At 38.3% G+C, this 72,089-nt stretch overlaps 1 protein-coding gene and 1 pseudogene across 1 annotated transcript; one reads left to right on the top strand and one right to left on the bottom strand.

The window, feature by feature from the left end:
• Positions 1 to 9,888: 9,888 nt before the first annotated feature.
• Positions 9,889 to 10,801, bottom strand: LOC110259617 (olfactory receptor 2J3-like; annotated as a pseudogene).
• A 42,864-nt stretch (positions 10,802 to 53,665) lies between these two features.
• Positions 53,666 to 54,637, top strand: LOC146405429 (vomeronasal type-1 receptor 4-like). Its single transcript, XM_085010176.1, has one exon. It carries the CDS (start codon positions 53,666 to 53,668, stop codon positions 54,635 to 54,637), a length of 972 nt encoding a protein of 323 aa, XP_084866302.1.
• The last annotated feature ends 17,452 nt before the right edge of the window (positions 54,638 to 72,089 follow it).

Genomic DNA, 72,089 nt, shown 5'->3' with positions numbered 1-72,089 from the left:
TCAACATGCTGATTTACGTCCGGGTCATCCAACGTGTTAAGGCCTCTTACAATATCTCTGGGGCAGAACAAGCATATTCTCTGAACTACTGTATGGCTAGAGACCCTGATAAGCTTAAGTCAGCTGCCTTTCTAGGGGGCATGGTTGCACGAGATTTCCTCTGTTTGTTCATCATGATCTGGACCAGTGGGCACATGGTGATAATGCTCTTCACACATCGCAAGACAGTCCAGTATGTCCATAGGGCAAGTCTTTACCCAGTTTCCTCTCCAGAAACTAAGGCAACCCACACCATTTTGGCACTGGTCATCTGCTTTTTTTTCTTTCACTGGACCAACAGCTGCTTTACCATTTATGTAAGTTATAGACATAATGTACAAGGGTTAGAAAACATCAACATTTTCCTTTCCTCTTGTTATCCAGCGATCTGTCCTTTTCTAATGATTCAAAATAGTAACAGAGGATCCTTTCTGAACTCTGTCTTTGCAAAGATGAGAAAGTCCTTTCCAAAAACTATATCCCTTGGAGGCTTTTTACATACCTCTGTCGCAAGGGGCATGTGATTAGAGTTTCTCACCACATAATTTTAAGGAGGTAAAATTCTGAAAGACCATCAATAATTTTTACTCTGGAATTCTTTCAAACCATCCATTTGAGTGACTATACTGATATATACGACCAGGTTCATGGAATAAAACATGTTCTAGAATATTGCACCTGGATGGAACACTCGTTTTTTCTTTCATAATTCTCAGAATTTCATACTCATGATTATCTGGATGCTCCTATACTTGAGACATCTTCCCTAATGTGACATATGCATCCTTTAAAATACAGTAAATACATTTGCTGGATTATGCTAGGTAGCCTTAATTAGATGGAAAGATTAAATATCTGTACTGACATTGAAGTCAATATTTGAGTTTATATGCTGTCAATTATGTCTGATTTAATAATGGAGAGTGATGTGAATGTAAATATAACCACATGTCCCTCATTCCATGGATAATAGTCAAGAGTCTTCAATCTACAAATGTGTTATTCATCCTTAAATGTTTAGTGAAATTGACACTTTACTTTCTATATGTACAGATTTGTATCTATTTGCATTATTTCAAGTATTTCTTCAATTTCCACTCTTTTTTTTTTGAAGGTAAAATTTTTGTGGCAATAGCAGGCATTTTCATCATTGTAGATTTATATTTTTATGAAGAATTATTTTATAATTCCCAATGTCAAACTATGATACTTTAGAAAATTTGGCTAGAAACATCTAAATTCTCAGTAAAATATTTAAGAATTTTTTTTAAGAACTATTCTCACACAAGTTTAAGGTCAGTTTCTGATGAGTGGAAAAGTCATAAGTTTAACACTGAAAGTACAGTTGCTCTGAGCACATTTGTGGATCATACATCACATGCCTTATGGTGTCATAGCTCCTTGGGAGTGAGAAAGCTAGGCGTCAGTGCCATAGAACAGAGGTTGACAATGAGGTAGAAAAAAAATCTAACTACATGCTTTTACAATATATATAATCACTATTTTATAGTTGAAATTAAAGAGGAAAAATTTACAACAAATGCTAATATTAAAAAAGTTGAGTTCCCTTCATTGCTTAGTGGTTAATGAACCCAACTAGGATCCATGAGGATGTGGGTTTGATCCCTGGCCTCACTCAGTGGGTTAAGGATCCAGTGTTGCTGCTCTGCTGTGAGCTGTGTGTGGGTCGCATATTGGCTTGGATCCCACGTTGCTGTGGCTGTGGTGTAGGCCAGCAGCTGTAGCTTTGATTCGACACCTAACCTGGGAACTTCCATATGACATGGGTGAGGCCCTGAAAAAGAAAATAAAAAAATTTAAATTAAGTGTATATAAAATATCAGACAAAACTTGTAGAGGAGAGGGTACCACAATAATGATAAAAGCTTAAGATAACTGAGAGGAAATCTGTTTTAAAAGAATTGGAAAATTAATAGAATAACTCCAAGTATGTAAATGAGGAAATTATAAACAGAAGTTCACATATCTATTTTTTATGGGAGATTTAACAAAAATGTCTCAATAATTGATACATCTATCAGGAAAAAATATACACAATAGAATATACCATTGAATAATATAATTAAAATTTAATTTAAAGTAAATATAAAAGATATTTTTCAACCAATAATTAGAGAATACGCATTTCTTCTTGTGTACATTTAGAACACTTAGAAACTTGGATAATTCAGCAGATTTTCTAGTGGGGAGGGCATAACATTTTCTAGAGAATATGCAGAAGTATTGTCACACAGATCACATTCTCTGAATGCTATGAAAACAGGATAGAAACATAAACACCATACAAAAACGTACAGTATTTTGGATAGAGTGAAATACATTTAAAATAACTTATGGGTAAAATAAAATGTGAGGGGAATGATGGGTTATTTATTATTTTTAAAAATTTTTTATTTTCCCAATACATTATTATTTTTTTCTATTGTACAGCATGGTGACCCAATTACACATACATGTATACATTCTTTTTTCTCACATTATTATGCTCAATCATAAGTGACTAGAATGCTGGAAGAAGAACTTAAACCTCCAAAAAGGGCAAGAAACTCTTGACATAACTGGGTAGAACAAAAGAAAAAAGAGAAAAGGGAACAGGATGGGACTAGCATTCCTGAGAGGGAGCTGTGAAGGAGAAATGGAACCCACATCCTGGGAAGCCATCTAACTGGGTTATTTATTCTTGAATAAAAGCAAAAGTCCACATAACAAAATTGAAAACACATGCCGCTTCAGACATAAGTGGAGAAAACTTATTACCTGAAAATCTTATAGTACAAAAGGAGAAGGCTGAAAATTTAAAGAAACAGGCATAAAACACCCAAGGAATAAAAAGCTGAAAAACAAGCAAAAGCGAATAGGTAACACAAGATCAGAAGTAATAGAAACAAAAATTAAAAAGTTTACTTAGACTAATATTGTAGAATAAGTAGTTTCCAAGGAGCAAATAAAAACAAACATAATAAATAAGTGACTCAGCTAAGAGAATTCATGAGTAGGTCAAAAAAGTAAACATTTCCTCAGTTTGTATAATTTAGGCATTCCTCCCACTGACACTGGCTACAAAATTTGGTAAATCTAAGAAAGTCTTCTTCCTTTGGCAGGAAAAAATTAAGGGTCCAAGACCTGGGAGAAATAAACTCTGAAGAATTTACCCCTATTTTTGTGCTTTTTTTTGTTGTTGTTACTTTTTAGGGCCATACCCATGGCATATGGAGGTTCCCAGGCTAGGGGTCAAATCGGAGCAATAGCTGCTGGCTTATGCCACAGCCACAGCAATGTCATACCTGAGCTGTGTCTGTGACCTACATCACAGCTCAGAGCAATGCCAGATCCTTAACCCACTGAGTGAGGCCAGGGATTGAACATGCATGCTCATTGATACTAGTCAGATTAATTTCTGCTGAGCCATGATGGGAATTCAAGAGTTGTTTCTTCTAATGATGTTTCCCAGTGACTTCAGAGATGACTTGGAGGCTAAGAAGATTTGCAGAGCTTCTACAGTCTCACAAATCCAGGTGACCAAAATAGATTTCTGGGCTCATGCACTGGGTATGAGCCCTGGTCAACCACACAGCCTCCCCAGTACTGAGTTCAAGCATTGATTCCTCTCAGTCTCCTAAAAAATATTAAGAATGAGTCAGAGATTTTCACATAAATAGAACATATAGGATACACACAAACACCCTTTTTACATACATATATGTGTGCATGTGTGTATATATATTTATTTATTTATTTTAAGGAATTGCTTTATGTGTATAGTGGGGCATGGCATGCACGAAATCTGCAGGGTAAGACACCAGGCTTGAAATTTAGGGAACATTTGATGTTGCAGTTTTGAATTCAAATTCTATAGAGCCCACAGGGTGGATGGAAACTCAAGCAGGATACGAGGTTGTATTCTTAGAGCAGAATTCCTTCTTCCCTAAGCAATCAAGTTTTTGCTCTTATGCCTTCAACTCATTGTTTGAAGCCTGCCTACAGCATCCATGGAATGTTCTTTAGTTTAAAGTCAACTGGTTGTAGATATTAACTCTATCTACAGAATAACACCACAAATAGGAGGATCAAAATGGCAGACTAAGAGGATGCTGAGCTCTTGCTCTCACAAACACATCAAAAATAGATCTACATGTTGGCCAATACTCAACAAAAAATAACTGCAAATTGGTAGAACTCATGTACAACTAAGACTTCAAGAAATATTCCCACATAACCAGGTGGAATGGGAAAAAAGCATCAAGCAGGGACTTACGCCCCAGGGTGGGATTTAAGAGAAAAAACAGACTGCACTTGTGGATACTTGCCCTGGGTTGTGAATAGGTAGAGCCAGAGGCTGTGCATCCCAGTCCTGGTGTCCTATGTAGCAGAGATAGGCCCTCTTGGCTGCTGGGACAACTACTGGGACAGATAGCCTGGAAATGCCCAACTCTACTTTCAAGGAGTGTGAGTAGATGAATTTTCAATACACAGGTTGGATATGGGTCTTCCACAGTAGTTGCTTCCTTGCCATATTTCCACTGGATGTTCCAAGTTGGGAACAGCCAGCCCTGCTCAGTCCAGATCACAGCTTGTCAAAGGATCTAGGGCAACCACATCATTGGAAAAGACTGAAGTTAGCAAATCAGAAATGTCCAGTGCCCTGAGTGTAGTCCAGGTGGGGCTGTGGTGGCCACTGTTGGTGCCTATACACAGCCTCACAAGGGTGGCCAAGACATCTAACAGCTGCTTCAATTCCTGAAACTGAAACCCCAAATCCCAGCCCCAGACTAGTGAATATCCAGTCCTACCCACTCCATTTCACAACCTTGCACTAAATCTGGAACAATTGCAACTAGGGATAAGATACAACCTTGGACTGTCTGAAGAGAGATGCAGATACCACCACATGCAGTACATTAGACCTCTATAAATGCTTAAGCCTCATTTACTTCAGCACACTCCTCCCTTTTGGCAAAAGCCACAGTGTGGAGAGAAGGAAATACATTTAAAGGGAACAGAGCCTGCCTGAGCCCAGTCTTTAGGGTTTCCACTAGCAACTTGGGAGCAGACTCTGCTCTTGAGCAAAGAAGAATTCCTGCTTCACAACTTTCATAGGCTTTCACTTTTCCAACACCAGGAAAACCCTTATCAGAGTGATAGTGGACAGAACAGTTTGAGGAAAGATGTGGCTGGTGGCCACATCAAATACAGACCTCAAACCAAGGGCATTGGGCACATGCAGTCTACACAGGGACTCTACAAAATAGAAACACTATTCTAAGAGCACAATAGAAAACTGTTTCCCTGAAATTCATAGAGACAAAGTTAAGTAAAATGAAAATGTGTAAAAACTATTCTCAATTCAAAGAGCAAGAGAAAACCCCTGATAATAAAAATAATGAATCAGAGATAATCAGTCTATCAGACACTAAAATTAAAAAATTGTTAATAAAAATTCTAGTGGAGTTAAGAAAGAGAATTGATATAAACACAAATCACTTTAACAAGAAACTAGAAACTAAAAAACACCGGGAATTCCTGATGTGGCTCAGTGGGTTATGAACCTGACTAGTATCCATAAGGATGCATGTTCAATCCCTGGCCTTGCTCACTGGGTTAAGTGTCCTGCATGCTGTGGCTGTCACATAGGCCAATTTGACCCCTAGCCTTAGAACTTCCGTATGTTGCAGTGTGGCCCTAAAAAAAAAAAAAAAAAAAAAAAAAAAAAGAAAAGAAAAGAGATCTTTCAACTTCTGAGATTACAAAGTACTCTAGAAGCAGATAATTGCTGACCAAAAGACACAGGAAAATGCATAAGTGATCTAGAAGATAGGATAATAGAAACCACTCAATCAGAAGAGCAAAAGGAAAGGCAAAAAATGAAAGCAACATATAAGATATATTGATTAACATAAAAATGTGCCAACTTACACATAATCAGTGTCCTTGAAAGAGAAGAGAGACAGAAGAGCATTGAAAAAGTATTTGAAGATACTGTGACTGAAAATTTCCCAAACCTAAAGAAGGGAATGATATCCAGGTACAAGAAGCACTGAGGGTCACACACAAGGTGAATCCAAACAGAGACAAAAGATGTATCATAATAAAAGGGCAAAAGTTAAAGAGAGAATTCAAGAGACAGCAAGAGAAAAACAAGCAGTCACATACAGGGGAATCCCAATAAGGCCATGAGCTAATTTCTCTGCAGAAACTTTGCAGGCCAGGAGGGAGTTACATGATATATTCAAAGTCCTGAAAGGGAAAAACCTGCAGTCTAAGATATTCTACCCAGAAAGATTATCATCTGAAGTAGGAAGAGAGAAAAATACTTCTTAGACAAGCAAAAGTAAAATATTTAAGCAATATTAAACGTTACCTAAAAAATGTCGAAGGACTGTCTCTAAGCAGAAAAGAAGCAAGAATCTATATGAAAGGGAATATCCTAATAGGAAAGGCAAATATATAGTAAGTTTTGGAGATAATTAAAAAAGTCAGTACATAGATATGAAAAATAGCATAAGAAATTAAAAGTAAAATAAATAGTAAAGTTTCTTGGTGGCCTACTTGTTAAGAATTCAGCCTTGTCATTGCTGTGGCTAAGTTCAATCCCTGGCCCTGAAGTTCCAAATGACATGGGTTCAGCTGAAAAAAAAAACCCACAACCAATCGGGAAAGGGATAAGCATGATGATATAAAATATGAGACCAAAACCAGAAATGGTGTGTGTGGAGGGAGAAGGACTAAAAAAATGCATCTCTTTTGAATGTGTTTCAACTTAAATTATTATCAGTTTAAAGAAATTAGAATAATTGGGTCAACATATTTGAGAAACATGGTAACCACAAATCAAAAACCCAAAATGGATGCACAAAAACAAAAATAAAGGAAATCAAACATATCATAAAAAGAAAATCACCCCAAAACAGGAAAAATAAAAAAAAATTTAAAAAGAAAACCTAGAAAATAACTGGAAAACAAATAATAAAATGTCAATAAGTACATACATATCAATAATTTCTTCAAATGTCAATGGACTAAATGCTCCAATCAAAAATAGGTAATTGAATAGAAAAAAGGACACTTCAATATGCTGTCTATAGAGACTAACTTCAGGGCAAAAGACACAGATTGAAATTGAGGGGATGGAAAAATGTATTCCGTGCAAATGGAAGTCAAAAGAAGCTATAGAGTAGCCCACTTATTTCAAACAAAATAGATTATAAATACGGTTAGAAGAAAAAAAGGACAATATATATAGTTCCTAGTCAGATTCGTTAAACACTGAGACATGATGGGAACTCAAAAAAAATTTTTTTTGGTCTTTTGTCTTTTTAGGGCTGTACCTACAGCATATGGAGGTTCCCAGGATAGGGAAAAAAAAGGACAATACATATGGATCAAAAGATCAATACAAGAAGAAAATATAACAACTGTAAGTATACATGCATCAAACATAGGAGCACTTCAAAATATAATGCAAATGCTAACAGATATAAAAGGAAAAATTGACAGTAACACAATAAAGATAGGGGGCATTAACACTCTATACACATCAATGGATGTCATACTGACAGAAAATAAGGAAGCACTGGCCTTTCACACATTAAACCAAATACACTTAATCGATATGTAGAGAGCATTCTATCTCAAAGCATCAGAATACACATTCTTTTCAAGTGCACATGGAACATTATCCTAGATAGATCACATGCTGGGTCACAAAGCAAGCCTTGATAAATTAAAAAAACTTAAATCATATCAAGTGTCTTTTTGACCACAACACTTTGAGAGCAGCAATCTACTACAATGGAAAAAAACTGAAAAAACACAAAAGTGGAGGCTAAACAATACGATACTAAACAACCAGTAGGTCACTGAAGGAATTAAAGAGAAGATTAAAAAAATATATAGAGCCCAATGATGAAAATGCAATGATCCAAAACTTATGAGACACAGCAAAAGCAGTTATAAGAGGGAAGTTTATAGCAATACAGTCTTACCTCAGGAAACAAGAAACATCCCAAATAAACGACCTAAGCTTCCACCTAAGAGAACTAGAGGAAGAACAACAAAACCTAAATTTAGTAGAAGGAAAAAAACCATAAAGATCAGAGCAGAAGTAAATTAAATAGAGATGAAGAAAACAGTAGAGAAGATCAATAAAAACAAAAGATGGCTCTTTGAAAAGATTAACAAAATTGATAAACCTTTAGTCGGACCCACCAAGGAAAAAAGCAAGAGGGCCCAACTAAGTGGATAAAGAATATACACATGCACACACACAATTACTGAGCCATAAAAAGGAATAAAATAATGCCATTTGCAGTAACATGGATGAACCTAGAGATTCTTATACTAAGTGAAGGAAGGCAGACATAGAAAAATGATATGTAATATCATTTGTATGTGGTATCTAAAATACAATACAAATGAACTTTTTTACAAAATAGAAACTTGCAGACATAGAAAACAACTTATGATTACCAAAGGGAGAAGAAGGTGGGGGAAGGATAAATTAAGAGTTTAGGATTATTAGACACCAAGTATTATATATAAAATAGATAAACAACAAGGGATAGTATAAGAATATATAGTCAATATCTTATAAATATGTATAATGGAAAAGAGCCTGAAAAGAATAGATTATATATCCATATTGCTGCAAATGGCATTATTTTGTTCTTTTTTATGGCTGAGAAGTATTCCTTTGTGTATATGTACCATACCTTCTTAATCCATTCATCTGTCATTGGACATTTAGGTTGTTTCCATGTCTTGGCTATTGTGAATAGTACTGCAATGAACATAGGGGTGCATGTATCTCTGTGAATGAAAGTTTTGTCCAGATAGATGCCAGGAGTAGGATTGCTGGATTATATGGCAGTTGTTTATTTAGTTTTCTGAGGTACCTCCATATTGTTTTCCATAGTGGTTTTACCAATTTACATTTGCAAATACCAGGTTACCACAGAACCTAACTGAGCTTCTAGAACCCTCCTCAGTTCAGAAATATTCAACTATACAGAGCCTAACATTTTCTTATGTATTAATGACACATCTGCTTATCATGCTCCAGAAGGACTGAATTTCTCTATCTCTATGTTCAAATCCTAAAACTCATTCAAAGATGAGGTAATTGTTTCAAACTACTAGTAATTTTTTTTTGATCTAGCTAAGGTAAGGTATTATACTCTCCTTGAATTATCTGACTCAGTTTTCTATATTTTGTTATCAATTCAAATCCCCTTTAAATGAAAATTTAGGACATTATTATCTACCTCCAAATGTAATCTATTTCAGAGCTGTTTCCTTGTCTGCCAAATTTTCTATCCCTCACAATGCCCAATATTGTCTAGGGAAGTTCAACTCTAAAAATCTCATGGGAAATGAACAAATATTGCAAAATATCCAGATACAGATTTTGAGGACAGAAAAAATGTTAAGGAATGCCTCTATTATACAATTTCTTTATACATTGCTGTCAACAGTGTTGATGACAATAATGTTTTATTTACCTTGTATTTAGTGCTTGCTTTATTTGTTTTTGAATCAATTTGAGCTAATATCTGAAAAAAAAGATATCTTCCCTGTAAATCCACTGTCCAAATCATATATATGGGCTGGAATTCCAGGAATTAAAATCTTTCATTCTTTTCATTTCTTACTTTTCTTTCTTTCTCTCTCGTTCTTCTCCTTCCTTCCTTCTTTCCTTCCTTCACCTGTGGCATATGGACGTTCTCAGGCCAGAGACTGAATCTGAACCACAGCTGTGACCTACACTACAGCTAGGAAAAACTTGGTTCTTAACACATTGTGCCACAGCAGGAACTATGGAATTATAATTTCTCAAATGGAATCATTCCAGATCAGCTTTCTAGTTGCCCTCTTTACATCTTTGTTCCTTAGAATATAAATTAGTGGGTTCAGTGAGGGCAACAATGGTATAAACAAGGGCAAGGATCTTCCCCTGATTCTGGGAATAGTTACTATCAGGCTGAAGATACATGAACATTATTGTTCCATAAAACAGTGAGACCACCATTAGGTGGGATGCACAAGTTCCAAAGGCATTTTGTCATCCTTCAACAGAGTGCATCCTCACCACAGCCATGGCTATGCAGACATGAGAGGTAAGGATGATGCAGACTGGAATGGCAAGAATGATCAGGTGAGCAATTAGCATATTCAACTCAGTTCGAACAGTGTCTACAGAGGACAGCTTGATAATGACAAGGACCTCACAATGGAAATGGTCCACATGGCAGCAGCCACAGAAAGGCAAAACAATGGCCAGTGAAGACTGAAGGAGTGAGTTGGTAAACCTTGAAAACCAGGACATGGCTGCAAGAAGGTGGCAGATTTTTGGGTGCATGATTGTAGCACAGAGAATGGGCCAACAGACTGCAACACAGGGGTCAATAGCCATGGCAGCAAGAAGCACACATTCTGTGGAGCCAGGAGCCAAGGCCACAGAACACTGAACCATGCAGCCTATGTAGCTGATTTTCTTACTGCATCTCCGTATGTTTACCAGAATCTGAGGAACAATGCAGGTAGTGAAACAGATGTCCAGAAAGGAAAGTTTCCAGAGGAAGAAGTATATTGGGGTGTGGAGCTTGTTGTCCAGGTGTGAAACTAAAAGCATGACTGCATTGCCTATAAGAGTCATGACATAGAATTCAAATGCAAACAGAGATATGATAAACTCGGCCTGTGGATATTTCGAGAAGCCAATTAAAATGAAGCAGTTGAGATGAGATCAAGTGTTCTCTATATATTCCCAAAACAAAAAAAAAGGAGTCAATTTTTATATAATAGTCACCATCATTCATAGGTTTTGTAAATAAATTCAAATATGGAAGAGAGGACAAGATGGCGGAGGAGCAGGGGGACACGCTTGCCCTCTCCCACAAACACAACAAAAAAAGCACATCTACAGAATAAATGACTCGCACAGAACAGCAACCAATCGCTGGCAGAGGAACCTAAACTCCAATAACGGCAAGAAGTTCGTGACATTATTGGGCAGAACGGGAGAAAAGAGGAGAGTGAGAGAAGGTGAATCCCAGCGGGACGGACGCTCCCGAAAGGGAACTGCAGAGGAGAAAGGGATCCCGCACCCTGGAAAGTCACCTACCGGGCGAAAGATCAAATGAACCGGAGGAATCCCCAGATGCAGAGAAGAGTGTAGCAGTAAGTTGGAGTACGGAAAAGCCGATCAAGAACCCAACGGACCATCTGAACTGCAGGCACAGTCACCAAAAATTGAGACGCCTGAGTGGGGGCTGGGCACCGAATCCTCGGCTCCAGAGGTTAGTCCCCGGGAAAGGGCTGGGGGACGCCTGGGTGGGGGCTGGGCACCGAGACCTTGCCTCTGAAGGTTGGTCCCCGAGAGGGGGCCGGGGGACGCCTGGGTGGGGGCTGGGCACCGAGACCTCGCCTCCGAAGGTTAATCCCTGAGAAAGGGCCGGGGGACGCCTGGGGGGGGGGCTGGGCACTGAGACCTCGGCTCCAGAGATTAGTCCCCGGGCTAGGGGGGCGGGGCAGAGCGGAAACTGCTTGGGAGGTCTCTAAACCATTTGACGGGGCAGAGACTGCCTGGGAGACTAGAAAACAAAGCCATCGCAGAGGAAGGGAGCAATACTCTAGGGGCGGGGAAGTGGAAAGCCGCCTCAGAGGGAACCTGGGAGAAGAGCCTGGTCTGCACCCGGGCTGGGGAGGGGAGAGCAGAAGGGGTGGGTCCCCATAGAATACCCCCCACGCCACAGCAAGCTTACAGGCCCGCTAGCTAGCAGAAAGCTGTGCTTCCCAGTGCATTCCCTCCCCCTACCCCCGCCACCCCCTAAGCTCTCACCGAACCTGGGTCTGCCTGCCATCCAGGAGGGCTGGCCTCAACAATCGCCTGAAGCCTATCACTGCAGGGGCTCTCCCTGCACAGGCCTGCTTGCCCTTTGGAGGGGCTACACTTCCACAGAGCAGCACCAAACACCACCAGCCTCCTAGAAAAGGCCTGCAGCCCAGAAAAGCTAGAACAAGCCTAGCCAGGCCGTGAATAGATCGGCCTAATCCTCCTACGGTTTTTCTGAGACGGGCTGCCCCGGGGAGGAGCCTCTTGGGTCTCCAAGGGCCCTGCTACCCGCCCAAGACCCCAGGGGGTGCCTGAGACCTAGTGGACCAGCTGCATAAGACTGCCAGCTCCAGGCAGGACCCCCTGCAGCCCAGAAAAGCTGCAACAAGCCTGGCCGAGTTGGGAAAAGATCTCAGACGGTTTTTCTGAGTCGGGCTGCCCTGGGGAGGAGCCTCTTGGGTCTCCAAGGGCCCTGCTACCCGACCAAGATCCCAAGGGGTGCTGAGACCTAGTGGACCAGCTGCATAGGACTGCCAGCTCCAGGCAGGACCCCCTGCAGCCCAGAAAAGCTGCAACAAGCCTGGCCGAGTTGGGAAAAGATCTCAGACGGTCTTTCTGAGTCAGGCTGCCCTGGGGAGGAGCCTCTTGGGTCTCCAAGGGCCCTGCTACCCGCCCAAGACCCCAGGGGGTGCTGAGAACCAAGTGAAATCTGCTACCATCGTGGGGTAGACCTCCCAGTCCTGTCTGCCCTCAGGAAGTCCTCCTTTGCTTCAAAGAAACACTGTTAGTCCCATCAACACTCCAGAAAAGCCACACTGTCTCAAAAAATACTGACCAAAAACGCCAGCCCTCAGGAAATATTCCACGGCAGTGACAAGGCAAACACTACCCGATAACGGAGAGTACAACTCCCTCAGGAGAAAGAAGACAACAAGCAAGATGAAGAAGCTGAGAAACCACCCCCAGTCAAACCAACAGGAGAACTCACCTAAAACAGTCAACAATGAAACAGATCTCTGCAGTCAGACAGACCTGGAATTCAAAAGAGAAATACTGAAAATACTGAAGGAATTAAGAGAAGATATGAACAGTAATGCAGATACCCTCAGAAAGGAACTAGAAAATATAAGGAGGAGCCAAGAAAAACTACAACATTCATTTGCAGAGATGCAAACTGAACTAGGGGCAGTAAAAACCAGAATGAATAATGCAGAAGAACGAATCAGTGATATGGAAGATAGAATAATGGAAATCACTCAATCCGGTCAACAGACAGAAAACCGAATCAAAAAACTGGAAAGCAATATAAGAGACCTATGGGATAATATAAAACGGGCTAATCTACACATGATAGGAATTCCAGAAGGAGTAGAAAAAGATAAGGGAATGGAAAATATATTTGAAGAAATTATCGCTGGAAACTTCCCAAATCTAAAGGATACTGGGTTCAAGATACAAGAAGCACAGAGGGCCCCAAACAAACTGAACCCAAACAGACCCACACCAAGACACATCATAATAAAAATGGCAAAAGTTAGTGATAAAGAGAGGATCCTAAAGGCAGCAAGAGAAAAACAGAATGTTACCTACAAGGGAACCCCCATAAGAATATCAGCTGATTTCTCTACAGAAACACTACAGGCCAGGAGGGAATGGCAAGAGATATTTAAAGTGCTAAAAGGAAAAAATATGCAACCTAGAATACTTTATCCAGCAAGAATATCATTTAAAATAGAAGGGGAAATAAAAATTTTTCCCAACAAACAAAAACTTAAAGAATACAGCAACACAAAACCCAGGTTAAAGGAAATATTGAAAGGGCTCCTCTAAACCAAAAAGAAAGGAAGGAAAGGGAAGAAAAAAGAAAAGAAAAAAAAAAAGAAGAAGAAGAGGAAGAACTAGGACTGAGGAAACCGCAATCAGAGAGCAGTCACTCAAATAAGCCAGCATACAGATTTAATCATGAACATGCTTCAAACAAAATAAAATTAAAAAGAAAAAAATAAAAGAGTCATCAAAACCATAAAATGTGGGCAAGGGATGTTAGGAGGTAAATAACCCTTTTTGTTTATATGTATGTCTCTCTTCTTAATTTTAATATAATAATGAAGTGTTTGAACTTACAGGACCATCAGGCTAAAACACACAATTATGGGAAGGGGTTAGCATACTTAAAAAACAGGGCAACCACAAGCCAAAACCAAATATTGCATTTGAAAAAATGAAAAAAAAAATACACTCAAGCAGATAATAACAGGAGACCATCCAACCAAAAAAAAAAAAAAAAAAAAAAAAAGAACACGAGGTTCAAATGGCAATAAAGAATCATCTATCAATTACCACCTTAAATGTCAATGGACTGAATGCCCCAATCAAAAGACACAGAGTGGCTGAGTGGATAAAAAGGCAAAAACCTTCAATATGCTGCCTACAAGAAACTCACCTTAGGACAAAAGATACATATAGATTGAAAGTGAAAGGGTGGGGAAAATATTTCATGCCAATAGACATGACAGAAAAGCAGGAGTCGCAACGCTCATATCAGACAAAATAGACTTTAAAACAAAAGACATAAAGAAAGACAAAGAAGGACACTACTTAATGATTAAGGGATCCATCCAAGGAGAGGATGTTACTAGCATCAACATATATGCCCCAAATATAGGAGCACCCAGATACATACAACAAATATTCACAGACATAAAGGGAGATATTGATGAGAATACAATCATAGTAGGAGACCTAAATACCCCCCTCACATCAATGGACAGATCCTCTAGACAGAAAACCAATAAAGCAACAGAGATCCTAAAGGAAACAATAGAAAAGTTAGACTTAATTGATATCTTCAGGACACTACATCCAAAAAAATCAGAATACACATTCTTCTCAAATGCTCATGGAACATTCTCAAGAATCGACCACATATTGGGACATAAAGCGAATCTCAATAAATTTAGGAGCATAGAAATTATCTCAAGTATCTTCTCTGACCACAATGCCATGAAATTAGAAATCAACCACGGGAAAAGCAAAGAGAAAAAACCTACTCCATGGAGACTAAACAACATGCTACTAAAAAACCAATGGGTCAATGAGGAAATCAAGAAGGAAATTAAAAACTACCTTGAAACAAATGATAATGAAGACACAACCTCTCAAAATCTATGGGATGCTGCAAAAGCAGTGCTCAGAGGGAAATTTATAGCAATACAGGCCTTTCTCAAAAAAGAAGAAAGATCCCAAATTGACAACTTAACCCTCCACCTACATGAATTAGAAAAAGAAGAACAAAAAAGTCCTAAAGTCAGCAGAAGGAAGGAAATTATAAAGATCAAAGAAGAAATCAATAAAATAGAGACTCAAAAAACAATAGAGAAAATTAATAAAACCAAGAGCTGGTTCTTTGAAAAGGTGAACAAAATTGATAAACCCCTGGCCAGACTCACTACAAAGAGGAGAGAAAGAACCCAAATCACCAAAATTAGAAATGAAAAAGGAGAAATCACAACGGATACAGCAGAAATACAAAAAACCATAAGAGAATACTATGAACAACTATATGGCAACAAGTTTGACAATCTGGAAGAAATGGACAATTTTCTAGAATCTTACAGCCTGCCAAAACTGAATCAAGCAGAAACAGACCAGCTGAACAGACCGATCACTAGAAATGAAATTGAAGAGGTCATAAAATCACTCCCTACAAATAAAAGCCCAGGACCAGATGGCTTCACAGGTGAATTTTATCAAACATATAAAGAGGAATTGGTGCCCATCCTCCTTAAACTCTTTCAAAAGGTTGAAGAAGAAGGAATACTCCCAAAGACATTCTATGATGCCACCATCACCCTCATTCCAAAACCAGACAGAGATACCACCAAAAAAGAAAACTATCGGCCAATATCATTGATGAATATAGATGCAAAAATTCTCAACAAAATCTTAGCCAACCGAATCCAACAACATACCAAAAAAATTATACACCATGACCAGGTTGGGTTCATCCCAGGTTCACCAGGATGGTTCAACATATGCAAATCAATCAGCATCATACACCACATTAACAAAAAAAAAGTCAAAAATCATATGATCATCTCAATAGACGCAGAAAAAGCATTTGACAAAGTCCAACATCCATTCATGATCAAGACCCTCGCCAAAGTGGGTATAGAGGGAACATTCCTGAATATAATCAAAGCCATTTATGATAAACCCACAGCAAATATAATCCTCAATGGGGAAAAACTGAAAGCCTTCTCACTCCAATCTGGTACAGGACAGGGATGCCCACTCTCACCACTGTTCTTCAACATCGTTTTGGAAGTCCTAGCCACAACAATTAGACAAACAAAAGAAATAAAAGGCATCCACATAGGAAGAGAAGGGATAAAACTGTCACTGTATGCAGATGACATGATACTATACATAGAAAACCCTAAGGACTCAACCCCAAAACTCCTTGAACTGATTAATAAATTCAGCAAAGGAGCAAGATATAAGATTCACATTCAGAAGTCAGTTGCATTTCTGTATACCAGCAATGAAACATTAGAAAAGGAATACAAAAACACGATACCTTTTAAAATTGCCCCTCACAAAATCAAATACCTCGGAATACACCTGACCAAAGAGGTAAAGGACCTATATGCCGAGAACTATAAAACCTTAATCAAAGAAATCAAAGAAGATGTAAAGAAATGGAAAGATATTCCATGTTCCTGGATTGGAAAAATCAATATTGTGAAAATGGCCATCCTACCCAAAGCAATCTACAGATTCAATGCAATCCCTATCAAATTACCCATGACATTTTTCACAGAACTAGAACAAACAATCCAAACATTTATATGGAACCACAAAAGACCCAGAAATGCCAAAGCAATCCTGAGAAACAAAAACCAAGCAGGAGGCATAACTCTCCCAGACTTCAAGAAATACTACAAAGCCACAGTCATCAAAACAGTGTGGTACTGGTACCAAAATAGACAGACAGACCGATGGAACAGAATAGAGAATCTGGAAATTAACCCTGACACCTATGGTCAATTAATCTTTGACAAGGGAGGCAAGAACATAAAATGGGAAAAAGAAAGCCTATTCAGCAAGCATTGCTGGGAAACCTGGACAGCTGCAGGCAAAGCAATGAAACTAGAACACACCCTCACACCATGCACAAAAATAAACTCAAAATGGCTGAAAGACTTCAATATATGACAGGACACCATCAAACTCCTAGAAGAAAACATAGGCAAAACACTCTCTGACATCAACCTCATGAATATTTTCTCAGGTCAGTCTCCCAAAGCAATAGAAATTAGAGCAGAAATAAACCCATGGGACCTCATCAAACTGAAAAGCTTTTGCACAGCAAAGGAAACCCAAAAGAAAACAAAAAGACAACTTACAGAATGGGAGAAAATAGTTTCAAATGATGCAACTGACAAGGGCTTAATCTCTAGACTATATAAGCAACTTATACAACTCAACAGCAAAAAAACCAATCAATCAATGGAAAAATGGGCAAAAGACCTGAATAGACATTTCTCCAAAGAAGATACACAGATGGCCAACAAGCACATGAAAAAATGCTCAACATCACTGATTATAAGAGAAATGCAAATCATAACTACTATGAGATACCACCTCACACCAGTCAGAATGGCCATCATTCATAAATCCACAAATAACAAGTGCTGGAGGGGGTGTGGAGAAAAGGGAACCCTCCTGCACTGCTGGTGGGTATGTAAACTGGTACAGCCACTATGGAGAACAGTTTGGAGATACCTTAGAAATCTATACATAGAACTTCCATATGACCCTGCAATCCCACTCTTGGGCATCTATCCGGACAAAGCTCTACTTAAAAGAGACACATGCACCCGCATGTTCATTGCGGCACTATTCACAATAGCCAGGATGTGGAAACAACCCAAATGTCCATCGACAGATGATTGGATTTGGAAGAGGTGGTATATATACACAATGGAATACTACTCAGCCATAAAAAAGGATGACATCATGCCATTTGCAGCAACATGGATGGAACTAGAGAATCTCATACTGAGTGAAATGAGCCAGAAAGACAAAGACAAATACCATATGATCTCACTTATAACTGGAATCTAATATCCAGCACAAATGAACATCTCCTCAGAAAAGAAAATCATGGACTTGGAGAAGAGACTTGTGGTTGCCTGATGGGAGGGGGAGGGAGTGGGAGGGATCGGGAGCTTGGGCTTATCAGACACAACCTAGAATAGATTTACAAGGAGATCCCGCTGAATAGCATTGAGAACTATGTCTAGATACTCATGATGCAACAGAAGGAAATGGTGGGGGAAAAACTGTAATTTTAATGTATACATGTAAGGATAACCTGACCCCCTTGCTGTACAGTGGGAAAATAAAAAAAAAATAAATAAATTCAAATATGGGAACTAAACTTTCCTGACGTATAAATTATTTAAATGATTTAAATGTAAATACATGTCACAAATAATGAGAAATGGATAGAAGTACTCTAAAAGTATATTAAGACTTTTGCTAATATATATATATATATATATGTAATTTAAACAGGACCATGACTGTCCCAGTTAGACTCTATTGGGTAAAAGGAGGAACTTATGATGTAAGCTTTGATGTCTACCCAAAGATGAGGAAGAAGATGATCGTCTCTCCTCACCTTTTCTTTAATTATAAAAATGTAACCCTCTTTATTCTCAGGACTGCCTGCTTGTGTCTCTGTCAAGCATTCTATTCTAATAAACTCACTCTTTGCCTGCCATTTTGCCTCATGCTGAATTCTTTCTGCATTGAAACAAAAGAACCATAGCTTCAGTAAGTCCTGACACCAGATGAGTGGTTTTAATTAAAAGACAGTGGGTTTGAGTCCCCTTCTAACTCAGGGGTCATGAGTTCAAGTCCCAATCTGAGTATTGACTGAGTTCAGGTCCCATTTTAGAGTGCAGTTTCACATCTACATGCCAGTATGAGATCTCTCACCAGAACCCAGGCATATTGGCTCCCTGATTTTAGCTATCCAGACTACAACTGTGAGAAAATTAAGTTTTCTCGTTTTTGATACCCATTATAATGTATTTTGTTATGGTAGCAGGGACTGATACAGGAAAAAAATGATCAATAAAAACTGTTCTTGAAATTGGCCAAATACTGGACATATTGAAAAACATCTTCAATTACATTTTTTTTAAATATTAAAGAACTGAAATACTAAAGGCAAGTGTGAAAATTATGACTCTCTAAATAGAGAACATCAATAAAGAAGTAGAAATTATTTATACATGTAGTGATTATGGAGTTATATGTATTTTAAATTTAATAAAAATTAATTTAATAACATTAATTTCAGTAGAGGAGTCAAGAGAAGAGTTGAGTAAGGAGTAGAAGGAATAAATGGATTTGAAAATAGATTGATTTATTGGGATTATCCAGTCTGAGGAATGGCCGGAAAACTTAATAAAAAATAATAGATTCTAAGAGGAATGTGCTGTACTATTAAGCACACAAAAATATGTCTAATTGTAGTTACAGGAGAAGAGAAAAAGACAAGCTAAAAATACTTAAAGGGATAGTGACCAAAAATTTACTAAATTTGATGGAAACATTGATCTATAGATCTAAGCTCAATGAATTCAAGTAGAACAAACTCAAAGAAATCTATAAAAGAACACATTCTAAAGAAATTGTCAAAAACCAAAGACAAAGACAGACTTTGGTATCATCAAGACCAAAACAACAGTTAGGTTCAATTGAACTTCAATAAAATTAGCAGATGATATGTACTTAGAAACCACAGTGGCCTGAAAGCTGTAGAAAGATGCATTAAAAGTGCTGAAAGAAAAACTTGTCAAACAAGAACTGTATATAAAGCCAAATTATCCTTCAGTTAAAAGAAGAATTTAATGTATTTCCAGAAAATAAAAAGAAAACTTAAAAGCTTATAGCTACCAAAATATGAAAGAGTCTAAATGAAAGGATACTAGATAAAAATTCAAATCTACATGAACAGGGGTTCCGTCGTGGCTCAGCAGAAACGAATCTGACTAGTATCCATGAGGACGCAGTTTCAATCACTGGCCTCACGCAAGATTCCCCTTTATCACATTTAATATATCTTGCCACTTCCTTCTAGCTTGAACAGTATCTGCTGAAACAACAGCTGTTATCTTTATGGGGATTCCTTTGTATGTACCCTTGGCACATGGAGTTTCCCAGGCTGGGGGTCCAATCAGAGCTGCAGCCTCTGGCCTATGCCACAGCCACAGTAATGTGGAATCTGAGCCGTATCTGAGATCTACACACAGCTCATGGCAATGCTGGATCCTTACCCTACTTAGTGAGGCCGGGGATCAAACCTGCGTCCTCATGGATACTAGTCAGATTCGTTTCCACTGAGCCACTATGGGAACTCCTTCCTTGTTGCTTTTAAGATTTTTTTCTTTGTATTTAACTTTTGTCTGTTCTATCAGCATGTGTTTTGCTGTTCTCTTTGGTTTCATCCTGTGTGGGATCCTCTGTGCTTTCTTGACTTGAGTTGAGTGTCTCCTTTCCCATGTTAGGGGGATTTTCAGCTATAATCTCTTCAAATATTTTCTCTGGTCTCTTTTCTCTCTCTTCTCCTTCTGGTACAACTATGACGTGAACGTTGGTACATTTAATGTTGTCCCAGAAATCTCATAGGTTCTCCTCAGTTCTTTTCATTATTTTCTCTATTTTTTTTTCTGTGGCAGAGATTTCCACCACTGTCTTCCACATCACATATTCGTTCTTCTGCCTCTGTTATCCTGCTGTTGATTCCTTCTAGCGTATTCTTCATTTCAGATATTGTGCTGTCCATCTTAGTTTCCTTGTTCTTTAGTTTCTCTAGCTCTTTGTTAAATATTTCTTGTAACCTCTCTGTGTCTCCATCGTTTTTCCTAGGTCTTGGATCACTGTTACTATCATAATTCTGAATCCTTTTTCAGGTAGATTACCTATCTCCTCTTCATTTAGTTGTTTTTGTCTTGTTTCTTGTCTGAAGTTTATTTCTTTGTCATCTCATAATGTTTAACTTTCTATATTTATTATCCCCTTGATGACAGGTATGCAGATGCTGCAGTTGGTGCCTTGTCTTGAAGTTAGCAGGTGTGTTAGTAGCTCACATGTATCTAGAGCATGCTATGGGAGTGATAGTATTATGCTACCTCCCCTGAAGCTGGGTGGCTGTTTTGGATGGGGTCTGTGGGAATGCTGGTAGTGGTTCAAAGTTCACATGATTGCTTTAGTGGCAGGGGGGTGGTCAGGTCTGGCTCTTGTGACACCTCCTGCTTTCAGGTAGCTCTCAAGATGGTTTCATGTGATTGGCAATGTCAGCTTTTGATCCCACAGTCCCTCCCTTTGTCAGGGATGTTCTAGGGACTGCTCTCTGTAGCTGGGTGTGGTGGGGAACAGGTGACTCTCTGTAGTCACTCCCTTTTTTTGTCCAGTCTAGGGGGTCTTCTGTGTGGCCACAGGGGGAGGGGCTGCTCCCTAACTGTTAGTAAAAGGCTTTCTCTGTAGCTGAAAAGCCTGCACCATTCTGGCAGTCCCTCCCCCTACCAGGCTGATGGTAGAGTGCTCCTTATAGTTGTGGTGCTATAAAAACATGTGCCAGTGGGGCCCCCCTCAGCTCCTTTTGCTAGCTGTGTAACATACTCTACTTCCTCTGTCCCCTGATTGATTGTTGACAGGGATCACAGAGCTTGTGCTTTTCCAAAGATCACTCCACCAATCAACTAGGATGTTTGTGTCTCCTGAGCTAAGTGCGTTGCTTCTAGGTTCACTTTGCTCCTTCACTAGGCCTTTTGGGGTTTTCCACCTGCCCACCGGGCCTCTTTCAACTCACAGGATCATTTGTACTGTTCCCAAGTTCACTTTATCCCTCTCCTGTGTAGATTGCAGCTCTTTACCTGCCTACAAGGACTTTTGTGATCTCCAGGACCTTTTGTGCTGTTTCTGAAATAGCTTTACCAGTTCAATTGGCTTTTCACAACTCTCAACCCGCCTAGGAAGCTTCTTGAAGATTTTCATGATTCTTTGTGCCTCTTCCAAGATACTTTTCACCATCCCCTAGGCAAATCACAGCTCTGTGCCTGCCCAGGAGGCCCCTTGCAAAACCCAGACAGTCAGCACTGTTTCCAAAATCATAGAGCAGATTGTGGCTCTATGCCCTCTGCAGAAGGCACTTGTGGAATCCTGCCCCTCTATACTGCTTCAGAAGTAAATTTCTTCACTCCCTAGGAAATCCGGAGTCTCTGGAAGATTAGGAGACCTCCTGCCAAATTGTGAACCATCCATGCTGTTTCAAAATCACCTACTTTCCCCTAGGGAAAACTGGCTCTCCACCCACACCAAGTGCCACCCAAGATCCCCTGAACCTTCCGAACTCTTACAACAGTCACTTTGGTTTTCCTCCACCCAGCTGCTGCCTGGGGCTGTGTGGACTGCATGATTCTCATGTTCCCTCCATCTGCTCAAAGGGTTCCTTCCACTTGCTCCATTTTCTCTGTAGCGTTAAGGGCTGGGGGCTGCTCTGCAACTTATGCTAAGCAGCCAGTGCTCAAGGGTAAAACCTGGATCTGGGGCAGTTGGGGTCTTGCAGTCTGAGAGCACTTGTGGAGGGGTAAGGGTATGGTGGTGGATCCCACCCCTTCTCTCCAACACGCCCTAACAGTGGTGTCTAGCTTCAAAGCCTGAGTAGGATTCCTCAGCTTACAACTTCAGTTATTCTAGACTCAAGTCCCTCCAGGATATCTGGATGCTACCAATCCTAGTTTTGCCCCAGGTAACCAGCCCATTTTCTGTTGGAGTCTGATCTCCAAAGCTGGAATTTCAGTTCTTGGCTCCTTTATGCCCCTGCTTAAGTTTGGGAAGTGCAGGGTGATGACCCTGACCATCTGTAGAGAACTGTTTCCATTCTGACTGCTTTAGTCCGATTGCTGTGTTCTCCAATACTCCAAAATTCCTCCTTTGTCTTGGCTGGTCTCCTCACTGGTATGGGGGACCTCTTGGGGTGTGGAGTTTTGTTTGTTTTTCCTCCTTTTCCAGCTCCCTCCCATGGGTGAGGGTCCTGACTGGTTTTGTTTCTTGTTTTCTCTCTCTCTCTCTCTTTTTTTTTTTTTTGCTTTTTAGGGTCCTGCCTGTGGCATATGGAGGTTCCTGGGCTAGGGGTCCAATTGAAACTACAGCTGTTGGCCTACGCCACAGCCACACCAACACAAGATCTGAGCCACATCTGTGACCTACACAGCTCATGGCAACTCCAGATCCTTAACCCACTGAGTGAGGCCAGGGATCGAACCCACAACTTCATGGTTCCTAGTTGGATTCATTTCCACTGTGCCACGATGGGAACTCCTCCTTTTCTCTCCTTTTTTTCTCCTTCATTATTTGTACTACCCAATTTCGTGAAGATTTTCTTTATGGAATCCTGGATTCTTTTGTCGGCACTCAGCAAACTTTCTGGGCAAGTAGTTCCACATATAGATTTTCAGTGGATTTGTGGGAGTAGGTGAACCTCATGTCCTATTCCTTGCTGCCATCTTTTCTTCTCCCTCCTTGTTTTTCTCTTACTGCCTTTAGAATCTTTTCCTTATCTTTAAATTTTGCAATTTTTATTATAACATGTCTTGGTGTGGGCCTGTTTGGGTTCAACTTGTTTGGGGCCTTCTGTGATTCCTATATCTTGATATTTGTTTAGATTTGGAAAGTTTTCATCCATAATTTCTTAAAATATATTTTCAACCCCTTTTTTCTTCTCCTGGAATCCCTATTATGCATAGATTGCCCTGCTTGATATTATTCTATAAATCTCATATTGCTTTCATGTTTTTTTTTTCATTATTTTTGGTTTGCTGTCCTGATTGGGTGATTTCCATTATTCTGTCTTCCAAGTCGCTTATTCATTTCTCTGCATTATTGATCCTGTTACTCAATTCCTTTAATGCAGCTTTCATCTCTGCAATGAATTTTCTAATTTTTCTTGGCTCCTCCTTAGATTTTCTACTTCCTTTCTAAAGTAGTCTGTATTACTTTTCATATCTGCTCTTAAATACTTCAGAATTTTCACTCTCTCCGTTTTGAATTCAGTGTCTGTTAGACTACAAAGTCTGTTTCATTGTTTTCTCCTTTTTTTTTTTTAAACTGGGAATGGTTCCTGAGCTTCTTCATTTTGCTTATATTTTTATTATTGTGTGAGTTTAGGGAAATCAACTACTATAGTCTTGGAGGACTAATTACATATGTGAAGTTCCCTGGGTAGTTTGTGGGGCTTACTTTTCATCTTTTTTGGTGTGAGTGCTGGTTTTGGTTTGTGTTTTTGCTGTTTCTTTCCTCAATGTGTGCAGGCTGTTATTCCCTTGATAGGCATTGTGCTGGTGTATGGCCTGTGCATGCTTCCCAGGAGATGGAGGCAATTGTTAGGGCCTGTAGCTATTGCCTGGTTGCTGGGACCTTGACAGTGGTGATGACCTCTGGGGAGATGGTGCAGTCTGCTCCTGGTTGCAGTGCCCTGGGAAGTGGCAGTGACTCTCAGACAGGTGTAGAAAGCACCAGAGCCTTTGGCAGTGGCAACACAGGGTGTGTGTTTTCCCAGGGGAGTGAGAGCAATAATGGCTGGTGCTTGGTTGCAGTGCCTCTGCTGTGGCATCCCCTCAAGTGTCTGGGGCTGCAGGTGGTGCCTGTTCATGGACCCCTTGTGGTAGCAGGCCACACACCGAGATGGCTGTGGGTCATTTGCCTCTCCACCCATAGCCTGCAGAGAGAGTCTCCCTGTCATCCAAGAGCCTGTGCAAGAGGGGCCCACCACCCATAGCTTGTGTAAGAGGCATCCTGCCACCCGAGAACCTGCAAGCAAAGAGAAAAATATTCCTATGGTGGCCACACCCCTCTCCCTCACCCCCTCCCAAACAATTGCACCTTGCTTCTCCTGCGGGCCTAGGCCTCCTCTCACACTTGCTTCCTGGCTGTGGCATTCTGCTCCCCATCCTATGGTGCACTACTCCCTAGCCACTAAGGTTTTCTCCACACAGCCAACCCTAGTCCTCTCCCCAGAACTGACCTCTAGTGCCTATGGCTTAGATCCCAGCCCCTGCCTGAATGTCTCAGACTGTGGTGTCCAGGGGCAGTGGTACTTAATGTCTGTGTGCATCTCTCTACTCTGCCTTCCTCAGTCAGGATGCTGTGCTTTTCTCTGGGACTTTGAGGTTCCCTCTCCATCTTGGCAGATCTCCCTGTAAGTTAGGTGGCCTTCCAGGGTGTGGATTTCTTTCCTCTTTCATAGCGTTCTCTCAGGGATTCCTTTTTTCCCTTCTCACCCTTTCCCCCCCCTTTGGTTCTACCCAGTTATGTGGAGGACTTGCCTTTTTTGGAGGTTTAAGGTGTTCTGCCAGTGTTCAGCATATGTTCTGTTCTAATCATTCTACATGTAGTTTTTTTTTTTTGGGGGGGGGTGATGTGTTTTTGGGAGAAATTGAATGCCACATCTTACTCCTCTGCCATCTTGATCATGATTCCCCTTACAGCATTTTAATATAATGCGTTTTGGTGTGGCTCTCTTTTGGTTCATATTTGGAATTATATGGCCTCTTGGACATGGATGTCTCTTCACAAAATTAGAGAAGTTTTCAGCCAATACTTCAAATTAAGTTTTATGGCTTTTTTCACTATCTTCTCCTTTTGGAATCCATTTAATGAGAACATTACTCTATTCGAGGGTTTCCTAAGTTATCTTTGATTTTTTTCATTCTTTTTTCTTTGGGTGTCTCTGTTTTAGTGGGTTCCATTGCTTTGTCTTCCTCCCTGATTCCTCACTCTGCTTCATTAAGTTTCATGCTAAACTCTTCTAGTATATATTTCTATTCAGTATTGTAGTCTTTAGTTTGTAACTTCTCTTTGGAATTTTCTTGTATTTCTGTCTCTTCATAGAAGTTCTCACTGTGTTCATACCTTCTTCTTCCATGTTTGGTGAGCATCTTTATTACCATTACTTTAAAATCTTTATAGAATTGATTACTTATCTCCATTTCATTAAAGTATTTTTTTGTGAGATTGCATTTGTTTTTTTTAACTTGAAACATATGCCTGTGTCTCCCTTTTTTACCTGATTCTTTGTTTTTGTTTCTAGGCACTGGACAAGTCAGGTTCCTCTTCTAGTATTGAAAAATAAGTCTTTTAGTGGAGATGTCCCATTGAGCCATGAAATGCAATCTTCCCTGGCCACCAGAAATAGGTACTAAATAAGTGTCTTCTGTGAGTTGCCTGTGGGAACCTGCTGTGGTGGGGTCATGGTGTTGAGGATGGCAAGCTTCACCCAGCCTGGCTGTGGGGGTGTGACTATGGTATCGGGTGGATGTGAAACATTATTAGGTGTAAAATAAATTTCATGTATTTTTAACAAATTGGTGGTGATGACACCAGTATTTGAACTTAGAAAATACTGTTTAGAAATAAGCACATTTCCTATGTTTCCTTATTCTTAAGTAAAACACTTTAAAATTCACATAATGTGACAGAAGGACATGGACATTTAGCCCTCAGTGAATTTTTTCTCAGGATGGAAAGTTTTCAACTTTAAAGAGATATAGCTTCCTTTGGAAATTGTACTGAGTATTGATAAAAAAAACAGCCCTTTTGGTTGTATTGGAAAAGGAAGAACACCAGTATTTTCTCTACCTTTTGAATTTTAACATATACATAAGCTGAATACATGGAAATGTGGCAATCAATTTGTCCAATAAAAGTAACAAGACAGAAGATTAGTGTCAAGATTGTGTTGGTCACCTTAGTTTCAGAAGAGATTGTGGACAGAGGCTGATCCTGTGGACCTGCTGGCCTGACTTGTGATATCTCTAGATGATAATCACCATGTGGAAAATATCAAAGTTAAAGGAAACATACAAAGAAAACTTGTAAAAACATTATCTCTTGGAATGTTTTTAGATGGTGATAATCATGCATTGCAGGGCAAATCTTTTAGCCAAAACTTATTCTAATCTACATTATTCTATTCAGTAACTCATAGTTATAAGACTTCTACATTTTCTTAACTCATTGTCATTTCTCCCTCTATTGCATCTTTTGCATGTGTTTATAAACCTGTTTTTATTTATGCTACTATTTTTTTTTACAGAAAGGACTTATTCATATCTCTTCATCTCCAGATGCCATGCCCCATTTCAGTTTCTTTTTTACAGATATAGAAAAGCTTTTGTGAAAGACTGTCTCTACCCTGGGTCTCAATATTTTTCTTGAAGTTGTATTGCCAAATTTGTCTACTGTAATGACTCTAACCTCAATGTTACTAAGCTGGAAGTAATTCTCATCACTATATCTTTTCCATACTTTGCTTTCATATACAGTTACTAATTTCTTCCTTTGGAAAAACATTGTTCATTTTGCTAAGATTCATATACGTCTTCCTTTTCCTCTAACTTCACTAGACACTCCTTCTCAGAGTCTTTTTCTGGGTTCACAGCTTCTACTGATCTAGACATTATATACCCCTGTCTACTTTCATCCAAGACATGATTTTAAATAGCAAATACAAACTGATATGCCCACATTTAGCCCTTTTGTTAACACATTACATTCAACTCCAGAATCATGTATTCGACAAGCTCCTTGACATCTCCTTTCTGATCTGCAGTAGAAAAATTAAAATTGGCATATCTGAAACTGTACTCATTCTCCAATTTTAAACATATTCTGTTTGGACTTCTTTATGTAAAATAGCAGCTATTCTTTTTTTTTACATTTTTTATTATTATTGATTTACAACATTCTGTCAATTTCTTCTGTACAGCAAAGAGACCCAGTCTCTCTCTCTCATACACACATAAACACATTCTTTTTCTCACATTATCCTCCATCATGTTTCATCACAAGTGATTAGATATATAGTTACCTGGGCTAAAGAGCAGAACCTTATTGCCTCTCCACTCCAAATGCAAGCATTTTCATCTACTAACCCCAGACTTCCTACACATCCCACTCCCTCCCTCTCCCCCCTGACAAACATGAGTCTGTCCTGCATGTCTGTGATGTTTTCTGTTTTGTAGACAGATAATTTGTGCCATATTTTAGACTCCACATATAAATGATATCATATGGTGTCTGTTTCTCTTTCTGACTTACTTCACTCAAAATGAGAGTCTCTAGTTCCATTCATGTTGCTGCAAATGGCATTATTTTTTCCTTTTTATGGCTGAGTTGTATTCCACTGTGTACATGTACCACATCTTCCTGATCCATCCATCTGTTGATGGGCATTTATGTTGTTTCCATGTCTTGGATGTTGTGAATAGTGCTGTGATGAATATATAGGATGCATGTATCTTTTTCAATGAATTTTTTGTCTGGATATATGCCTAGGAGTAGGATTGCTGGGTTATGTGGTAGTTCTATATTTTGTTTTCTGAGGTACATACATACTATTTTCTGTAATGGTCATACCAATTTACATTCCCACCAACAGTTTAGGAAGGTTCCCTTTTCTCCACCCCTTCTCCAGAATTTGTTATTTGTTGACTTGTTAATGATTGCCACTCTAACTGGCGTGAAGTGGTACCTTATTGCAGTTTTGAGTTGCATTTCTCTAATAATTAGTGATGTTGAGCATTTTTTCATGTGAATGCTAGCCATCTGTATGTCTTAGGTGAAATGTATATTTAGGTCTTCTGCCCATTAAAAAATTGTTTTTTTCTATTGAATTGTATGAGTTGTTTGTATATTTTGGATACTAAACCTTTGTCAGTTGAGAGTCATTTGCAAAAATTTTCTCCCCTTCTGTGGGTTGCCTTTTCACTTTTAAAAATTATTTCCTTTGCTGTGTAGAAGATTTTTAGTTAAATTAGGTCCCATTGGTTTATTTGTGTCTTTATTATCTTTATTCTATGAGGTGGATCAAACAAGATGTTGCTGTGATTTATGTCAAAGAGCATTCTGCCTATATTTTCCTCTAGGAGTTTTATAGTGTCTGGCTTTACATTTAGGTCTTTAATAAATTTTGAGGTTTTTTTTTTTTTTGGTGTGGTGGAAGACAATGTTCTGATTTCATTCTCTTACATTCAGTTGTCTGATTTTCCCAGCACCACTATCAATGAGATATTTCTTCCACTGTATGTTCTTGCTTCCTTCATCATAAATTAACTGACCATAGGTGTTTGGTTTTATTTCTGGGGTTTCTGTCCTGTTCCATTTATCTATATTTCTGTTTTCATGCTGTCTTGATGACTGTATATTTGTAGTAGAGTCTGAAGTCATGGAGCCTGATTCCTCCAGTTCCACTTATTTATTCAACATTGCATTGTCTATTTGAGGTCTTTTGTTTTTCCATACAAATTTAAAAATATTTTCTTCTTGTTCTGTAAAGAATGTTTTTGCCAATTTGATAGGGATTGCTTTGAATCTGTATATTTCCTTAGTTAGTACTGCCATTTTGACTATATTGAGTCTTCCAATGGTGTATTTTTCCATCTATTTGTGTCTTCTTTGAATTTTTTCATCAGTGTCTTATAGTTTTCAGAGTACAGGTCTTTTGTTTCTTTAGGTAGGTTTATTCCTAGTATTTTATTCTTTTTGATGCAATGGTAAACTGGATTGTTTCCCTAATTTCTCTTTCTGATCTTTCAATGCTAGTGTATAGAAATTCAATTGATTTCTGTGTATTAATTTTGTATCCTGCGACTCTACCAAATACATTGATTAGCTCTAAGAGTTTTCTGGAAGTGTCTTTAAGATTTTCTAGGTATAGCATCATGTCATCTGAAAACAGTGATAGTTTTACTTCTTCTTTTCCAATTTGGATCCCATTTATTTGCCATGGTTAGGACTTCCAAGACTATGTTGAATAGCATTGGTGAAAGAGGACATCCTTGTCTCGTTCCTGATCTTAGTGGAAATTCTTTTGTTTTTCACCATTGAGAATGATATTAGCTGTGGTTTTGTCATAAATGGCTTTCATTATATTGAGGTTGTTCCCCTCTGTGCCCACTGTCTGGAGAGTTTTTATCAGGAATGGCTGTTGAATTTCATCCAAAGCCTCTTCTGCATCTACTGAGATGATCATAAAGGTTTTTATTTTTCAGTTTGTTGATGTGGTGGTGCAAGATGTGATCTATCCTGGAGAATTTCTGTGTGCACTTGAGAAGAAAGTATATTCTGCTGCCTTGGGTTTAAATGTTCTATAGATATCAGTTAAGTCTATTTGGTCTAGTTTATCATTTAAGGCCTGTGTTTGTTGCTGATTTTCTGTCTGGATGATCTGTCCATTGCTGTATGTGGGATGTTAAAGTTCCCCACCATTATCATGTTACTGTCGGTTTCCCCTTTTATGGCTGTTAGTAGTTATATATTGTGCTGCTCCTATGTTGGGTGCATATATATTTAGAAGTGTTATTTCTTCTTGTTGTATTAATCCTTTGATCACTATGTAATGTTCTTTTTTGTCTCTTGTGACCTTTTAATTTTAAAATCTAAGTAGTAGTATTGCTACTTCTGCTTTTCTGTAATTTCCGATTGCATGTAATATTTTCTTCCATCCCCTCACTTTAAGTCTGTATGTGTCCTTAGATCTGAAGTGGGTTTCTTGTAAACAGCATATATATGTGTCTAGCTTTTGAATCCATTAAACTAGTCTTTTTCTTTTAGTTGGAGCATTTAATACATTTACATTCAATGTAATTATGGATAATATGTATTTATTGTCATTTACTTAATTTTTTTTGGATTGCTATTTTGTGTCTTTTTATTTCCCTTCCTCTTTTTGTTGTCTTTTCTTGTGATTTGTTGACCATGTTTAGTGTTATGTTTTGCTTGTTTTTTTTTATGTGTGTGACCATTATAGTTATTTGGCTAGTGGTTCCCCTTATATTTTGATATAGCCATCTATATGTGGGCAAAATTGCTTTGTCTTGCTGGTCTCCTTAATTTCAAATGAATTTTCAATGTTCTGCATTTGTCCTCTCCTCTTCTCATGCTTGCTAGTTTAGATTTCATGTTTGTCAATGTGTGATTTCCTACTTTTGAATTATCTTTGCCTTTACCAGTGAGCTTATTTATTTTTAATATTCTTGTTTCTAATTGTGGCTTTTCCTTTTCTGCTTATAGACGTTCCTTTAGTAGTTGATGTAGAGCTGGTTTGGAGGTGCTGAATTCTCTTAGCTTTTGCTTGTCTGTGAAGCTTTTGATTGCTCCATCATATCTGGATGAGAGCTTTGCTGGGTAGAGTATTCTTGGTTCTAAATTCCTCCTCTTCATCACCTTAAATATATTTTTCCACTCCTTTCTGGCTTGTAGAGTTTCTGCTGAGAGATCAGCTGTTATCCGTATGGGAATTCCCTTATGTGTGATTTGTTGCTTCTCCCTGTGGCTCTTAATATTTTCTCTTTGAACTTAATTTTTGTCACTTTGATTAGTATGTCTCTTGCTGTATTTCTTTTGGGGTTTATTTTGTATGGAATTCTCTGTGCTTCTTCCACTTGAGTGAGTGTTTCCTTTCCAGTATTTCAGAAATTTTCATTTATAATCTCTTCAAATATTTTCTCTGGACACTTTCCTCTCTCTTCTCCTTCTGGATCCCCTATTATGCAAATGTTGGTACATTTAATGTTGTCCCAGATGTCTCTTAGACTCTCCTCAGTTTTTTCATTCTTCTTCTTTATTCTTTTCTGTAGCAGTGATTTCCACCACTCTGTGTTCCACCTCGCTTGTTTTTTCTTCTGCCTCCATAGCCTTCTAGATTATTTTTCATTCCAGCTATTGCACTATTCATCTAGTTCTTCAAATCCTCTAGCTCTTTCTTAAACATCTCTTTTAAGTTCTTGATATATGTCTCCATTCCTTTTTCCAAGGTCTTGGAACATCTTTACTATCTAAATCTTTTTCCAGGTAATTTGCCTATATCCTCACCATTTAGTGGTTTTGTGTGTTTTTGTCTTGTTTCTTTGTCTGAAAGCTGTGTCTTTGTCATCTCATAGTGTCTACCTTTCTGTTTATCGTTCCCTTGACACTTGACATATAGATGTTGAAGCAGGTACCCAGTCCTGGAGTTCTCAGTGGTGGTGGTAGTGGTTCACGTGTACCTCTTTGCTCGGTAGATTTTAGGACTGCTGTCTGTAGTTTTAGGAGCAGGTTCCATCGTTCTGTTGGCACTCTCCTTGCTTGGCCACTCTAGGGATCTCTCTCTAAAGCCTCAGGGATGGGAGGCTTCTCCCTAATTGTTGCACAGGCTCTCTCTGTAGCTTCAGGATATGTGTTTCTGGTGATTCCTCCCCCTGCCTTGTTGATGATAGGGGTGGTTTCTACAGCCCTTCAGATTGGAATGTGGGTTAACGAGCCTCCCCTGTCTCCCTTGGTGTGGAAAGAGTGCCACTGGCATGATCCTTCACAGGGCCATGGGTGTTCCTGTATCTTGTGCTTTTTGCTGGTTGGACAGTCCACAGCTCTGTCAGAGAGAGGACACTGGCAGCCCTCTCATGGTAATGTGCTGCTGCCATGGCACTGCTTTGCTGTTGCAAGCTTCTGCAGATTCTCTGGGCAAAGCCAAGGCTCCTATGTTTTCCCTGATTGACAGGGAGCAGGAACTGACAGCCCTCTCATGGGAATGGGCACTGCTGTGATGTCAGGAGCATCTGCAGATTCCCTGAGCAGAGCAAACCTGGGTTTGCATGTGTTTTCCCTGATCAAGCCAGTTGTTGCTTTTGCAGGAAGTGGGTGCTGCTGCCAGAAGATTTTCTGGCACTACCCTGCTGTTCAGAGCCTCTGCAGATTCTCAGAGTTGATCCAAAGCACCTGTGTTTCCTCTGATCTCTCTCAGGGATGAGCACTGGCACTGCCGGCAACTCTTTTGGTGCAGTTTGTGCTCCACTAGCACTGGGCTCCTGTCAGCAGGAACTGGGAAATTGTGTTATTCCCCCAGGCAATTACTTCACCTGCTCCAAGAAATCTCTAGCCATAAGGGCGGGGCCACTTCCCAGCCATTACTAGGCAGCCACTATTGCCAAGTTGTTCCTGAGCTGAGGCAGGCAGTGTCCTACAGCCTGAGAAAGCAAGCATAGGGAACAAGGCTGTGGTGGATCCTGCTTCTTCCTTTCAGCAACAATGGCATCTAGTCTCTAAGTCCAGTTGGGTTGTCTCCACCTAGATGCTGTCCATTGTGGACACCCTATACTTAGTCCCTGTAGCCTGTTTCTACTTGGCCAACTCTGGGTTTTTCCCCAAGTATTCAATCCCAGATTCCTCTTTGGGTCTGATATCTAAGCTCAAAGTTTTAGTTTCCAACACCTGGCATTCACCTACAGTTGCCTCTTGCCTGTAGTACTGACTCTTTGTGGAGGACTGTCTCCTTTTTAATTGCTTCAGACCATTTTTCTAGCGTTCCTCACCATTTTTGGCTGATCTCATCACTGGTGGGGAATTTCATGGGATGCAGGAGCTATTCTTCTTTCCAGCTCCTCCTCAAGCTTCTTTTTCTCTTGTTCTTTCTTCTTTCTTATATCCTATCTAGTTTTGTAATGTTTTTCTTGTTTTATCATAATCTTGAGGTCTTTTGTCATTTTTTCACAAATTTTCTTTGTGCATATTCCACATATAATTGTATTTTCAATGTATTTTTGAGAGTAGATGAGCCTTACAGCCTGTTATACCACCATCCTAGACCTATAACCAGTAGCAGCTATTACTTCCTTCCTTCATTCATGATAAAACCTGGAGACATCCTTGATTTCTCTCATTAACTCAATTATACATCTACTCCATCAGGAGAACTTGATGACTTCCTTTTTAAAAATAATCAAGTGTCCACATTATGGGAAACAGTATGGAGGTACCTTAGAAAACTATACATAGAACTATCATATGACCCAGCAATCCCACTCTTGGGCATATAGCTGGACAAAACTTTCCTTGAAAAAGACATATGCACCTGAGTGTTCATTGCAGCACTATAGACGATAGCCAAGAATTGGAAACAACATAAATGTCCATCAACAGATGATTGGATTAAGAAGATGTGGTATATATATACAATGGAATACTACTAAGCCATGAAAAACAAAACAATGCCACTTGCAGTAACATGGATGGAACTAGAGACTCTCAGACTAAGTGAAGTAAGTCAGAAAGAGAAAGACATATACCATATGATTTCACTTATATCTCAAATCTAATATATGGTACAAATGAACCTTTCCACAGAAAAGAAAATCATGGACATAGAGAACAGACTTGTGATTGTCAAGGGGGAGGGGGGACTGGAAATTTGGGGTTAGTAGATGCAAACTATTGCCTTTGGAATGGATAAGCAATGAGATCCTGCTGTATAGCACTGGGAAGTATGTCTGGTCACTTGTGATAGATATGATAATGTGAGAAAAAAGAATGTATACAGGTATGCATGACTGGGTCAACTTGCTGTGCAGTAGAAAATTGACAGAACACTGTAAAGCAGTTATAATGGAAAAAAGAAAAATCATAAAAAAAACTACAGAGAAACACTGATTTATTTCCCAAAATTATTCTGTGAGAAGACCTATGAACTAATTTAAATATGGATTTGTCTTGATATGGAATTACAAATTTTAACTTGTTCTTAACTGAATCAATAATATAAAATGTCTAAATAAAAGGCTTTGGTGTATTTTCTTCCTTTTTATTAAATTTCTCAATGAATTTTATTACATTTATAGTTGTACAATGATCATCAGAACCCAATTTTGTAGCATTTTCATACCAAACCCCAAGCCCATCCCCCTTCACAACCTCTTATTTGGAAACCTTAAGTTTTTCAAAGCCTGTGAGTCAGTATCTGTTCTGAAAAGAAGTTCACTATGTCCTTTTTTTAGAGTCCACATGTAAGTGATAGCATTTGATGTTGGTGTGTCACCATCTGACCGATTTCACTTAGCATGGTAATTTCTAGTTCTATCCATGTCGATGCAAATGCCATCATTTCTTTCTTTTTAATGGCTGAGTAATATTCCATTGTGTATATGCACCACTTCTTTCTTATCCACTCTTCTGTCGATGGACATTTAGGTTGTTTCCATGTCTTGGGTAATGTATATAGTGCTGCAATGAACGTTGGAGTACATGTGTCTTTTTGAGTCATGGTTTTTTCTGGATAGATGCCCAGGAGTGGGATTACTGGATCAAATGGTAATTCTATGTTTAGTTTTCTGAGGCATCTCCATACTGTTCTCCACAGTGGTTGCACCAATTTACTTTCCCACCAACAGTATATGAGGGTTCCCTTTTCTCCACACCCTCTCCAACACTTATTGCTTGTAGATTTTTGATGATGGCCATTCTGGCAGGTGTAGAGTAGTACCTCACAGTGGTTTTGATATGCATTTCTCTAATAATGAGTGATGCTGAACATCTTTTCATGTGTTCTTTGGCCATCTGTATGTCTTCTTTGGAGAATTATCTATTTATATCTTCTGCCCATTTTTTGACAGGTTGTTTGCTTTTTGGTATTGAGCTGAAGAAGGTGTTTATAAAATTTGAAGATTAATCCCTTGTGAGTTGCTTCATTTGCAAATATTTTCTTCCATTCTGTGGGTTGTCTTTTTGTTTTGTTTAGGGTTTCCTTTGCTGTGCAAAAATGTTTAAGTTTAAAAGTCCCATTTGTTTATTTTTGTTGTTATTGTCATTACTCTAAGAGGTGGATCTTAGAAGATGTTGCTATGTTTTACGTTGGAAAAAATAAAAAATAATGTAATTTATGATGGAAAAATAAAAATTGTTATTTAAAAAACCACAGAGAAACATTGATCTATTTACTCAGAATTATTCTGTGAGAAGACCTATGAACTAAATTAAATATGGATTTGGCTTGCTATGGAATTACAAATTTTAACTTGTTCTTGACTGAATCTATGATATAGAATGTCTAAATAAAAGGCTTTGGTGTATTTAAAAAAATACGTATGTGTTTTATAAAAAAATGAAAGTAATGCAGTATCCAAACAACTGTTATGACTGTTAGAATTATTGTAAACCTCAAACCTCATCATTTCTCATGTGGATTATTCCAAAAATCTCTTAAATGCTTCCTCTTAACATATTTTTGTCCAACCACGTGCTACTAATGTGGCCCAATAATCTGTGAAAATAGAAGGACCATCATGTCACAATCTGTAAAATTGTGTAGTGTCTACCATTTTCTCTCAGTAGAATAGCCAAAAAAACTTTAATATCTTACTAATCTTAGCAGTACCTACTCTGCTCAGCCCTTTTCACTTCCCTTATACCACTTTCTTTATGTCACCATAGCTGTTAGTGTTTCTGAACTCAGATCTGGCTGTTCACTGCTCAAACAGCAATACACAGGAGGCAAGTGCCAGTAGAAATGGAAAAATTGTTTTAATCAGAAAGCTGTCAATTTGGGGAGAAGGTGTGCTTTTGTCTCCAAACCAATTCTAATGATTTTTCTGAGCCATGACAGTTTTTAAAGGGGAAAACAGAAGTGAATCTCAGTGAATTAGCAAGGTAGGTGGTCAAATCCTTATCTCTTCCTATTGCAGACAGGCTGGTTGACTCATTATCTTTCTTCAGGTGTTATCTCATCTGTATGTCTACCTGTAGGATTGCTAAAGAGCTAGTCATTCTTCAACTATTTAATTCTTGTTTTTAACCTACAATTTCTAAAATTTTTTTTCTGCTGTACGGCATGGGGACCAAGTTACACTTATATGTATACTTTTTTTTCCCACCCTTTGTTCTGTTGCGATGTAAGTACCTAGACATAGTTCTCAAGGCTACTCAGCAGGATCTCATTGTCAATCCATTCCAAATTGCATCCGATAACCCCAAGCTCCTGATCCCTCCCACTCCATCCCTCTCCCCCCAGGCAGCCACAAGTCTATTCTCCAAGTCCATGATTTTCTTTTCTGTGGAAAGGTTCATTTGTGCCCTATATTAGATTCCAGATATGAGTGATATCATATGGTATTTGTCTTTGCCTTTCTGACTCATTTCACTCAGTGTGAGAATCTCCAGTTCCATCCATGTTGCTGTAAATGGCATTATGTCATTCTTTTTTATGGCTGAGTAGTATTCCATTGTGTATATACTACCACATCTTCCGAATCCAATCATCTGTTGATGGACATTTGAGTTGTTTCCATATCCTGGCTGTTGTGAATAGTGCTGCAATGAACATGCGGGTGCATGTGTCTCTTTTAAGGAGAGTTTTGTCTGGATATATGCCCAAGAGTGGGATTGCAGGGTCATATGGATGTTCTATGTATAGATTTCTAAGGTATCTCCAAACTATTCTCCATAGTGGCTGTACCAGTTGACATTCCCACCAACAGTGCAGGAGGGTTCCCTTTTCTCCACAACCCCTCTATCACTTGTTATTTATGGACTTATTAATGGTGGCCATTCTGACTGGTGTGAGGTGGTATCTCATGGTAGTGTTGATTGCATTTCTCTTATAATCAGGGATGTTGAGCACTTTTTTCATGTGCTTGTTGGCCATCTGTATATCGTCCTTGGAGAACAGTCTATTCAGGTCTTTTGCCCATTTTTCCATTGGTTGATTGGCTTTTTTTGCTGTTGAGCTGTATAAGTTGCTTGTATATTCTAGAGATCAAGCCCTTTGTCAGTTGCATCATTTGAAACTATTTTCTCCCATTCTGAAAGTTGTCTTTTTGTTTTCTTTTGGGTTTCCTTTGCTGTGCAACAGCTTTTCAGTTTGATTATGTCCCAGTGGTTTATTTTTGCTCTTATTTCTATTGCCTTGGGAGACTGACCTGAGAAAATATTTATGAGGTTGATGTCAGAGAGTGTTTTTTGCCTATGTTTTCTTCTAGGAGTTTGATGGTGTCCTGTCATATATTTAAGTCTTTCAGCCATTTTGAGTTTATTTTTGTGCATTGTGTGTGAGGGTGTGTTCTAGTTTCATTGCTTTGCCTGCAGCTGTCCAGGTTTCCCAGCAATGCTTGCTGAACAGACTTTCTTTTTCCTATTTTATGTTCTTGCCTCCCTTGTCAAAGATTAATTGACCTCAGGTGTCAGGGTTTATTTCCGGGTTCTCTATTCTTTTCCATTGGTCTGTCTGTCTGTTTTGATACCAGCACCACACTGTTTTGTTGACTGTGGCTTTGTAGTATTTCTTGAAGTCTGGGAGAGTTATGCCCCCTGCTTGGATTTTGTTTCTCAGGATTGCTTTGGCATTTCTGGGTCTTTTGTTGCTCCATGTAATTTTTGCATTGTTTGTTGTAATTCTGTGAAAAATGTCATGGGTAATTTGATAGGGATTGCATTGAATCTGTAGATTGCTTTGGGCAGTATGGCCATTTTTACAATATTGATTTTTCCAATCCAGGAACATGGAATATCTTTCCATTTCTTGACATCTTCTTTGATTTCTTTGATTAACGTTTTATGGTTCTTGGCATATAAGTCCTTTACCTCCTTGGTCAGGTGTATTCCCAGGTATTTGATTTTTTGGGGTGCAATTTTAAAAGGTATTGTGTTCTCATATTGCTTGTCTAATATTTCCTTGTTAGTATACAGAAATGTGACTGATTTCTGAATGCTAATCTTATATCCTGCTACTTTGCTGAATTTGTTGATCAGTTTGAGTAGTTTTGGGGTTGAGTCCTTAGGGTTTTCTATGTATAGTATCATGTCGTCTGCATATAGTGACAGCTTTATCTCTTCTCTTCCTATTTGGATGCCTTTGATTTCTTTTGTTTGTCTGATTGCTGTGGCTAGGACTTTCAAAACTAAGTTGAATAGCAGTGGTGAGAGTGGGCCTCCCTGTCTTGTTCCAGATTTTAGTGGGAAGGCTTTCAGCTTTTCTCCATTGAGTATCATATTTGCTGTGGGTTTGTCATAAATGGCTTTGATTATGTTCAGGAATGTCCCCTCTTTACCCACTTTGGTGAAAGTTTTGATCATGAATGGATGTTGGACTTTGTCAAATGCTTTTTTGACAAAGCATCTCTTGAGATGATCATATGGTTTTTGACTTTTCTTTTGTTAATGTGGTGTATGATGTTGATTGATGTGCATACGTCGAACCAGCCTTGTGAATCTGGGATAAACCCTACCTGGTCATGTATTTAATTCTTCATTCTACTTTTAATCTAGGAAAGTAATCAACAGGCTATGAAAAGCTTTGTGTGCATTCAGTAGAACCTAAGTCAGGATTTAGGTTAAATGTTACCTAGTGATCTCATTTTTATAAATAAGGTTTAAGGGGAACATAAATAGGTATGCAGGAAAGGGGCAAAAGAGCTGCTTACAAAACCCCCACTTGTCAGAAATCATGCCCTTTCTATGGGATTAAGGGTAAAAGTCCATTTTCTGTAACTTCTTCATTCCAACATAGAGAGCATATTCTCACAGTGGAAGATGTAGACAAGGATCTGTAGCATCTTTGCTTACAATTTGAGTTGCCTGCTTACATTTATTGACAGAGAAAGCTACAATTATTTTGATGCCCACTAACCAGGGTGCTTCCTGATCACTCCATTAACAATACAGTTCCTCTTGCCTCCACCTTAAAAACATTTTATCCTTCATTTATTTCCTGACATGTTGAATATTATGCTCATTTCAATAAAAAAAATGAGCTCAATTACATTATTTGTATCTCTTTTTTCACTGGTGTTGGCCAAAAACTGGAGACTATCAGCTTATAGATGACGTGTAGCTGTGTGTTATCAATGACTTTAAACATTGGACATTGAAACATGGAAAATCTGTAGGTATTTGTTAAATAATTTATTGAGTTAAGAGATCCTAACTTCACTGTAATGTATTGGGATTGAGTGCTTGCATGTATTAATGATGGGTGTATACTTGGTACAGGATATAATACAGGATATAATATATATCATGGGTCAATATAAGCATCAGATGATAGAAATTACTCTCTGAATGGCTATACCATAACTAGTGAAATAAAAGCTCTATTTGGTTTCTAGCAACTAAAAGTAATTAATACTTTGAGTTTACTTCTCATCTACTGTTGTAGAACTCTGTAGAATCACTTATTAAAGAAATTAGGAAGAGATATTTGTGACCTCATGTGGTGACTTTAATTAAAAACTCTTCTGAATTTATCAAGAGAATCTTCTGCAACCAAGAGAGTAATTTGTTATTCCTCTGGACAAATCAAAATGTTCATTGTACACAATCAGGTTTCCAGTCCATGGGGATGAAGTAAACTGTGCCTCCTATAATCCAGAATCGAAGCTCACACCTGCATCCAGCTGCAGTCCATCAGAGGTGTCCCCTGAACATTGAGGGTTCAGATTCAGTAAGTCCCCTCCCTGTCTGTAGCTCTTGTATGAAGGGAGAGAACTGGCTATTCTTTTCGGAATTTACTTTCCCTTAATCTGTTCTTGCTTTGAAATTCTTCTAATGCTAAACACTTTGCATCTACTTAAATGGTCCTAAACCCACACTCCTCTAATTCTTTTCTTAGCATTTATTGTCTATTCCATTTCTCTCATCTCTCTTTATTGCTATTCATTTTATTGTGCTTGTTTCTCCCTTTTATTTCTCTGTAATTAAATTAAATGTTATTTAATTTTTCTTTTGCTGTATATACTTTGAACTCAATTACATTGACATATGTTTTCCTTTTAATTTATCAACTTTTTAATAGTTTGTATCTTCATAATTTTTCACCTTCTGCGATTTTCTAATCAATTCTTGTTTCTGCCTTTTATTTTTTGTTTTTGAGAATCTGTTTTTAATTTCCTCTTGAATTTTTCCTGTTTTTTTTCTTACTTTCTAGTGTTGAGTCTTGCTTTCTTTCTTCTGTGAATTCATGTATTTTCTTAACTGTACTTTATTCTCTTTTACCATTTCTTTACATTCCATAACATAAAGTTCTATATTTCCTCTTTTGAAAAGCACTTTCTTATATTACAGACCATTTTTTCATATCACTCATATATATTGTTTACTCCTACATAATTTATAATTTTCTGAATTTCAAAACTTTTAGCAAATTTATTTTCACCCTGATTCTTTCCTGTACATATTGCCTTTATTTACAATTCTTCTAAATCTCTCTTCAGAAGATATTAATAATCTGTCAAAAATAATTTTATGGACAAATATTAAGCAGTATGTGATTTAGAAACTCTTTAAATATTAAGGATTTTTCTTGTGAAAATTTCAGTTGTTTCTGAAGTTTGTATATATACTGTATGTACAACTTTTTGATTAAATGTGGTTTTCCCAAGTTCAGAGTCATAAACTTTTTAAAATAACCTGCTGAGCTTCTTTTAGACATATTTCCAAAAACAATTTGTGTCTATGGTTCTTATTTATATTCTTGTATAAAACCATAGTGTTTTTATCAGGCATGTGCTACAAAAAATATTAATGAGAAGTTATTTCAGAAAAAAGGTTTAATTCAGCATCATAAACAAATAAAATTACATATATAACAAATGTAACTATATATATTACTATATATAGCTATATGTATAGTAGTAGAGCAAAATATAGTGATCAGAAAGGATCTTTCTGCATAAAATTATATTTGGTAAACATTTAATAGGAGATATAAAATCAAAGTATATGTTAAGTATAAAGAATGATGTAAAATATTTAATTTGTATTCCATGATGTTGAATTATGAGAGACAAGGAAATATTTCTGTAATGTCTATATTCACACTTCATAATTAAAATTTTTTACAACTATATAAAACAATAGTAAAGCATTTATATCAATATGATAACCTATGAGGGGTCTTTCTTTTAAAGCATTACAAGAAAATATGTGGTATCTGAAAAGGACTCAGGACATCACTTTAAGGAGGGAGAAACTAATTTGGAATCCAGGACTTTACTTGTGAACTAGTGAGAGAGAATTACTGCCCCCTCCAAGGATTGTGGATGCAGTATCATAAGGGTGGGATTTGGGTGCTGAGGAAAACAGCGGTTCAAACAGTTCCAGAAGTTCTAGGAGCAAGCAGGAAAGCTTGAAGACCTGAGGGCTTTGCTGATGACTGCTAACAGCAAAAGGACTGCGGCTTTACTAGCAGATAATTTGTTTCTCTTATTGTTTTATGTAATTTTTTCCCCAGTGTCATCCTACTCTTGCCCATTTGTTTCTTTTCTTCAGTGGAAATTCCTATTTACACATGTTAAAAATTTCACTTTGTTCTATTTCTTATTTTTGGTGTTAATCTCAGTTTCCTACTGCACATCTTATTGCACTGTTATATTTCTTATACATTTTATCACTATTATTCAGTTTTTAAAATTTTGATTACATTCATTATTTAAATACTTTTGCCCTAATTGCCACTACTTTTGTTCATTTTAAATTATTTTTTAGTCTAAAAAGACTTAGACACTTTCTCTAATTTAATAATATTTATGTATGTACTTCTCTTTTCTCTCATTATTTTAGTATATTCCTTCCAATTTTGTTTCTGTTGTTAGTATCATTGTTTCCTTCTTTCTGCTTATATCATGCCTGGATTCCTTCTTTCCCTTTTCTTTCTCTGTCCTCATAAGTATTTTTGTTAATTTGCTATTTTGGTTTTTAATGCATATACCATTTAAAAAATTATACTGTAATATACTCCTCTTCTTTTACTTTCTCATTGTTTTCTTTGTTTATTCTTTTGTCATATACATCAAATTTTCATTGCTTTAACACCCTATCCCTCTCACTTGTAAGTGCTTTCTGATACATAAATTATACAAATGTGTATTATTTCAAGCTTTAAGATTTTTGATGTATCTTGTTAGAAAGGAATATATTCTCCACAATCTGATATTTTTGCATGAAGACTTGCAATTGAAAATGACAAAAGATAGGTTAATACACAAAAATATATTTATATATATGAGGGGGCTCACAAAACAAGTAGCTGGTGTATGGTGAAAATTATACACGTATATAGTCCTGACTTCAGAAAGGAAAAAGGGAGGGGGAATATTGAGGTTGTATGGGAAGAAAGAATGGGTTTCCAGGGTCGATAGAAGATATAAGAAAGTTTGTGGTAATCATAGTTTATGCAGGTACACGTGGTGTTTTCCATATTTTCAAGGCCATAAAATTTTCCCAGATATGGGAATTTATGACAGCTCCATTCCCAGAAGTCTCTGCTTTTAATGAGATAAGGGAAGACTCAAGAAGCTATCTTTCTGTATCTTTTGAATCTCAAATGTCTTTAGTTTTAAACAGTTTTCCTCTTGACTCCAAGGATCCAGTCGTGTTTACTCAATATTATTTACATATTCTGATAAAAAGTTTCTTACTAAGAAAATAAGTCCTGCTGAAAATTGATTGCTTTTTCTTGCCTCCCTGAAATCTTCCATTTCATAAATTTTAGTTTGTTCTGACAATCATGTAGCATAATAATTTAAAATTTCCTATTATTCTTCATGTTTTACATTATTCTTTCATTACATTATTCTGTTCATTTTTAATTTGCAGAATTTCTTTTTCTTCTTGCCTGTTACTTGCATTTTTTCCTTTTCCCTTCTTCACTCTATTTAACTGATTATCCAATTTCACTTCTGCCTTCATATTTACTGCCCCTCTTTTTACTTTTCCACTTTAATTAAACATCCTCTCTTGAATTTTAATTCTTTTTCTCTTTTATTTCACTTTCACCTCTTCCACCCATTACTTCATTTACTTTAAACATTCTATTTTTTTCTCTTTTTTCTTCCTTTATCCTTCCTTTCTTTTTTAAAATTTAAAAAATTTTAATTTTAAAATTTATTTTATTATTTATTATTATTATTATTTTTATTACTCAAATGAATTTAAACATTCTATTTGTATGCTGGTTTGTTTTTTTAATTTATATGTCTTGGTTTTCATACTCCATTGACATAACAAAGTCTTAGAAACAGCTTTTTTAGTTAAATGTAACAAATGGATATAGACTTTGTTGGAAATTGCATTAAATTTTATTTTATTTTATTTTAATTTTTTTTTGTCTTTTTGCTATTTCTTTGGGCCGCTCCTGCGGCATATGGAGGTTCCCAGGCTAGGGGTCAAATCAGAGCTGTAGCCACCAGCCTACGCCACAGCCACAGCAACGCGGGATCCGAGCCGCGTCTGCAACCTACACCACAGCTCACGGCAACGCCGGATCCTTAACCCACTGAGCAAGGGCAGGGACCGAACCCGCAACCTCATGGTTCCTAGTTGGATTCGTTAACCACTGCGCCACGATGGGAACTCCTGCATTAAATTTTAAATATTGGGGATTGGCTCTTTATACTATTTGGTAATCTGATTTCTAAGTGTTTTACGTGACTTACAGAAGACTTATTTATGTCTTTTATAGCACATAATTTTATCCAAGATATTTTGCAAACATGTGAGGTTATCTCATACTTTTAATGTTATTCTAATTTTATATTTTCTAAAATTGTTGAGGGAAATTACTTTTTAAAATAATAAGCTATGTTACATATTATAATATTTTGCTCTATAATTTGAATATTATTTTCAGTGTAGATCATCTGATCATCACTGAATAATAATTTTTTTGTTTTTTGAAATGCTTATACTTTATTTGTTGTTTTTACTACGTATATTAGGAGCTAAAATGAAATAAAAATTGGAAAACTCGTAGTTGATACACTTCTTACAATTCTGATTTATAAGAAAATTATATTTGGTTTCATAATTTATGTATTTATTTTATGGTTATATTAGCTACTTTCCCTGAGCTAACCATAACTTCTTAAGAGTTATAATCTAATAAAGTGTTTTGATTTTTTATAATAAATGAATGTTAAATATGTATAAATGTAGCTTTCTTATTTATAGAAATGGTCATGTGAAATTTCTGGCCAGAAACAAAAACACACTGGAGCTTAGAGGTAAGAAATTTTATGTGTGTTAATTTACATACAGATCTTGATAGCTACAACTTTGTTTATCTGAGCAGGCATAATATTCCTTTTAACCAAGTTTGTGGCAAGAAAAAAAAGCAATTTTTTCAGCCATTTTGATTTAATTTATTTTTTATTGTTATTTTCCCCAATACACTTTTTTTTCCCCTCGACTGTGCAGCATGGGGACCCAGTTACACATACATGTATACATAATTTTTTATCCCATTGTTGTGCTGTGAAGTAAGTATCTAGACATAGTTCTCAGTGCTACACAATAGGATCTCATTGTCAATCCATTCCAAGAGCAATAGTTTGCATCTATTAAACCTAAGCTCCCAATCACTCCCACTCCCTCTCCTCCCCCTCCCCCAGGCAACCACAAGTCTATTCTCCAAGTCCATGATTTTCTTTTCTGTGGAAAGGTTCATTTGTGCCCTATATTAGATTCCAGTTATAAGTGATATCATATGGTATTTTGTCTTTGCCTTTCTGACTCATTTCACTCAGTGTGAGAATCTCCAGTTCCATCCATGTTGCTGTAAATGGCATTATGTCATTCTTTTTTATGGCTGAGTAGTATTCCATTGTGTATATACTACCACATCTTCCGAATCCAATCATCTGTTGATGGACATTTGAGTTGTTTCCATATCCTGGCTGTTGTGAATAGTGCTGCAATGAACATGCGGGTGCATGTGTCTCTTTTAAGGAGAGTTTTGTCTGGATATATGCCCAAGAGTGGGATTGCAGGGTCATATGGATGTTCTATGTATAGATTTCTAAGGTATCTCCAAACTATTCTCCATAGTGGCTGTACCAGTTGACATTCCCACCAACAGTGCAGGAGGGTTCCCTTTTCTCCACAACCCCTCTATCACTTGTTATTTATGGACTTATTAATGGTGGCCATTCTGACTGGTGTGAGGTGGTATCTCATGGTAGTGTTGATTGCATTTCTCTTATAATCAGGGATGTTGAGCACTTTTTTCATGTGCTTGTTGGCCATCTGTATATCGTCCTTGGAGAACAGTCTATTCAGGTCTTTTGCCCATTTTTCCATTGGTTGATTGGCTTTTTTTGCTGTTGAGCTGTATAAGTTGCTTGTATATTCTAGAGATCAAGCCCTTTGTCAGTTGCATCATTTGAAACTATTTTCTCCCATTCTGAAAGTTGTCTTTTTGTTTTCTTTTGGGTTTCCTTTGCTGTGCAACAGCTTTTCAGTTTGATTATGTCCCAGTGGTTTATTTTTGCTCTTATTTCTATTGCCTTGGGAGACTGACCTGAGAAAATATTTATGAGGTTGATGTCAGAGAGTGTTTTTTGCCTATGTTTTCTTCTAGGAGTTTGATGGTGTCCTGTCATATATTTAAGTCTTTCAGCCATTTTGAGTTTATTTTTGTGCATTGTGTGTGAGGGTGTGTTCTAGTTTCATTGCTTTGCCTGCAGCTGTCCAGGTTTCCCAGCAATGCTTGCTGAACAGACTTTCTTTTTCCTATTTTATGTTCTTGCCTCCCTTGTCAAAGATTAATTGACCTCAGGTGTCAGGGTTTATTTCCGGGTTCTCTATTCTTTTCCATTGGTCTGTCTGTCTGTTTTGATACCAGCACCACACTGTTTTGTTGACTGTGGCTTTGTAGTATTTCTTGAAGTCTGGGAGAGTTATGCCCCCTGCTTGGATTTTGTTTCTCAGGATTGCTTTGGCATTTCTGGGTCTTTTGTTGCTCCATGTAATTTTTGCATTGTTTGTTGTAATTCTGTGAAAAATGTCATGGGTAATTTGATAGGGATTGCATTGAATCTGTAGATTGCTTTGGGCAGTATGGCCATTTTTACAATATTGATTTTTCCAATCCAGGAACATGGAATATCTTTCCATTTCTTGACATCTTCTTTGATTTCTTTGATTAACGTTTTATGGTTCTTGGCATATAAGTCCTTTACCTCCTTGGTCAGGTGTATTCCCAGGTATTTGATTTTTTGGGGTGCAATTTTAAAAGGTATTGTGTTCTCATATTGCTTGTCTAATATTTCCTTGTTAGTATACAGAAATGTGACTGATTTCTGAATGCTAATCTTATATCCTGCTACTTTGCTGAATTTGTTGATCAGTTTGAGTAGTTTTGGGGTTGAGTCCTTAGGGTTTTCTATGTATAGTATCATGTCGTCTGCATATAGTGACAGCTTTATCTCTTCTCTTCCTATTTGGATGCCTTTGATTTCTTTTGTTTGTCTGATTGCTGTGGCTAGGACTTTCAAAACTAAGTTGAATAGCAGTGGTGAGAGTGGGCCTCCCTGTCTTGTTCCAGATTTTAGTGGGAAGGCTTTCAGCTTTTCTCCATTGAGTATCATATTTGCTGTGGGTTTGTCATAAATGGCTTTGATTATGTTCAGGAATGTCCCCTCTTTACCCACTTTGGTGAAAGTTTTGATCATGAATGGATGTTGGACTTTGTCAAATGCTTTTTTGACAAAGCATCTCTTGAGATGATCATATGGTTTTTGACTTTTCTTTTGTTAATGTGGTATATGATGTTGATTGATGTGCATACGTCGAACCAGCCTTGTGAATCTGGGATGAATCCCCCCTGATCATGGTGTGCGATCTTTTCAATATGTTGTTGGATTCAGTTAGCTAAAATTTTGTTGAGAATATTTGCGTCTATATTCATCAAGGATATTGGCCTATAGTTTTCTTTTTTTTGGTGGTATCTTTGATTTTGGAATTAGGGTGATTGTGGCCATAGAATGTCTTTGGGAGTGTTCCTTCTTTTTCAACATTTTGAAAGAGTTTAAGGAGGATGGGCGCCAGTTCCTCAGTATGTTTAATAGAATTCACCTGTGAAGCCATCTCGTCCTGGACTTTTATTTGTAGGGAGTGTTTTTATGACATGTTCAATTTCATTTCTATTGATTGTTCTGTTCAGTTGGTCTATTCCTTCTTGATTCAGTTTTGGCAGGCTGTAAGACTCTAGAAAGTTGTGCATTTCTCTCTCCCAGATTGTTAAATTTGTTCGCATATAATTGTTCATTGTATTCTCACATTTTTTTTTTTGTATTTTCATAGTATGTTGTGATTTCTCCTTTTTCATTTCTTATTTTGTTTATTTGGGTTCTTTCTCTCTTCTTCCTGGTGAGTCTTGCCAGAGGTTTGTCAATTTTGTTCATATTTTCAAAGAACCAGATCTTGGATTGATTGATTTTGTCTATGGTTTTTTGAATCTCTATTTTATTGATTTCCTCTTTGATCTTTATGTTTTCCTTCCTTCTGCTGATTTAAGGTTTTATTTTGTTCTTCTTTTTCTAATTCTTAGGTGGTGGGTTAGGTTGTCAATTTGAGATCTTTCCTCTTTTTTTGAGGAAGGCCTTTATTGCTCTGACTATCCCTCTGAGCACTGCTTTTGTGGCATCCCATATATTTTTGAGTGGTTGTGTCTTCATTGTCATTTGTCTCGAGGTATTTCTTAATTTCTTTCTTGATTTGCTCATTGAGACATTGGTTTTTTAGTAGCATGTTGTTTAGTCTCCATGTAGGAGGTTTTTTTCTCATTTCTTTCCCTGTGGTTGATTTATAGTTTCAGGCCATTGTGGTCAGAGAACATACTTGAAATAATTTCTATACTCTTAAATTTGTTGAGGTTAGCTTTGTGCCCAGTATGTGATCAATTCCTGAGAATATTCTGTGTGCCCTTAAGAAGAATGTGTTTTCTGATTTTTTTTGGATGTAATGCCCTGAAGATGTCAATTAAGTCTAACTTTTCTATTGTTTCCTTTAGGATCGCTGTTGCTTTATTGATCCTCTGTCTAGAGGATCTGTCCATTGCTGTGAGTAGGGTGTTAAAGTCTCCTACTCGGATTGTATTCCCATCAGTTTCTGCTTTTATGTCTGTTAGTATTTGTTGTATGTGTCTGGGTGCTCTTATATTTGGGGCATATATGTTGATGATTGTAATATCCTCTTCTTGACTGTATCATTTAACCATTAAATATTGTCCTTCTTGGTCTTTCTTTATGGCCTTTGTTTAAAAGTATATTTTGTCTGATATGAGTATTGCAACTCCTGCTTTCCTGTCTTGTCCATTGGCCTGAAACATCTTTTCCCATCCCCTCACTTTCAATCTATATGTGTCCTTTGTCCTAAGGTGAGTTTCTATTAGGCAGCAGATTGAAGGTTTTTTTTTTATGATCCAATCAGCCACTCTGTGTCTTTTGACTGGAGCATTCAGTCCATTGACATTTAAGGTGATAATTGATAGATGTTTATTTATTGCCATTTTAAACCTCATTTTGCAGTTGATTCTATGATTCTTCTTTCCTTCTTTCCTTCCTTCTTTCCTTCCTTCTTTCCTTCCTTCCTTCCTTCCTTCCTTCCTTCCTTCCTTCTTTCTTTCTGTCTGTATTTTTTGCCATTTCTTGGGCCACTCCTGCAGCATATGGAGGTTCGTCAAATCAGAGCTGTAGCCATAGCCGCCAGCCTACGCCAGAGCCACAGCAACACAGGATCCGAGCCGTGTCTGCAACCTATACCACAGCTCACGGCAATGCTGGATCCTTAACCCTCTGAGCAAGGCCAGGGAATCGAACCCTCAACATCATGGTTCCTAGTCGGATTCATTAACCACTAGGGCACGATGGGGACTTCTCTTTTTTTGTTTGGATGGTCTCCAATTATTTTCTGCTTGAGTACTTTTCTTTTCATTTTTTGTGAACGTAGTGTTTGGTTTTGTTTTGTGCTTGTCCTGTTTTTAAGTATGTTAACCCCTTCCTATAATTGTGTTTTAGCCTGATAATTGTGTAGGTTTGAACACTTAATTACCATAATAAAATTTGAAAAAAAAGAAAAAAGGGAAAGAAAAAATATTTATTTATTTCCCTTGCCCACATTTTATGTTTTTGCTATCTTTTTAAAAATCTTATTGTATTTTAAATATCTTCGTGATTAGATCTGTATGTTGGCTTATTTAAGTGACTGCTCTCTGATTGTGGTTTCCTCCATCCTAGTCCTTCCTCTTTTTTTTTTTTTTCTAATTTAGAGAAGCCCTTTCAGTATTTCTTTTACAATGGGTTTTTTTTTATTGCTGTATTCTTTTAGCTTTTGTTTTCTGGAGAAATTTTTTATTTCCCCTTCTATTTTAAAGAATATTCTTGCTGGATAGAGTATTCTAGGTTTCATATTTTTTTCCTTTCCATGCTTTAAATATCTCTTGCCATTACTCCTGGCCTATAGAGTTTCTGTAGAGAAATCAGCTGATAGCCTTATGGGGGTTCCCTTATAATTGACACTTTGCTTTTCTCATGCTGCCTTTAGGATCCTCTCTTTATCATTAACTTTTGCCATTTTTATTATAATATGTCTTGGTGTGGGTCTGTTTGGGTTCAACTTGTTTGGGGCCCTCTGTAATTCCTGTATCTTGAAATCAGTATCCTTTAGTTTTGGCAAGTTTCCAGAGATAATTTCTTCAAATTTCTTTTCAATCCCCTTATCTTTTTCTTCTCCTTCTGGAATTCCTATTATGCATAGATTGGTCTGCTTTATATTATCCCATAGGTCTTTTATATTGTTTCATGTTTTTTCATTTGGTTTTCTGTCTGCTGACCTGATTGGGTGATTTCCATTATTCTATCTTCCACATCACTATTTCATTCCTCTGCATTATTCATTCTCATTTTTACTGCCCTTAGCTCAGTTTGTATCTCTGCAAATGAATTTTCTAGTTTTTCTTTGCTCCTTATATTTTCTAGTTCTTTTCTGAGGAAGTCTGTGTTACCGTTCATATCTTCTCTTAATTCCTTCAGTATTTTCACTATCTCTCTTTTGAACTCCATGTCTGTCGGACTGTAGAAGTCTGCTTCATTGTTGACTATTTTAGATGAGTTCTCCTGTTGCTTTAACCGGGAATGGTTTCTGAGGTTCTTCATCTTGCTTGTTATTTTCTTTTTCGTGGTTGAGGTGCACTCCCTGTGGCCAGGCAGGTTTTGCCCTGGTGCTGCTGCTGAGTGCCTCCCAAGGGCAAGTGGTTTTGGCTGGCCTGCATTAAGGCAGTGGGGCACTTCCTGAGGGTTGGCAGGGCTCGCCATGTCACTCCGAGGCAGAGGGTGTTTCCTGAGGGTGGGCAGTGCTGGCCGGCTTGCTCCACTGGAGTGAGGCAGTTTCCAAGGGTGGGCAGGGCTATCAGCTCACTCCGATACAAAGGAGCACTTACTTAGGGTGGGTGGGACTAGCTGGTGCACACGTGGTGGAGGTGCACTTCCTGTGGCTGGGTAGGGCTTGAAGTTTTCTTCCTGGGCTGCAGAGCTCTTCCTGAGGGCGGTAATTCTGGGCAGCTTGCTTCAGCGGGAGTGGAGCACTTCCTGAGGATGGGCGGGGCTAGTGGCTCACTCAGAGGCAAAGGAGCACTTTCTGAGGGCAGGCGGTTCTGGCAGGCTTGCTCCCTAGGAGTGGGGCACTTCCTGTGTCTGGGTAGGCTGGGCTGGGGAAAGCCAAGGTGGTGGTTGGCCTCCCGTGGGTGGTGAGGCCAGTCCACTGGGATGGCAGATGACTTTCGGCCAGGCTTGCGCTGGGTGGGGGAGGGGTGATGTGCTGGGAAGCTCTGCTCTCTGCTAGCTTGTGGGCAAGCACACCCGCTGGGGTGCAAGGAGTGTTCTATGGCTGCCCGCCCCTCCTTCTCTCCACACCCCAACACGGGCACTTTGTCGCTCCTGTGGGTCCAGACCTTCTCCTGGGTTCCCTCTGTTGTGGCTTTCCACTCCCCAGCCCCTAGCTATTGCTCCCTCAACCCGTGACTCGCTGCTTCCTAGTTCCTCAGGCTGTCTCCACAATGCCAACATTAGCCAGCTCCCAGAGACTAACTTCAGGAGCCTAGGTCTTGGTGACCAGCCCCCACCCAAGTGTCTTGGTTTTTGGTGTCTGTGCCAGTGGTTCGGATGATCTGTGTGGCTCTCACTCTGCTTTTAAGATCTCAGACCTTCTGCTGTGCATTTCTTGGTGTCTGGAGATCCCTCCGACTGGGTTGATCTTTCCATTGATTAGGTGACTTTCCAGGGTGTGGGTCCCTTTCTCCTTCACAGTTCCCTCTCAGGAGTGCCAGTCTGGTTCTGATTCCCCTTCTCTGTCTCTCTTTTTCTCTTGTTTTACCCAGTTATGTCAAGAGATTCTTGCCATTTTTGAAGGTTTAAGTTCTTTTGCCAGCATTCAGTTGCTGTCCTGTGCGAGTTTTTTTTTTGTGTGTTTGTGGGAGAGGGTGCGCGCATCCCCCTACTCTTCTGTCATCTTGCCTCCTTCTTTTCAGCCATTTTTGCAGGAAATGATTTTAATATGGATCCAGGACATTTAGGTCAGGAGGAAAAGAAGCTATAAGAGATTTATGGAGTATGAAGAGATATTTTCCAGGTCCTGATGATGTTCTAGTTATAAAACGTCCCCATATAAGGAAATTTAAGAAAGTTTAATTCCCAGGAGTTTCCGTTTTTAGTAAAATAAGGGAAACTCCAAGAAGCATAATTTCTGCAACTTCTGAATCTCGAATGTCTTCAGTTTTAAATAAGCTTCATATTATTGGAAGTCAGAGAATAAGATAGATAAACCTGGAATTACCTGGTAATATCAAAATGAGATGCTTCATGTTGAAAACAATGTTTCTGTTTTTGGTAATGACAAGTTTAAAAAATTTTTATTGGTGTATAATTGACTTACAAATTCTGTTAATTTCAGGCCTTCAGCAAAGTAAATAAGTTATGCATATACACATATCCATTCCTTTTCAGATTCTTTTCCCACATGTTATTACACAGTATTGAGTATTTCTAATATTTAAGTAGAAAAAGAGCAAATGAGCTTGATGGGGACAATATTTTTGGAAGTAAGGAAATAACAAATGTGATAGAATGAGGGTATCAAACAGATCATATGCATGGATACTATAATCAGAAGAAACATAACAGGAGTTGAATTGTGGAGAGTCAAGAACTTAAGAGTGAAGTGACATTGGTTCAGCAGGTTATTTCAACAAGGGCAGTGATGGATGTTGTAGACTGATGATAAGTTTTTCCAAGATAGAGTGATGGATAATTATCTTCAAGCTTGCTGCAAGTCAAAGAGGGCATTCCCAACTACAAGCCTGGTGGTGTAAGAGACATTTGAGTAAAAGGTCCCACTACTAGAGAAAGCTGCAAGAGAAGCTATCACTTCAGGGTGGAGCAAGAAGATGAAGCAAATTTTCAGAGCTGAGACGCAGGATACAGTGAACTGACCTATGAGCTGATCTGATATTTATTCTGTGGTTTGGAAGGAATTAAATTTTGGGAATAATGAGACAAACTCTCTAAAGGGTTTGGAAAAGGAATTTACATAGGTGGATAGTCATTTGCTGCTCTGGGGATGGGATCTTCTTGTGAATGGCAAAATCTATTATGTGTGTCATGTACAGTAGGAACATGATAATATGGATTGATATATCTTAATTTCATAATGTTTGTGTCAGAAGATGAAAGTGAATCCCCAAATTTTACATGAAGTTTAAAGTATATATCTACGACTTAAATAGAATTTCTATAAACCTAAAATACTCTTTTCAATGACTAAAAAGTTGTCATTCAGGATACTGGATTTATTTCTTTCTGCAAATATATTACAGTAATGGTTTTATAAGTGAGATATGCTTTGCCTCAACTCTAGCATTCCTCTGAAGTGACTTCACAATCTTTGACATATGCTTATGGAACTAATTCTGAATTTCCTGAATATCGTTACAGAGCATTTGTACATCTTATTGCAGAGAGTGATCATACATCATGTACTTTCTATAGAATCTAGTTATTTTAAGAAAGGCTACAAACCATTTTTTCTCCTTTTTATGCCATGCAGGAAGTGATCCAAAGCACAAGGCCAATGAAAACTACACTTACAAATGGCACTATTTTGGGAATAGTCTTTCTCTCTCAATTTGTTGTTGGTTTTATCGGGAATACATATCTACTACTGTTAAATATCAATACCCTTTTGTTTCAGTCTCACAAGAAGAAGCCCGGAGATTTTATATTCACCCATTTAACTCTAGTAAACTTCATGACAATTACTTTCATTGGGGTTCCAGAAATACTAAATTCATTTGGAATAAGAAGTTTTCTGGATGACGTAGGTTGTAGAGCAGTACTGTACATTTACAGAGTCAATCGGAGTCTTTCCCTCTGTACAACGACTTTCTTGAGTATGTTTCAGGCCTGTATTATCACTCCCAATAACTCTTGGTGGGCGTGGCTTAAGCCTAAAATCTCAACATACATTTTTCCTCCCTTCTTTTTTTTCTGGATTATGAACATGTTGATCTACACCTGTGTCATTGTAAATTCTATGGCCCCCAACAACACAACTACTGTTGGACGAACATTCTCTCTGACATATTGTGTTGGCAGAGAAAGTAATACACTTCCAAATGCTGTTTTTCTAGGGGCCATGATGGCCCGAGATTTCCTGTGTGTGTTCCTCATGATCTGGACCACTGCGTACATGGTGAGGCTCCTCTTAACACATCGCAAGTCAGTTCAGTATATCCACAGGACCAGCCTCTGCCCAGGACCCTCTCCTGAAATCAAGGCCACACACACAATCCTAGCATTAGTGATCTGTTTTGTATTCTTTTATTCAACAAACAGTTGTCTTACCATCTATACAAGTTATCAACATAATGTAAAAATGTTGGAGAACATCACTGTTTTTCTTTCCTTTTGTTATCCAGTCATCTGTCCTTTTCTGCTGATCAAGAATCATAACAGACAAATTTTTCTGAAATGTACTTTTGTTAAGATGAGAAAACGTTCTCCACAGTTTTCCTCACACAATTCTCTGACACAAAGGTCATAAGATTAGAATTTCTTGCTCCACAACTTTAGTAATGTAGAATTCTAAAAGCGCATTAATATTTTTTAATTGTTATTTCCCCAATACAATTTTTTTCTTCTGTACAGCATGGTGACCCAGTTACACATACATATACACATTCTATTTCACACATTACTATGCTCCATCATAGTTCTGGTGCTGCACAGCAGGATCTCATTGCTTAATCCATTCCAAAGGCAATAGTCTGCATCTATTAACCCCAAGCATAGTTCTAGTGCTGCACAGCAGGATCTCATTGCTTAATCCATTCCAAAGGCAATAGTCTGCATCTATTAACCCCAAGCATAGTTCCCGGTGCTGCACAGCAGGATCTCATTGCTTAATCCATTCCAAAGGCAATAGTCTGCATCTATTAACCCCAAGCATAGTTCCCGGTGCTGCACAGCAGGATCTCATTGCTTAATCCATTCCAAAGGCAATAGTCTGCATCTATTAACCCCAAGCTCCCAATCCACCCCTCCCCCAACCCCCTTGGCAACCAATAATTTTTATTTTACATTACTTTAAACCATCCAGCTTAGGGAACATACTGAGATAAAAGCTGACTTATGGAATAAAACATATTTGAGATGTTGCATGTGGATGGAGTGCTTTTTTTTTTTTTTACATTTTCTACAATGATTGTCAAAAATTCATATTGTGATCATTTTGATGACCATATTGCTGCTCAGTACAGGCCATCCCAAGATGCTACAATGGCATATTGAATATAGTAAATAAAATTTCCTTAAGAAACAGCTGGTGAAAGAAAAGTATATTTTAGAAATACAGCTCCCCCAATCCTGAAAGAGGAAATAAATCTCTTACATAAATGTATTTTCTGTATACTGGGAGACTAGAAACATTATCACCAGATTTGAGAATTCTAGACTAAGGAAGTTATATGATCAACTTTGTTACTTCTACATAAATTTGCTAACTCAGGAACGAAACCTTTTGTTTTGGAAAATCTTCACAAGTAATTGTTTCTTTCTCTAAAAATGATATACATGTGACTTCTTTACTTTAAGAATCTAATTTCTATGAGACTTCTTCATATGAATTAAAAATTTTTTCTTATTAATTTGAAATAATTTTTAGTCACGTGTCAGTGTAATTGTTAAACTAGCTGAAAGAACTAAAAAAAGTTGATGGAAACTTCTCTTTCTCACCAACAGTTGTTGCAGTTGGCAGGATGGTAGGTGGACCCCACTCCCTTCCCTCTTAGGCTATAGAAGTGAGAGTTTCTGTGAGCACAAACTTAGTGTGGTGAAGGTAAAAGTTCTTAACATGTTAGCCATCTAGATCTCTTCCTGGAAGTTCAAGTGGAAATGAAGCTATGAGTCCATTTTCCCTGTGTTTAAATCAACAGGAGAAAATATGTGTAGAAATTTCTCCTTTGTCACAGCAACTCTAATAAAAATATGGTAAATAACTGACCTTCATTTTTATTGATTATTCCCTCCCAGAAAAGATCACTGTTTTTCTTTGTCTGTGTCTGTTCTGTCATTTGCCCTAAGGAGAAAAACTAAAGGCAGAAGAGTAGGTATAGACTCTTTATAAGACTGGAGTTAAAGCCAGCCTCAGAGTTTGGTGATTTCATGGTTTTCGCCCACCAGAGTCTGTTTAGACAAGTTTTCTGTGGGTCCCTCATATAAAAATCAGATTAGGTTATTCCTTCCACCTTTGTAGATATTGTGAAAACTTGACTTTATGATCAGGGAGAATATTTTATCTGGTCACTGCTTTCTGATCTATTTGGAGGCCAAATAGACTGGGGCATGAGAAAGCAATCACAGCATCTCTCTCTTCATCTGGTAATGCCGGCTTTTGGAGGTATTTGTCATAAGGTTTTCCAGACTATAGGAGCATTTGCTGTCTCAACCATCATTGCTTTTTTAGTGCTAAAAAAGTCTCATTCAAATAGCACCTGCCCAGTGTCAATTATTTGGATTTATGACTGGAGTCATGTCACATTTTCATGACAGAACAGAGACACCATTTTATGTTACCACAACATCCATATAATTTGTGTGAAAAAAATCATTAATTTACTAGACTATATGGGGAGTAAACTTTTGGATCATTGAAGCCAAATTATTTGCACCCACAATAGGGATGCTTGGTTCATTATGGTAAGAATTTATTCTAAATCTAAAAAAGTTATCTCTGTGTCTTTTAATTAAAAGTCTTACTAGATTGAGCTATTGTTGAAATAAACACACAAATGAAAATCAGTGGCAAGATAATGAATCATTTTAATAGGCAAAATGTCCATGTTTGGAAAAGTTTTATAGACACTTCATCATAAATAACTATAACATTGGTATTTATGGGAAGATCAAATTGAAAAGGAAACATAATTTTGTGTGATGGCCATTTACGGAATCCCTTAATAAAATGAAAGAACATAAGCAAGACTTAAAATAAATTAAAAAAAATCTGATGTAAATCTCCCTTCATTTCCCTCTTAGGCTCCCCTATCCCCAACTCCCTAACTTTATCCTCCATATGACCTTTTGAACCCCTTGGATTCTAGTATCACTCACCCCTCAAAACCCAGCTCTGTTACTTCAGCCAGTTATCTTAAATCTTAAAATTCCAGCAAAATGCCCGTAAAGCACTCAGTAGTTGTTTCAACTTATATTTCTTTAAAAAATTTATAGAGAGCACTTCTGATTGATTGCAAGGCCTGGAGAATACTTATGTAAACACTGATAATCAGAAGTGAATTTAGGTGAGCACAGAGAAACACAATAAAGCTCATATTGCAGTTACTTATAACTCCTTTTAAATTCCAGGTCTTCATGGTCAAATTCTGCCAACTTCGGGCATTCCTATGCTGTGTCTTTGCAGAAGTGTCCTATACCCAATATCAAAGATTTTAGATTCTTTGTACAGTAACAGGTCTTTAAATTATAAAATTATTTTACCTCTACTCTCAGAAGATGCTACCAATTTACAGAGGAATTAGAAAGATAAGTGGCTAGTCACAACCGCCATCATAGAGGCCATAATTGACTGCTAAAGGGTTTTCTTCCACCCCACAATTATACCTTAGCTATTAGGTAGGTCAGATGGCCTTGTGGGTAGAACCCCTTCAGAGAGGAACAGATGGCCAGCCCACCCAATTCAACTGAAATAGAAATAAATTAAGTAGAAGCTAATATTCAAGGTTCTAGAGGAAAAGTATTAGAGCCCCTTCCCCATGAATTTATTTGGTCTGAGGTTTAATTACATACTCAGAAAAAGGAAAGAATCCAAAATAGAAATTTTTCAACAGCAAAATAAATGGAAACTACAAACCCAGTATACAGAGAGCTCTAATACCTTGTCTAGTGATAAATTTTCTCCCTGATATCAAAAAACAAATTCAAACCAGGGTGGTTGGTTTCTATGGAAAACTTTGCATGTTAGTAGCTATTTAATAATTTATTTATTTAATAATTTTCCTTTTTCCATTAGAGTTGGTTTACAGTGTTCTGTCAATTTTCTACTGTACAGCAAAGTGACCCAGTCTCTCTCTGTGTCTCTCTCTCTCACACACTATGTATATATATATATATATATATTCCTTTTCTCACATTATCCTCTATCATGTTCCATTACAAGTGACTAGATATAGTTCCCTATGCTATAGATCAGGATCTCATAGCTTATCCACTCCAAATGCAATAGTTTGCATCTATTAACCCAGACTCTCAGTCCATCCCACTCCCTCCTCCTCCCCCTTGGCAACCACAAGTCTGTACTCCAAGTCCATGAGTTTCTTTTCTGTGGAAATGATCATGTGTGCCATACATTAGATTCCAGATATGTGATATTATATGGAATTTATCTTTCTGACTTACTTCACTTAGTATAAGAGTCTCTAGTTCCATCCATGTTGCTGCAAATGGCCTTATTTCATTCTTTTTTATGGCTGAATAGTATTCCATGTGTGTATATACCACATCTTCTTGACCATTCATCTGTCTTTGGACATTTAGGTTGTTTCCATGTCTTGGCTACTGTGAAGAGTGCTGCTATGAACATATGGATGGATGTATCTTTTTTAAGGAAAGTTTTGTCTGGATATAGGCCAAAGAGTTGAATTGCTGGGTAATATGGTAGTTGTATATTTAGTTTTCTGAGGTACCTCCAAACTGTTTTCCGTAGTGGTAGTACATATTTACATTCCCACCAACAGTGTAGAAGGGTACCTTTTTCTCCATACCCTGTTCAGCCTTTGCTATTTGTTGACTTATTAACTATGGCCATTATGACAGGTGTGAGGTGGTACCTCACAGTAGTTTTGATTTGTATTTTTTGAATAATTAGTGATATCGAGCATTTTTAAATGTGATTTTTGGCCATCTGTATATCTTTGGAGAAATCTTAGATCTTTTGCCTATTTCTCCATTGGGTTGTTGGCTTTTTTTGCTGCTGAGTTGTATAAGCTATTTGTATATTATAGAGATTAAGCCCTTGTCAGTTGCATCATTTGAAACAATTTTCTCCCATTCTGTATGTTGTCTTTTTAAAATGGTTTCCTTTGCTGTGCAAAAGCTTGTCAGTTTGATTAGGTCCCATTGGTTTATTTTAGCTTTTATTTCTGTTGCCTTCAGAGGCTTACCTGAGAAAACATTTGTAAGGTTGATGTCAGAGAATGTTTGCCTACATTGTCTTCTAGGAGTTTGATTGTGTCTTGTCTTATGTTTAAATCTTTAAGCCATTTTGAGTTTATTTTTGTGCATGGTGTGAGCGTGTGTTCCAGTTTCATTGATTTACACATGGCTGTCCAGTTTTCCCAGGACCAATTCCTGAAAGGACTATCTTTTCCCCATTTTATATTTTTGCCTCCTTTGCTGAAGATTAATTGACCATAGGTGTCTGGGTTTATTTCTGTGTTCTCTTTTCTGTTCCGGTGGTCTATTTGTTTTGGTACCAGCACAACACTATCTTGATGATTGTGGCTTTGAAATATTGCCTGAAGTCTTGGAGAGTTATGCCTCCTGCTTGGTTTTTGTTCCTCAGAATTGCTTTGGCAATTCTGGGTCTTTTGTGGCTCCATATAAATTTTCAGATTGTTCGTTGTAGTTCTGAGAAAAAAATCATGGGTAATTTAACAGGGATTGCATTGAATCTGTAGATTGCTTTGGGTAGTATGGCCAGTTTTACTATATTAATTCTTATAACCCAGGAGTGTGGAATATCTTTCCACTTCTTTGAATTCTCTTTAATTTCCTTGATGAATGTTTTCTAGTTCTCAGCATATAAGTCTTTTACCCCCTTGGTGAGGTTTATTCCACAGGTATTTAATTTTTTGGGGTGTGATTTTAAAAGGTACTGTATTTCTGTATTCCTTTTCTAATTTCATTGTTCATATACAGAGCTGCAATGGATCTGAATGTTAATCTTGTATCCTGCTACTTTGCTGAATTCTTTGATCAATTTGAGTAGGTTTTGTGTGGAGTTCTTAGAATATTCTACATATGGTGTCATGTCCTCTGTAGAGTGACAGTTTTACCTCTTCTCTTCCTATTTGGATACATTTTATTTCTTTTGTTTGTCTGATTGCTGTGGCTAGGACTTCCAATACTGTGTTGAATAAAAGTGGTGAGTGTGGGCATTGTTGTCTTGTTCCAGATTTCACTGGGAAGGCTTTCAGCCTTTCTCCATTGAGTATTATATATGCTGTGGTTTTGTCATAAAGGGTTTTTATTACATTAAGGTATGCTCCCTCTATAACCACTTTGGCAAGAGTTTTTATCATGGATAGATGTTGGTTTTTGTCAAATATTTTTCCTGCATCTATTGAGATGATCATGTGGTTTTTAACTTTTCTTTTGTTAATGTGGTGTATGACATTGATTGATTTGCATATGTGGAACCATCCTTGTGAACCTGGGATGAGTCCCACTTGGTCATGGTGTGTAATCTTGTTTATATGTGGTTGGATTCAGTTGGTTAAAATTATGTTGAGCATTTTTGTGTCTATATTCATCAAAGATATTGCCCTGTAATATTCTTTTTTGGTAGTATCTTTGTCTGGTTTTGCTATTAGGATGACGGTGGTGCCACAGAATGTCTTTGAGAGTGTTCTTCTTCTTCAACCTTTTGAAAAAATTTAAGGTTGGGTCTAAGTTCCTCTTTGTGTGTTTGGTAGAATTGGCCTGTGAAGATATTTGTTCCTGGACTTTTATTTGTAGGGAGTATTTTTTATGACATTCAACTTCACTTCTAGAGATCTGTCTGTTCAGTGGATCTGTTGTTCTTTTTCTTTTTTAATTATTATTATTATTTTTTATTGTTATGTTCCAAACACATTTTTCCCACTGTACAGCATGGGGACCCAGTTACACATACATGTATACATACTTTTTTCTCCCATTGTCATGCTCCGTTGTAAGTATCTAGACATAGTTTCTTGATTCAGTTTTGGTGGTCTGTCTGTCTTTAGAAAGTTCATTTCTTCTAGGTCATCAACTTTTTTTGACATGTAATTGTTCATGGTATTCTCTTATTTAAAAAAAATTTTTTTTGCAATATCCATTGTAATTTCTCCTCTTTCATTTCTTGTTTATTTTGTTTATTTCTGTCCTATTCTTGGTGAGTCTGGCCAGAAATTTGTCAATTTTGTTAACTTTTTTTGAACCAGCTCTTGGTTTTATTGATTTTTTCTACTCTTTTTTGAATCTCTATTTTATTGATTTCTTCTCTGATATTTATGATTTCCTTCCTTCTGCTGCCTTTAGGTTTTGTTTGTTCTTCTTTTTCTAGTTCATGTAGGTGGTGGGTTAATTTGTCAATTTGAGATTTTTCTTCTTTTTTTGGAAGGGCTATATCACTATGAATTTTCCTCTAAACATTGATTTTGCAGCATCCCATAGACTTTGAATGGTTGTTTCCTTATTATCATTTGTCTTGAGGTATTGTTTAATTTCCTTAGTGATTTCCTCATTGACCCATTGGCTTTTTAGTAGCATGTTGTTTAGTCTCCATGTAGTTAGTTTTTTATCATTTCTTTTCCTGTGATTGATTTCTAGGTTCATACCATTATGGTCAGAGAAGATACTTGAAATAATTTGTATAATCTTAAATTTGTTGAAGGGAGTTTTTTGCCCCAGTATGTGATCAATTCTTGAGAATGTTCCATGTGCACTTGAGAAGAATGTATATTGTGATTTTTTAGATATGGTGTCCTGGAACTGTCAAGTAATTCTAAATTTTCTATTGTGTTATTAGGATATCTATTGGCTTATTGATTTTCTGCATAGAAGATCTGCCCATTGATGTGAGTGGAGTGTTAAAATCTCCTACTATTATTGTATTCCCATCAATTTCTACTTTTATGTTTGTTAGTATTTGTCATATGTATCTGGCTGCTCCTATATTAGGGGCATATATATTCATGATTGTATTATCCTCTCTTTGAATGGATCCTTTTATCATTAAATAGTGTCTTTCTTTGTCTTTCTTCATGGCCTTCATTTTAAAGTCTATTTTGTCTAATATGAGTATTGCAAAACCTGATTTCCTGTCTTGTCCATTGACATGAGATATCATTTCCCATCCCCTCACTTTCAATATATATGTGTCCTTTGCTCTAAGGTGATTTTCTTGTAGACAGCATATTGTAGGCTATTGCTTTTTTTTTGGTCTCTTGTCCTTTTAGGGCAGCACCCATGGCATATGGATGTTCCCAGGCTAGGGGTCTAGTTGGAGCTGTTGTTGCCAGCCTATGCCAGAACCATAGCAACACCAGATCTGAGCTGCATCTGTGACCTACATCACAGCTCATGGCAGCACCAGATTCTTAACCCACTGAGTGAGGCCAGAGACTGAACCTCCAACCTCATGGTTCCTAGTTGGATTTGTTTCCATTGTGCTATGATGGGAACTCCGGCTTTTGCTTTTTTTGCAATCTGCCACTATGTGTCTTTTGCTTGGAGCATTCAGTCCATCGACATTTAAGGTAATTATTGATAGATATGTGTTTATTGCCATTTTAAACCATGTTTTCCAGTTGATTCTGTTTCTCCCGTGTTCTTTTCTTTTGCTGGCTGGATTATTTCCATTTATTTTTTGCTTGTGTACTTTTCTTTTTAGTTTTTGTGAATATAATGTTTGGTTTTGATTTGTGGTTGCCCTGTTTTTCAAGTATATTAACCCCTTCCTATATCTGTTTGCTTTAGCATGATAGTCATATAGGCTCAAACACATTATTTAAAAAAAAGAGTCTAGATTTTCTTTCTTTCCTTTCCCAAATTCTATGATTTTGAGGTCCTTCTTTAACATGTTCATATTTGTCCTTTTACTGTCCCTTGTGTTTATTGTCAGTTTTACAGTAGAAGTTTTTTCCCTTTTAGATCTGTATACTGGCTTATTTAAGTGATTGCTTTCTAATTGTGATTTCCTCCCTCCTATTTCTTCTTTTCTTAGAGAATTCCTTACAGTATTTCTTTTAGAATAGGTTTTCTATTGCTGTACTCTTTTAGCTTTTGTTTGTTGGGGAAATTCTTTATTTCTGCTTCTATTTTATTTTTATTTTTTATTTTATTTTTTTAAATTTTTTTCCCACTGTACAGCAAGGGGATCAAGTTATCCTTACATGTATACATTTCCCCCCCACCCTTTGTTCTGTTGCAATATGAGTATCTAGACATAGTTCTCAACACTGCTATGTCTAGATAGGATCTCCTTGTAAATCTATTCTAAGTTGTGTCTGATAACCCCAAGCTCCCGATCCCTCCCACTCCCTCTCTCCCCATCAGGCAGCCACAAGTCTATTTTCAAAGTACAAGGTTTTCTTTTCTGTGGAGATGTACATTTGTGCTGGATATTAGATTCCAGTTATAAGTGATATCATATGGTATTAGTCTTTGTCTTTCTGGCTCATTTCACTCAATATGAGATTGTCTAGTTCCATCCATGTTGCTGCAAATGGCATTATGTCATTCTTTTTTTATGGCTGAGTGGTATTCCATTGTGTATATACTACCACATCTTCCGAATCCAATCATCTGTTGATGGACATTTGAGTTGTTTCCATATCCTGGCTGTTGTGAATAGTGCTGCAATGAACATGCGGGTGCATGTGTCTCTTTTAAGTAGAGTTTTGTCTGGATATATGCCCAAGAGTGGGATCGTGGGGTCATATGGTAGTTCTATGTATAGATTTCTAAGGTATCTCCAAACTGTTCTCCATAGTGGCTGTACCAGTTTACATTCCCACCAACAGTGCAGGAGGGTTCCCTTTTCTCCACACCCCATCCAGCACTTGTTATTTGTGGATTTATTAATGATGGCCTTTCTGACTGGTGTGAGGTGGTATCTTATGATAGTTTTGATTTGTATTTCTCTAATAATCATGGATGTTGAACATTTTTTCATGTGTTTGTTGGCCATCTGTTTATCTTCTTTGGAGAAATGTCTATTCAGGTCTTTTGCCCATTTTTCCATTGGTTGTTTTGTTGTTGAGCTGTATAAGTTGCTTGTATATTCTAGAGATTAAGCCCTTGTCAGTTGCATCATTTGAAACTATTTTCTCCCATTCTGTAAGTTGTCTTTTTGGGTTTTTTTATGGTTTGCTTTGCTGTGCAAAAGCTTTTGAGTTTGATTATGTCCCAGTGGTTTATTTTTGCTCTTATTTCTATTGCCTTGGGAGACTGACCTGAAAAAATATTCATGATGTTGATGTCAGAGAGTGTTTTGCCTATGTTTTCTTCTAGGAGTTTGATGTTGTATTGTCTTATATTTACGTCTTTCAGCCATTTTGAGTTTATTTTTGTGCATGGTGTGAGGGTGTGTTCTAGTTTCATTGCTTTGCCTGCAGCTGTCCAGGTTTCCCAGCAATGCTTGCTGAATAGACTTTCTTTTTCCCATTTTATGTTCTTTCCTCCCTTGTCAAAGATTAATTGACCTCAGGTGTCAGGGTTTATTTCCGGATTCTTTATTCTGTTCCATTGGTCTGTCTGTCTGTTTTGATACCAGCACCACACTGTTTTGATGACTGTGGCTTTTTAGTATTTCTTGAAGTCTGGGAAAGTTATGCCTCCTGCTTTGTTTTTGTTTCTCAGGATTGCTTTGGTGATTCTGGGTCTTTTGCTGTTCCATTTAAATTTTGGAATTTTGGATTGTTTGTTGTAATTCTGTGAAAAATGTCATGGGTAATTTGATAGGGATTGCATTGAATCTGTAGATTGCTTTGGGTAGTATGGCCATTTTTACAATATTGATTTTTCCAATCCAGGAACATGGAATATCTTTCCATTTCTTTACATCTTCTTTGATTTCTTTGATTAAAATTTTATGGTTCTCGGCATATAAGTCCTTTACCTCCTTGGTCAGGTGTATTCTGAGGTATTTGATTTTGTGAGATGCAATTTTAAAAGGTATCATGTTTTTGTATTCCTTTTCTAATATTTCATTGCTGGTATACAGAAATGCAACTGACTTCTGGTGTTAATCTTATATCCTGCCACTTTGCTGAATTTATTAATCAGTTCAAGGAGTTTTGGGGTTGAGTCCTTAGGGTTTTCTAGGTATAGTATCATGTCATCTGCATACAGTGACAGTTTTATCTCTTCTCTTCCTATATGGATGCCTTTTATTTCTTTTGTTTGTCTAATTGCTGTGGCTAGGACTTCCAAAACTAAGTTGAAGAAGATTGGTGAGAGTGGGCATCCCTGTCTTGTTCCAGATTGGAGTGAGAAGGCTTTCCGTTTTTCCCCATGGAGTATTATATTTGCTGTGGGTTTGTCATAAATGGCTTTGATTATGTTTGGGAATGTTCCCTCTATACCCACTTTGGCGAGGGTCTTGATCATGAATGGATGTTGGATTTTGTCCAATGCTTTTTCTGCATCTATTGAGATGATCATATGATTTTTGACTTTTTTTTGTTAATGTGGTACATGATGTTGATTGATTTGCATATGTTGAACCATCCTTGTGAACCTGGGATGAACCCAACCTGGTCATGGTGTATAATTTTTTTGGTATGTTGTTGGATTCGGTTGGCTAAGATTTTGTTGAGAATTTTTGCATCTATATTCATCAATGAGATTGGGTGATAGTTTTCTTTTTGGGTGGTATCTCTGTCTGGTTTTGGAATGAGGGTGATGGTGGCATCATAGAATGTCTTTGGGAGTATTCCTTCTTCTTCAACCTTTTGAAAGAGTTTAAGGAGGATGGGCACCAATTCCTCTTTATATGTTTGATAAAATTCACCTGTGAAGCCGTCTGGTCCTGGGCTTTTATTTGTAGGGAGTGATTTTATGACCTCTTCAATTTCATTTATAGTGACGGGTCTGTTCAGTTGGTCTGTTTCTGCTTGATTCAGTTTTGGCAGGCTGTAAGATTCTAGAAAGTTGTCCATTTCTTCCAGATTGTCAAACTTGTTGCCGTATTGCCATTTTAAACCTCGTGTTCCAGTTCATTCTAGGGTTCTACATTCTTCCTTTGTTTTTTTTTTTTTTTTTGGTTGGATGGTCTCCTGTTATTATCTGCTTGAGTTTTTTTTTTTTTTCATTTTTTGCGAATGCAATATTTGGTTTTGGCTTCGGTTACCTTGTTTTTTCAGTATGCTAAGCCCTTCCTATAATTGTGTGTTTTAGCCTGATGGTTCTGTAGTTTCAAACACTTCATTACTTTATTAAAATTAAGAAGAGAAACAAACAAACAAACAAAAAGATTTATTTATTTCCTAACATCCCTTGCCCACATTTTATGATTTTGATGACTCTTATTTTTTCTTTTTAATTTTATTTTGTTTGAAGCATGTTCGTGATTAAATCTGTATGCTGGCTTATTTGAGTGACTGCTCTCTGATTGCGGTTTCCTCAGTCCTAGTTCTTCCTCTTCTTCTTTTTTTTTCCTTTTTTCTTCACTTTCCTTTCTTTCTTTTTGGTTTTGAAAAGCCCTTTCAGTATTTCTTTTAGCCTGGGTTTTGTGTTGCTGTATTCTTTTAGTTTTTGTTTGTTGTAAAAGATTTTTATTTCCCCTTCTATTTTAAATGATATTCTTGCTGGATAGAGTATTCTAGATTGCATATTTTTTCCTTTTAGCACCTTAAATATCTCTTTTCATTCCCTCCTGGCCTGTAGTGTTTCTGTAGAGAAATCAGCTGATAACCTTATGGGGGGTTCCCTTGTAGGTAACATTCTGCTTTTTTCTTGCTGCCTTTAGGATCCTCTCTTTATCATTAACTTTTGCCATTTTTATTATTATGTGTCTTGGTGTGGGTCTATTTGGGTTCAACTTGTTTGGGGCCCTCTGTGCTTCCTGTATCTTGAACTCAGTATCCTTTAGATTTGGGAAGTTTCCAGTGATAATTTCTTCAAATACATTTTCCATTCCCCCATCTTTTTCTACTCCTTTTGGAATTCCTATTATGCGTAGATTGACCCACTTTATATTTCCCATAGGTCTCCTATATTGCTTTCCTGTTTTTTGATTTGGTTTTCTGTCTGCTGTCCTGACTGTGTGATTTCCATTATTCTATCTTCTATATCAATGATTCATTCTTCTGCATTATTCATTCTGGTTTTTACTGCCCTTAGTTCTGTTTGTAACTCTGGAAATGAATGTTGTAGTTTTTCTTGGCTCCTCCTTATATTTTCTAGTTCCTTTCTGAGGGTATCTGCATTAGTGTTCATATCCTCTCAGTATTTTCATTATTTTTCTTTTGAACTCCAGGTCTGTCAGACTGCAGAGATCTGTTTCATTGTTGACTGCTTTAGGTGAGTTCTCCTGTTGATTTACTGGGGGTGGTTTCTCCATTTCTTCATATTGCTTATTGTTTTCTTTTTCCTGAGGGAGTTGTACTCTCTGTGACTGGGCAGTGTTTGCCTTGTCACTGCTGTGGAATGTTTCCTGAGGCCTGGCATTGTTGGTCAGTCTTTTTTGAGGCAGTGTGGCTTTTCTGGAGTGTTGATGGGGCTAACAGGGTCTCTTTGAAGCAAAGGAGGGCTTCCTGAGGGCAGACAGGACTGGGAGGTCCACACCATGATGGTAGCAGATTTCACTTGGTCATGCAGAGCTTGCTCTAGTGTTTTTAGGCTGTGGGGTTCTTGCAGGGGGTTGGTGGTGTTGGGCAGCTGTTCCTCAGGAGTGCAGCACCCCCTGAGGGCTGGAGCAGCTATCTGGTCACTGAGAACCCAAGAGGCTCTTCCCTAGGGCAGCCCAATTCAGAAGGACTGTCTGAGAATGTAGGCAGATCTTTTCACAGTCTGGCCAAGCTTATTATAGCTTTTCTGGGCTACAGGAGGTCCTGCAGAGAGCTGGCAGGACCAGCTGTTCCTCAGGAGTGCAGCACCCCCTGAGGGCTGGAGCAGCTAGGTGGGCCACTGAAAACCCAAGAGGCTCTTCCCCAGGGCAGCCCAACTCAGAAAGACTGTCTGAGAATTAGGTAGATCTTTTCACGGCCTGGCCAGGCTTGTTGTATCTTTTCTGGGCTGCAGGGTGTCCTGCCTGGAGCTGGTAGTCCTATGCAGCTGTTCTGGGAGAGTTTGGCTCCCCCTGAGGGCTTTGGTGGTAGCTGGGCCACTGCCAACCCAAGAGGCTCCTCCCCAGGACAGCCCGACTCAGAAAGACTGTCTGAGAATTAGGCAGATCTTTTTACGGCCCGGCCAGACTTGTTGTAGCTTTTCTGGGGTGCAGGGTGTCCTGCCGGAAGCTGGCAGTCCTGTGCCATTGTTCCGTGGAAGTGCAGCTCCTCCTGAGAGCTGGAGTGGCTAGCTGTGCCATTGCGAACCCAGGAGGCTCTTCCCCAGGGCAGGGTGACTCGAAAAGACTGAGAATGTAGGCAGATCTTTTCTTGGCCTGGCTAGGCTTGTTCTGGCTTTCCTGGGCTTCAGGCCTTTTCTCGGGGGCTGGTGGTGTTTTGTGCTGCTCTTTGGGGGTGTAGCCCCTCCAAAGGGCAAGAAGGCTTGTGCAGGGACAGCCCCGTGGTGGTAGGCTTCAGGCAATTGTTGAGGCCAGCCCTCCTGGATGGCAGGCAGACCCAGGTCCAGCGAGTGCGTAGGGGGTGGCAGGAGTGGGGGGAGGGGTTGCCCTGGGAAGCACAGCTTTCTGCTAGCTAGCGGGCCTGTAAGCTTGCTGTGGCGTGGGGAGTATTCTATGGGGACCCACCCCTTCTTCTCTCCCCTCCCCAGCACAGGTGCAGACCAGGCTCTTCTCCCAGGTTCCCTCTGATGTGGCTTTCCACTTCCCCGTCCGTAGAGTATTGCTCCCTTCCTCTGTAACAGCTTTGTTTTCTAGTCTCCCTGGCAGTCTCTGCTCCGTCAAACTTGACAGACCAGTTTCTAGAGCTCCCAAGCAGTCTCCGCTCCACCCCGCCCCCCAGCCCTTTCCCGGGGTCTAACCTCTGGAGCCGAGGACTCGGTGCCCAGCCCCCACCCAGGCGTCTCAATTTTTGGTGACTGTGCCCGTAGTTCAGATGGTTTGATCTTTCCCCTGAGTAGGTGACTTTCCAGGGTGCAGGATCCCTTTCTCCTCTGCAGTTCCCTTTCGGGAGCTCCCGTCCATCTTGGATTCACCTTCTCTCACTCTCCTCTTTTCTCTTGTTTTACCTAGTAATGTCACAAACTTCTTCCCATTATTGGAGTTTAGGTTCTTCTGCCAGTGATTGGTTGCTGTTCTGTGCGAGTCATTTATCCTGCAGATGTTTTTTTTTTTTGTTGTTGTTGTGTTTGTGGGAGAGGGCGAATGTGTCCCCCTACTCTTCCACCATCTTGTCTCCTCTCTGTTCTAAAATTGTTATATCTTCTTCTTGGATTGATCCTTTGATCATTATGTAATGACCTTCTTCGTCCCTTAAAATAGTCTTCATTTTAAAGTCTATTTTGTCTGATATGAGTATTGCTACTCCAGCTTTCTTTTGATCCCTGTTTGCATGAAATATTTTCTTCCATCCTCTCACTTTCAATTTCTATGTGTCCCTAGAAGTGAAGTGGGTCTGTTGAAGACAGCATATATGGGTCTTGTTTTTGTATCCATTCAGCCAGTCTATGTCTTTCGGTTGGGGCGTTTAGTCCATTCACATTTAAGGTAATTATTGATATGTATGTTCTTATTGCCATTTTATTAATTGCTTTGGATTTGTTTTTGCTGCTCTCTTTTCTTTCATTCTTCTCTTGTTCTTTTCTGCCTAGAGAAGTTCCTTTAGTATTTGTTGTAAGGCTGGTTTAGTGTGGCTGAATTCTCTCAGCTTTTGCCTATCTATGAAGGTTTTGATTTCTCCTTCAAATCTGAATGAGAGCCTTTTGGGTAGAGTAATCTTGGTTGGATGTTTTTTCCTTTCATCACGTTAAGTATATCATGCCACTCCCTTCTGGCCTGCAGAACTTCTGCTGATAACCTTATTGGGGTTACCTTGTAATGTTATTTGTTTCTTTTCCCTAGCTGCTTTCAAGATTTTCTCTTCTTCTTTAATTTTGGTCAGTTTGATTAATATGTGTCTTGGGATGTTCCTCCTTGGGTTTATTTTATATGGTACTTGTTGTGCTTCTTGGATTTGAGTTAGTTATTCCTTCCCCATGTGAGGGAAGTTTTCAGCTATTATCTCTTGGAATGTTTTTTTCTGTCTCCTTCTCTCTCTCTTCTCCTTCTGGCACCCCTGTAATATGGATGTTGGTGCATTGTCCCAGAGTTCTCTGAGACTCTCTTCATTTGTTTTCAGTCTTTTTTCTCTTTTCTCTTCTGCATTTGTAATTTCCACTAATCTGTCCTCCACCTCGCTTATTTGTTCTTCTGCCTGCTGTATTCTGCTGTTAGCTGCTTCTTGTGAATTTTTTATTTCAGTTATTGTATTTTGCATCTCTTCTTGCTTAAGTTTTATATCTTGTATCTCTTTGGTCAGTGTTTCCTGTAAGTTCTCCATCTTTGCCTCCAGTTTATTTCCAATGTCTTGCATCATCTTTAGCATCCACAGTCTAAGGTCTTTTTCCTGGAGGCTGAGAATCTCCTCCTCGCTTAGCTGATTTTCTGGGGTTTTTCCTTTCTCCCTCATCTGAGTTATAGTTCTCTGTCTTTTCTTTTTTATAGGTTTTTGGTGTGGTGACCTTTTTATAGATAATAGAGTTGTAGCCTCTGTTACTTCTGGTGTCTGCCCTCCTGTGGCTCAAGTTGGTATGGGGGGCTTGCTGTAGGCTTCCTGATGGGAGGGGCTGATGCCTGCCCACTGGTGGGTGGAGCCGATTCCAATCCCTCTGTTGGGTGGGGCTTAGTCTCTGGATGAGATTAGAGGCAGCTGTGTGCCTGAGGGGTCTTTTGGTAGCCTGTTTACTGAAAGATGTGGCTGTGATTCCACCTGGATTGTTGTTTGCCCTGGGGCTTCTCAGTGCTGACTGACGGGTGGGGCCAGATTTTCCCAAAATTGCCACCTCCAGAGAAGGGCAAGGCTGCTGAATATTCCCAAGAGCTTTGCTTTCAATGTCCTTCCCTCACAACAAGCCATGTTCACCCCTGTTTTCCCAGGATGTCCTCCAAGAACTTCAGTCAGGTTTGACCCAGATTCCCTTAGAGATTTTGCTTTGCTCTGGGACCCAGTGCATGTGAAAGTCTGTGTGCACCTTTTAAGAATGGGGGTCTCCATTTTCCCCAGTCCATGGAGCTCCTGTGCACAAGCCCCACTGGCCTTCAATGCCAGATGCTCCAGGGGCTCTTTCTCCCAGTGCCAGATCCCCACACATGAGTGTTTGATGTGGGGCTCAGAACTCTCACTCCTGTAGGTGAGTCTCTGTGAACCAGTTAGTTTCCAGTCTGTGGAGCTTCCCACCCAGGAGGTATGGGGTTGTTTATATCGTGAAATTGCCCCTCCTACCTCTTGATGTGTCCTCCTCTTTTTCTTCTGGAGTAGGCTATCTTTTTTAAGGTTTCCGGTCCATTTGGGTGAAGAATGCTCAGTTTTTTTGTGAATTTTGTTGTTTTTAGAAGAGAAGTTGAGTTCTAGTCCTTCTATTCTGCCATCTTAATCCCATCTACTGTGTATTTTTTTTGAATTTCTATTTTATTGAGTTCCTCTTTGATGTTTATTTCTTTCCTTTTTGCTGACTTTATGTTTTGTTTGTTCTTATTTTTCCAATCCATTTAGGTGTTAGGTTAAGTTGTCGATTTGAGATCTTTCTTCTTTTTTTTTTTTTTTTTTTGTCTTTTGTCTTTTGTCTTTTTGTTGTTGTTGTTGCTATTTCTTGGGCCGCTCCCGCGGCATATGGAGGTTCCCAGGCTAGGGGTTGAATCGGAGCTGTAGCCACCGGCCTACGCCAGAGCCACAGCAACGTGGGATCCAAGCCACGTCTGCAACCTGCACCACAGCTCACAGCAACGCCGGATCGTTAACCCACTGAGCAAGGGCAGGGACCGAACCCGCAACCTCATGGTTCCTAGTCGGATTCGTTAACCACTGCGCCACGACAGGAACTCCCTCTTTCTTCTTTTTTGAGGAAGGCTT

This window comes from Sus scrofa, chromosome 2, assembly GCF_054392235.1.
Source record: "Sus scrofa isolate SSC_HxYL_T2T_F1_AM1 chromosome 2, Sscrofa_HxYL_maternal_Yorkshire_Landrace_v2.0, whole genome shotgun sequence".
Classification (NCBI taxonomy): Eukaryota; Metazoa; Chordata; class Mammalia; order Artiodactyla; family Suidae; genus Sus; species Sus scrofa.
The sequence above is the reverse complement of the archived record's forward strand: the minus strand, read 5'-3'. Positions and strand labels throughout refer to the sequence as shown.

What these genes read in the sequence shown, in the direction of transcription:
- LOC146405429 (XM_085010176.1), top strand. Translation starts at nt 53,666, where the DNA reads ATGAAAACTACACTTACAAATGGCACTATTTTGGGAATAGTCTTTCTC.